This window comes from Engystomops pustulosus, chromosome 9, assembly GCF_040894005.1.
Source record: "Engystomops pustulosus chromosome 9, aEngPut4.maternal, whole genome shotgun sequence".
Classification (NCBI taxonomy): domain Eukaryota; kingdom Metazoa; phylum Chordata; class Amphibia; order Anura; family Leptodactylidae; genus Engystomops; species Engystomops pustulosus.
The window spans coordinates 89,696,349-89,768,437 of NC_092419.1; the positions used below are offsets into that span (position 1 = coordinate 89,696,349).

Here is a 72,089-nt window from a genome sequence, read left to right on the forward strand (position 1 = left end):
GCTGACCCCTCCCACACACTGTGATTGACAGCTCTCCATGTATCAGTGTGTGCACACAGAGGTCAGTCATTGAGCAGGACTCCTAGGAGAGATAGTAAGAGTCCTGCTGACTCCTCCCACACACAGTGATTGACAGCTCTCCATGTATCAGTTTGTGTACACAGATGTCAGTCACTAAGCAGGACTCCTAGGAGAGACAGTGAGAGTCCTGCTGACCCCGCCCACACACAGTGATTGACAGCTCTCCATGTATCAGTTTGTGTATACAGAGGTCAGTCACTCAGCAGGACTCCTAGGAGAGATAGTGAGAGTCCTGCTGACCCCGCCCACACACAGTGATTGACAGCTCTCCATGTATCAGTGTGTGTACACAGAGGTCAGTCACTAAGCAGGACTCCTAGGAGAGGCATTGAGAGTTCGGCTGACCCCACCCACACACAGTGATTGACAGCTCTCCATGTATCAGTGTGTGTACACACAGGTCAATCGCTAAGCAGGACTCCTAGGAGAGACAGTGAGAGTCCTGCTGTCCCCGCCCACACACAGTGATTGACAGCTCTCAATGTATCAGTGTGTGTACACAGAGGTCAATCACTAAGCAGGACTCCTAGGAGAGACAGTGAGAGTCCTGCTGACCCCGCCCACACACAGTGATTGACAGCTCTCAATGTATCAGTGTGTGTACACAGAGGTCAGTCACTAAGCAGGACTCCTAGGAGAGACAGTGAGAGTCCTGCTGACCCCGCCCACACACAGTGACTGACAGCTCTCAATGTATCAGTGTGTGTACACAGAGGTCATTCATTAGGACAGTAAGAGTTCCACACACAGTGCTTGACAGCTCTCCCATTCTGTGAATGACATCCTTTTGCCCCTCCATAATATTCCTGGACACAAGGATGTCAATCACAAGGGAGAGAGTGTTCTGGGGTAGAGAGAGCCTGACTTCAGTGTGTGACATTACATAAAAATTATCACATCACTTAAAAGTCTCCAAATAATGTACCCACACCGAGCACTATAAAGGGCATTATTTAGAGGGTTATCTGCTTGATAAGCTACTGGAAGTAATATATTAGCGATATAGTGTATGTGTATATTCAGAATATGTCATTATATGAAAGTGATTACGTAAAAGTTCAGTTTAGGGAATCATAAGTCATATGACAACAATTAAATAGTCAACACCTTCTTTTCCAGGCAATGGGATTACATTGGAGGGGGCGGTACCGTCAGAACAAGACAGCCAGCCCAAACCAGCCAAGCGAGCACGGACATCTTTCACAGCAGAACAGCTACAGGTACGAGTTTTCCTCCCGGCGTTCATGTCTACTGTGAAGCTGCGGATTGGAATTTGTCTCTAATATTCTCTCTGCTCCAGGTGATGCAGGCGCAGTTTGCTCAAGATAATAACCCCGATGCCCAAACACTACAGAAACTCGCAGATATGACAGGACTAAGCAGAAGAGTTATCCAGGTTAGTATTATGAGACATGTCCTGCTACCTCTTAAACTGATGACAGCTTGATGGGTTTTACGTAGGATAAACCGTCAATGTATGTATGCAGGGCCGGCTCCAGGTATCAGTAGGACGACAGAGCCTCGGTAGCCCATTTGCAGTGAACTCACATGGCGGCATTAAAAATTCAGAAACTAAAACAGTCTCCTGTTCCCTAAAATATTCCATACTTATCATACCAGCCCCATCATGGTTATTTTATATAAAGCCGCCCTCACTCCCTAAGGATTCATTAGATGCATCCCCCTCATCCCCCATGGATTCCTTATGTACAGCCCTATGTGCCCCCCAGCAGCTCCAGACCGCGCCACTTTCCCAGGTATGTCCAGTGCTGGCGCCGGCCCTGTATGGATGGCAGCAGTCTATCCTGCAGAGCTCCCAGTATCAGCAGAACAATTAGCCAGTACCCTCTGCAGTTATAGGCACAGCTACATTAGTATATATGTCACTGTGCCAGGTGCCGGATTACAGGGACCCTCCTCCTGCCATTTTGTTGATTGGTGTGTGGTCCTCTACTTAGGTAAATTCCTATTTAACATATAGGGTTTGGTTATTGCTCCAGACATCATGTATGGTGTAAAAATTCAGCTTGGCTTCTTCTCATACCTGTAAGTGCAAACCCAAGCCAGCTCCTGCTTCCTGATGTATTCTGCTGGCCCACTCCACCAATGGCCACTCCCCTTTCACGCACCTTAGCGCCCACCTGGCGTGGAGGTGGCGTAAAGGCACAAATAATCACAATGCCTGGTGGTTTAATAAAAGTCCATGGTAGCTTAGGTGCAGTGGCCCAGCTATGTATGGTAGATATTTCGAGAATCCGGTATATTGCATTATGACATTTGGTGATATCTACTTTGAATATAGGGGTCTCCTGAATATATCAGTATTCTCTTCTATACAGACATGTGCTAAACACTGGCTTAGACTATTTTTGGAATTCCTGACAGGGAAGGGAAGCCTATGTATAATAAATCTCAGTGCACAGAGCACAGGAGAAGGAGTTATAATACTTTAAATCTCAGACTTTACAGAAGATCATAGTGTGGTGGGAGGAGTTAATGTGACACTTGTGACTGCAGCCACAATGGTATGGAAAGGCAAAGTTTTCCCTATTATACGGGTTGAAGAAGCCACATCCAAAGCAATCAGTAGATCTCTGGTGGCTTTCATGAGGTCCTGCTGTGTAGTAGCACAATGTATAGAAACAATAAGAGATCCCGATGGCTACTGCTGAATGCGCCATTATACAGTGTATATTGATAAAGCTTGTCGTTGTTATCAGTCATGCTAGTTATGCGTATATCATGTCCTTTTCATTGTTCCTTTTCCGTCTCATGCAGTTGAGCACAGGTACTTATTTGTGTCATCCATAAACCCATACAATATGTATTTGCTGATTTTTTTTGTAAAACAATTTAAAATCCCCAGGTTTGGTTTCAGAACTGCCGAGCACGACATAAAAAACACACGCCTCAGCATACAGTGCCTCCACCCGGCCCTACACCAACCCGTCTCACCTCTTCACTTTCAGATGACATTCACTTCTCCCCCTTCAGCAGTCCAGAAAGAGCCAGAATGGTGACATTACATGGATATATAGAAAGTAAGTGACCCATTACTTCTCATATTATTATTATTATATTGTCCTTGTGATAGAAATATGAATTGGTTGGTAGGACCTAGAGGACCACAATGTCACATCTAGTGAGCCCACCCCAAATGTGACCCATTGTTGGTTGCATATTTTAGAGGACCTGTTACCATGTTTACTCATTCAGACTCTTTACACTTTGAATTCTTAAAAAACCACAGCTGCACGGATTATGACCCATTGTTGGGCAATAAATCATGTTGGCATCCATTATGCTAAGCTCTCTATTGGGCAGTACCAGGCTGTCTGCTCTATTTGAACCAGAATAGCAGATCAGTGCAGGAATCCGACCCTGACCAATAACGTAACAGCAGTCAAAATGAAATGTACCATAAATGTCTTGACAAAATTTGTGAGTTCATAGATTCGCCCCAATGTTTGTAAATTTGACTGCAAAATTGCCCAGTGTTATCCCTTTTATCATATATACTGATAGATGATAGATACAGTGATTAACATCTTACTTTATTGAATGTATGATTATTGTAATTGTCAATTCAAGAGCAAATGAAGGAATTGTATGTACTCTTTCAGGTCAGGTACAGTGTGGGCAGGTGCACTGCAGACTCCCTTATGCAGCTCCTCCCGTGCATCTCAAAAGTGACATGGAAGCCACATTGTCCAACAGAGGAGACAAGGTAAGAGACAATCCAGTGTATTTGTACTTAACTTCTTTTATGACCTGACATGTCCTGATAATATGTGCTATCAGATCAGTGGCTTTAATAAACGACATTGTTCTATGGAATTGTGCCACAAAGCAATATCCTATATGAGATATATATTAGATACATATGTGCAGCCTCCTGGCAAATTGCAATATTATATTGAATTGGTTTAAATGGGAAATTATAGTTCTTTATCAAATGCGATCTATTATAAGGGTTGCTTACTTGCATAAACAGCGCCACATCTGACCATGGTTAGGGCTGGTATTGCAGCTCAGCTGTATAGAGATACATGTTCAGGAGAGGAGCTGTATTTGGAAGAAAGACCCCAGGTTTTTTGTAATTGGCTGTGATAAACATTTTATAAAAAAGCTTCTAGGTTTACTTCCAGTGGATCGAATCTGTCCAATCTGTCCACAGTCTTGTGATGGACATGTTACGAACATCTCCCTCCCTTCTCCTGTACAATATTAGTACAACATTTTATGTCTTATTTTTGCAGGTAATCCTTTTTCAATATTGAACATCATCTTCTACCATTGGTGACAAAATGAAGCCCTTTATGGAAGGGTCCTGAATGTTTGGGACCCAGCACAAAAGACGTTATGTTCCCATGGGCTTTTCTGTCTGAGGGAAGTGGCTAAACCACCACAGAGACTTTCATTTTCCTTGGGATGAGCCTGGACTTTGCCTCCTGGGATCAGCAGAAAAGGATCACGATCATCGTCTTGAAAGAGTATGACTTTGGTATTAAATTATAATACACAAACAGATCCTCAGACTGAAATTTGTCATCCATTGCATTTGTGTTAAAGACCCGTTTACACCAATATGAGGAAACCTCAGCAGTTTGGCCACAAAAGGATTCAGAAGGAGTTGACCAAAGCGAAACCATTTTGGATAGCGGTCGTTTTAATGAGAAGAGATGAATTTGAGGAAGCCAAATCCAACAGGTCACAGAGTTTTGGCTTTTGGTTGTTGCCGCTACAGTGAAAGTCATGAAGATCTACAGAATGTTATGACTTGTGTCCTCTTATGTTCTTATGTCCATGGCACTCGTTTCTTTTCACCAATCTACTGTCTGCATATCTGATATGTTGGGGAGCAGATCCTAAATTATTACTTCTGAATGAGTGAGAGTCTAATTCTTTTGACTCAACGTGTTCACCACTAAACAGTTCTCTACACCATGGGTGCACCAAACCAAGTTACAGCCAATGGAGCAACTAGGTTCCTAGAATGAGTAAGTCCAATCTTGAAGGTCCCAAGTTTACACTTTCCATTTGTTCACCTTGAAGATATCTATGAGGCCCAGTCATTCATCTATTCTTGGGCACCCTTGGCCAACTCTCCACCTAAACAAGACCTGAGCATCTCCATATCAAATGTATCAAAAGTTACATCTAATAATCCATTATGTTTCTGAATAATTCTATTAAAAACATCCCTAGTGTCAAGTAATAGCTCCAGTCATCTCTAAATGTTTAGTGCCTGGGCCAACAACGAACCACCGGTTCTATGAAAAGCCGGTCTGACCTGCCTATCAATATAATAAATCATAAGACATTTGATGTCCAACATTGGTGTCCAACCAGTTGTTTTCTACTTGCTGATAATCTACTCTTTCTAGCATGTTATGGTTATGCTTAGGCTAAGCACATCATAAGGATCAACACATTTTGAAGAGCATTGTACTGGATATTCCACTTATTTACACCAATATGAATTGGCCTTTTTTCCATTGCCTCATTCTCTTTTCCTGTGTATGGGTAATTTACCAGCACAATACAGTGTAGTCTTTCTAGAATACTTCTTACATAATTGTCTCAAATTTTACATAATTGTTTCATTGGAGGAAAAACTAGAACTTCACAACCTAAAATAACAATGTTTCCTTGTCAAAAGAGAATGGCAATCGTTCTAAATATGGTTCATTGTGTCTAACTGTGAACACATAAAAATGCTTTTTAAAGAACAAAAAAAGGACAAAACCCACTTTTTCACATCTGAATGAAATCAATTTTGTTGGATAATTTTATTTTTAAATATCAGGTTTATTGTGTCACAATCTTTGGGAACATTATGATTCATGTACTATTATTGGATGACTTTTCCTGGCATTTCAGAAACAAGTGACAAAGGTGTCTGTAGGACATATACGTATTTGTAATTTCTTGGGAATTCCTACATGTGTAGTCTATGGTCGTTACATCTAACCACCATGAGGGCAATAGTTGTAGAGGTTGTGGCGGTCCTGACCGATGTAGTGGATGTCTGCACATTTGTTCCAGACATCCACTAGACATCCACTACTGTATATACCCGAGTATAAGCCTACCCAAGTATAAGCCAAGGCACATTTTTTGTGCTGAAAAACTAGGCTTATACTCGAGTATATATGGTACTTACCCGGTCCAGTTGCAATCCCATGGTGCGTTGTCCGACGTGTTGCTGCGCCGAGGTCCGTCGGAGTTCACCTGCTTCTTCCTGGTGCATGTGAGTGCTTGTTCTTGTGACACAAATCCTTTTTTAAATTCCACAGTTTGTCCGAATCCGTTGCGTTGTCCGACATCCCGTCCCACGATTTCTGTTGCTTGCAAGATGACGAACGATCATGCATACTAGATGAATTCTACGCTAGGTCCGACCTAGTGTAGAATTCTGCTGTAGCCTGTGGCAGATTCTGGCACAAGATACAACAAATGCACCAGGCCAGGGGTCCATGTCCCAGCCCACTCCCTGTCCATTCACGCCCACTCACTAACCCCTTGGCATAGAGATGGTGTAATGGGGTAAAATTTCTAGTTGTATGACAGGAATTGCTAATTTTCAATGGCTTATTCGACACAAAACTAGCTGAAGTTACTTCTATCCAAAGTCACCTACAATATACAACCCTATTTATGTACTGTAACTGAGAGGGCTGCCCATATTTTGCGTAATCTGAACTATTAACCCATTATGAATGGATCAGGCAACAAGTCTGTAACAACGAGACATAAAACCAAAGAAATCTCTTCCAAACAACCCCCAAAAATGTAGTTTTTTACTGCATGTTACATTGGGGGGGTTATATGCCCCGACGAGAAAATAGGTAGCAAATGAATGCATGCCAGCCAAAAACTCCTTCCGTTGAGTTGTTTTAGGGTTTTTGCCCCTATATATACTGATATATACTAATATACTGCTTTGCCCCGATGAGAAGAAAGAACCCTGTAATGGCGGTTCACAGATGGATCTCTGGTTCGGTTGACATGAGCTAATTACTTGGCTGATTAAAATAATTATAAAAAGTATATATATCCCTGAATATATCATCTACGCAGCCTGAAATCCCACTTGAGGCTGAGACTCTACACCGATCTTATGGGATTTGAGGTAAGCAGAGCTTAAACACTTGGTGTTGAAGTTGAGATAATTTCCTCTGTGTGCTATAGAAGGCACATATTATTCATGCCCGTGTAATACACACGCCTCTGTCACTTGGCTGAACGTGCCGGGAATATTTGCCAATTGCTTAGCAAATATAAAAACTTGCATTTACCCGCCATTCAACCTTCCTAAAGGATATGTATTCCGAAAAAGCCGCTTTGTTAGGTGGATCACTAAATATACACACAGTGGATGCTAAGAGGCCTCTTTTCAAAGATCCTTCATAATGGACTCCCTCTGTTAAGGGACGCCTTATGGCGGTATACACCGTACAAAGATGCCATTGAATAGGCAGGGAAATTTCGCCGGGGTTTTTGACATTTAGCGGCTATACTTCATGACACACAGGTTCTACAAATAAACCGGTGATCAGCTGAAAAATAGCGACGAGTAATTAGCTAAAAACTCTGCATAATTATGTCATACTTGTACAGAAAAGGTGGAATAATTATGTAAATGATGAATTGATTTTAATGAGAATCAGACACTTTACAACCTCGTCTATGAGCACTCTTTCACTGCCAAGATATTCAGGTGTGTAAACACGGCCATTGAATATGAGATGCACCGCGGAGCACGCATCTGCTTACCGGGAATTAGGCAATCACAATGATCGCTTGTTGTTTTATAAAGCCGACCTCTATTATTACCGGGGCTTTTTCAGGGATGTAGAGGTTTGAGAGGAACTCAAGCGCTGGTGTCTGGGGGGGGGGGGGGGGGGGTCCCAAAGGCCCCTCTGCTATATTGGAAGATATGAATATCCCTAGGTGGGCTACACATTTTGGAGCACAGGTCTCAAGGAACACATCTGAGCTCAGCTCATATTTTATGGTCTGATTCTTAAAGCAGATCCACTTTTTGGTGACATCTTACGATTTCATTAACATATCTCAAGGATAGCACCAATGGATTTAGTGTGCGATGGAAAAAGTGCTGTTTTCCAGAGAGTTTTCCAGAATTTAGTTGACCCCCCTCCATTGGTTACACTACATACAGCTATAGCACAGAGATTCTATAACCTATTAGTATCTAATGACTGGAAAACACCTGTAAGGTTTTACTGAGCGGTTACCAATTGTAATAATGGGCCAATATGTGACAAATTGGGGAACCTAAAATAACGAAATTAACTGCTTAAACATGATATCTAATTGTTTAGACTATAGAGGACACTGTAACCCATACTCATCAGTGGGAGAATGGTACCAAGGTGAGGGGAAGGTGAGTCGTCTGGGTGCACTCCATCACTCTCTGGGCCCTGCACTCAGTAGTGTAGTGGAGAGTGGCTATACTATCCATCATAAACACTCCCACAGGAAGTCCTGAGTCCTGCTGCCAGCGGGACACGCAACAGGGGCTTCAGATACTTTACCCAAGTAAATACAATATGGCTGAGCTTATTATGGTCTTTGTAAAGTTTTGTGATAGTGGCCAAACCCTTTAATGACTCCTGTGTCTCAAGCACAGGGATGGGTTGAAGTGGCTCCGGTACCCAGGGGTACTGTTGGACATCAGTGGGCAAAATGCAAACCACAGCAAACATTGTATACTGTCCCTTAGACTGGTATTGCTAAAAAAAACAATTTATAAAGTAATATAACTAACAATTCTTATTCAACTGAATTTTTGTCCCATGTTTAAGAACAGCAAATTAAGTCTACAGCCAGAATCTTGCCTGAGTGGAAATATTTTGTCTGGGGCTATCCTTTCCTTATCTGTGAGGTTATTCAGTCTTGCTTTCTCAAAGACAAATGTCTTCTGGTAAATGATTGGTGAGAAGTCATAGTAAAGTGCAAGAGAACATCTAGGGTACAATAAGTCCTGCCTAGCGGAGGGCCCTGGGGGTCCATACATGTCCCAATCTGCCCGTCACTATCCATATAACAGTGCAGAATATCTTTATATTGTTCCTTCAAAATTGGACTCATTGGGGTTAAATTTCCAGAATTTGCTCAAGAAATATTTCCCTTTCTTACCGCTACATGTTCATCACTGTCCAAGTCATTAATAACCTAGATCTAAAGCAGCTGAAGGTATGGACCAATATCAGGGTGACAGGGGATAAATCTATTACCTCTGGGTCACCACCCAAGCATTTCCCCAATGAGCTCTCCTGTTATTGTGTGTTGAGGTCGGGCATCTGTTGGTTACCATCTTCGGTGACATAAAATACTCCAAATGTACTATTTATTTATAAAGAAAATGTGTAAGCACTTTTTTTAAACAAAAAATGTCTGTTTTGTTATATATACTTTCAATGTTGTGTGTCGTAAAAATGTCCTATTTGTGTTTTAAATAAAGTTACCTTTGGTGGAAGTGCCGGCACTAACCTACTGGGTGTTATTGGAGATTTACGGGGTAACATGTGTAATTTCCATGAGCATTATACAGTAAATCAATTTTTTTCAGCAAGGAAGACTGAAGAAGTTGATCATGTCAGGTACAAGGAGCACACAAAGGCCACTTTCTTATTTCTTAGATGTCAGAGGAACAGTCTATAAGTCCCTGTTCTTGACAATACCAGTAGAGCATCATTTATACTTAGTCCCCGATGATATATAATTTTTTGGATCTAGCTTTTCCGTAGACAGGACAAAGAGACGTTGTTGTTCTGATGACTTCTGATGAGTCTAATGAAAGCTGTAAGAACAGACTTTACGTAGATAATAGATTACACCGGGGAACAAATAAAGGAAATGTTCGTGGTGCCTGGAAATTTTCACTTGATTCTGGGTATTTTTGAGCTGCTGATTCCGAAAATACCTTCCAATTCTCTCTAGTAGCTCTAATTTATGAGATGTAGATCGTTTTAATCAAGAAATAATAGAATGGAAAGACGGTACCCGAATGATGGGCTGAGGGCTGACATTAGCAGACACAACCCATAGATCGTCCCTTCTCTAGACCATATTTAAAAGCTGAGAAAAGCAAAAAAAGGGCAAGTACCTGAGATGTTCAATATTTGGTAAAGAATATGGATTGGTGTTGTCCTCACCGTGTTCAGTTGTGCTGGCAGCCACAACATAGTCAAGCACTTAAAAGTCTATTGATTATTAACCCTAGCCCAGTCTGCCACTTTCCTCGTCCAATTTTCAATGGTTCAGTTTGGGAGGCAAGCTAGACAATATTTAGTGCGACAGATTTTTGGAAGTATCTTAATGCCAAAAATTTTAAAAAAGATCACACAAGGAAGACCCCTTTCATTGCATTGTGGTAGGTGACTTGCAGTACTGCTCATGGTTTTTGGCACCCACTAAATTAAAGTGCATGAAGTGGAAAATCTCCTGTAAACTATTAATCAAGTGAAACAGATCTTTGCATAGAGAACTTGTGTTAACAGTATTTTTAAAAAACCCACTTGGTAGGCCCTGTTCCTTTGTCACAATGGTGAGGACAAATGAACTGTCTGTGGATATTAGAACTGCTATTATTAGCAAACACAAGGCTTCCAAATGGTATAAAACTATCCCCACAGACATCGTTATACTATTTTCAACAGTTCCCAATGTTATTAAGAAGTTTGCCAAGTGGGGAACTGTCAAGAACCTCCAGGGACATGGGGGAGAGAGGAAAAGCAACTAGAGATGTCTTTGAAGGTTGGTGCAAATGGTGGCAAAAACACCACATCAAACATCCAACGTGGAACTGAGAGATGAGACACATCAGAGATGTTGAGATCCATGAGATGCATATAAGACACAATGACACTCTCCAGCTCTGCTATATGCCTCTTTCCCCTGATATAGATCTTACCTGTAGCTGCCCGCAGGAATTGTGAAAGTCTGTGTCTGAGCTCCTCTTGGAATGCAGGGGAGAGGGGTGATGCAGAGACACTGCAATGTGAGACAGAAAAAGCTATTCATAAGAAGATTCTGTCCTGCCCGACCCTAAAGTCAAAAGATTAATGGTTGTATCCTGGGGCAACCAAAATTGTATGCATCGGACTGATAGAGACAGGTTGGAATTATTTCTCTGAAATTCTGTACTTTTGTTAATAACAGTAAATTAGAGAATGTGTTTTGTCTTTGTGGGAATACCCTTTTCAGCATGTTAAGGATTCATAATGCTGCAGGGTTATTTGTCTGGTACTAGAGGGTCTGACTGTATTATCAAGAGATTTTAAAGCAAAATGTCCTATCCGGTGCTAGAGTCGTAGATCATGGGTCCTCATGTAAGATTAAAAGCACACATCCAAAAATATGCAGGAATAAGTGAAAAGAATTTTTTTTTATATAAAATATATACTATTTTAATAGTATATATTAAAATGATTCCTGATTCCCAATGATTCCTGTTAAATAATCTTTGGGGTGAACTGAATTTACTATTGGGAAGAAGAACCCTGGAAACATTCCAAAGTTGGAATGAACTACAAAATAAGAGAGGAAGAAAATATCCTCTCAGAAGTTCCAGAAGCTTCTAAAATCCGTCACCACAATTTACCTCCCGGAACTTACTTCTATGTTATGCAGGGCTATGTCCAGACATGTCACCCATGTCTTTGTTTTTAACCTGCTTCCATGGCAACAGTTAACTTTAGAAATATACAAATGAGGCTGAAGTGCTTTGGGGGACATTAGCAGAGCACATCAGGCCAATAGCACCTCCTGCTACACTTCCACCTTTCTTCAGCGATGTCCCCCCTGTGTCCAGCAAGATGTGGAGCTGGAGTCCTTAGGTGCACTGCCATAAATCTGCAGTCTTATTTGAGTATTTATAAAATGAAGTTTCGGCATGGAAGGAGCAGCCAGACAATGATAATGATAGATTCCCTTTAAGGGGCAAGTGATGGAGCCTTTTTTTAGTGACTGATATGTAATTCTTCTACAGCAAAGTTCTATCGGAACATGTCACATAGCCACTCTACAATGACACCTCTGAGCCTAGTATACAGTGAAGAGCCTTTATGTGAGGAGCAGGGTGTTGGACATCCACCAATCTGATATTGAGGACATGTACCATTCATAGGTCAACAAAAATAGTTTGGTTATATAACAACCCAAAAATATAAAGGTAGGAGAAAGATTGATTGCGTCACATGTTTAAGAAGATATCATTACTGGACCTTGAGCTAGGACAATTTTGTAGGAATTCTGGTTCCTGGAACCTAAACATTGTGGCCTACTGGCCTTTATCAATTAAAATGAAGATTATGGAAATTCCCCTTTAAAACCTTGGCCTGTACACGTGAAGTAGAATGTGGAATCAGGAAGGCAGTTACGCTCTCATGACTATTCTTCTCACTTTCTATCATGTATGTGGAGCTACAAGACATCATGTCCTGTCGTTGGCACATGGATTTGCCTGATATTACGTGATTATATGGTAAGCTGCAGTCTCGCCCTGTCTGATTTGGAATTCAAATGGAAAGACTCAAACTATATCCGAGGCCGGGGCGAAAAGAATGATGCTGCAATTTCCAAACGACCAAATTATTAAAATCAGCCACGGATAATTGAGAAAGCTCAAGGTCATTCTCCAGGAGGTCACGGAAGGCTCTTCCTTTCTGAGGATGTGTGCTGCAACAAAATTATAGAGCGGTTTTAAATTACACCAGGTCAAAACCTCTTAGGCTCTCGGTTTTACACTGCAAATCCCCTTGGGCTACACTTGAGTGCTAACCTTGTTTTTACATTTTAGGGAATATAAGCAAGAATGATACCCAATGTACACAAGTCATTAGGCAGAGGCTATTCCTTGTCAGCATTCAAGACACCGGACAAATACAAAAATTTCCATTTTTCATAGAAATGGAATAAATAGGTTTATAGAAACATTGTAAATTGTACGGTCCTTTCCTGTTTCCCAGTGAATTAATTTTTTTTTAAAAAATAACATTTGTATCTTTATGCAAATTATCTTTTGTTATGCTAGGGTCAGGGCCGTCCCTCGCTGTGCATCCATCCATGCTGAATTTGAATGGGTGGTCCCACCTATGGGGCAACAACAAGCTCACTGCGGTACAATAAAAACATAAAAGTTTCTTATAATTTAATTTTTTTCATATTATTTATATCTTTTATATTCTTTTTTCTTAGATCTTTCATCATTTTTGTATATTATTTTTGTTTTATTTTATTGTAAAGAAGGATCAAAAACTGGCCTATAATATTCTCTAGGCTACATTGCTTGTACCGGTAGGCTTCCTTATCTGTATTACCTAAAAGTATGATAAAATAAGAATACAAAAATTACCAAAAAGTTGCATGCCAATGGAACCAATAATACCCAAAATTTACTGCAGTTCCCAGTGTTAAATATAACACATACATCACAAAATCTAAAATAACAATATATATCATACATGTATATACTGCTAGGGGGAATAGGGGGGGAAGGGGAGTCCCCTGACATACAAGCCCTTAAAGGACACCTGTCATCAGGTCTGTGTCACTTGTCCTGTCACCTCTACCTGTTGGAGCAGCTCACAAGGATCCCATCCCAGCCTTTATCTAGTTATTTCATACATTAATCATTGTAAAATCATCTTTTCTTTATTATGTAAATGAGGCTGGTCACATGGTCAGAGGCAGTGATGTCACTGCTGTTACCCCTCCCCTCTCCTCCCCCTGCTCATGTCTGTATGTAATGTATTGTAAAGTATTGCTGGTATCTGTGCTGCATCTGCTGACATGCTGCATCCTCCTAATATACAGGTGAGAGACACAGACATCAGCTACACATGAATCTGACATGTTCTGCTGTAACATGGCTGCTGCCTGGAGCTGCTGTATCTCTCCTAAACACACACACATGCACACACAGGCTGCAGGGGGCGTGGCCACCAGCACCAGGAAGCACATCATTATACAGCCTCACATCATTATACAGGCTGTCAGTCATGCACTGGGGGTGTGGCTGTGCCTCCCACTCATGAATAGAGTGGACAGCTTGAATATGCTAATGCTTCATTGGACAGGTCATTTGCATACAGCTTTAGGACCTCATTGCTTAGGCTTACAGGCATGTAGAGGGACAATGAAGGGATAGAGACAATGCTCTCTAATGGCAGTTTATGAAAATATATTTAGTTTAGGGGGGTTATTTTGCATGACGGGTTCTCTTTAAATAGGGGACCGCCTGTAGTTCTATTTTTACACCAGATTAGTCAAGAGGTGGAAATAGTCCTGTGAGACTTTTTAGCAGTATAAAGTCTCATAAAACCTCAATGTCCATCCCCAGTAAACCGAGCAGCGGGTCAAAAAGAGATCGCTGGGAACTAGATGAGGTGGTCCACCCCCCTGTGCACTAAAAACACAAAAATGGAAAATGTAACTGACATGTAACTCATAAGATACCTGATACATTGCTGAATGTTAAAATGTTTGTGAAATGTCTTATGTTAAATGTTTGTTTGAAAATCAAATAAAAAGAAGTTTTTAAAAAAAAAAAAAACCTCAATGTCAACAGCAAAAGGCCTAATATACCAAAATATTGTGAAGCAGCAAAACAAAGTTAAGGTTTTCCTCCGGGTCAAACACACAAACTGCACAGACCCAGCAGCCCGGATTCCCACCTCACCTGGGATAAATCACATAATCAAGGTTTTGTAATCATCTTATTCAGGTCCAGGCAAATGTAGTGATAAAATTTCTGTTTATTTCATCAGTTTAAAAGAGACACATCATTCATCTCCTCCTAAAACACGTTTTTAAATCACTATACAACTGTTTCAATCTATTTATAGTGTAGTAACATTTCGTTTCTAATGTTCATTCATATTGGAAACCCGTGTTTAAATGCATTATTCTTGATCCAAAAGAAGCCTTCTGGGGTCCCCACCTCTTTTGGAGGTGGAGGAGATGAATGATGTGGTTGGAGGACATGTATATGACTTCAGGGGATCTGGTTAGTGATGTCTCTGGATGCAGGACCATCAATTGTAGTAAAGTCGGATTTGAAGGAAGAAAGAGCTTGATTTCAGAGTTAAACTCTCCGCCTCCATGACTTTATACAACCAGTTTACATCTCACTACAAAGTAGATTTACTGGATGCTGCCACCACACATGAAAGGAACCTGATACTGAAGGTGTTCAGCTGTTTGACAACATACTGGAAATGGTTTACCACGTCAATTTCTGCTGACAGGTTCCCTTTAATAGCTGCTTTGTTTTCAAGTGAATCACAATCTGTTGTTTTATTTGTAATGATTAAAAGTTAGATATTACACTGGGAACTGGAGTAACTTTAGGGAATTATTGGTTGCATTGTTGTACAACTTTTGGTAATTTTTGATGAACTGTAAAATAATTCCGGCAGCTCCTCCTCTCAAACTTTTTGTAAAAAATTAAAGTGAAAATACCTCGCTATATACAATGTTAGGTATACACTGAAGACCAGGGGCAGCAAGGCGTTTCAGGTACTTTGCTTCAAATAAAAAAAAACCTAAATGTAGTTTATTCAAAAATCTTTTCTGAAGACATGAGACACAAACAGATGATAGTGAACACTTTGTATTCAATGTCTGGGATTATATTCTGTATCTATACACTTGCGGATGACATGTTCTGCATATAGTCATATCCGGGGGCTGGTCTCAGTGCTTAGCCTTGTATCCTGTGACCTCGTCCCATCCCTTCCGACAAGTCCGAATAATCCATTCATGTTCATCGTCATCTGGAGAGACAGGTAATACAAAAATTAGATTTGTAAATCCACAATAAATTACATGGATGACACCATTGGCTCTTGTTATGGGGTCCTACACATGGTTATGAGGGTTCTGATCTGGGCCTGTTATGGGGGCTCAATATGGTGGTTCTGTATGTTCATATAAAAATTTTAGAGCAGGTTTTCAGGTAGTTTTCCACTACAGAACCTGCTTCAAAACTCTCCTGTGGAATTGTCATTTGAACGGAAAGCCAAAACTGAGCCCAGAGTTCTTGCCACTGTTTTACAGGCTGAAAAATAAATGTTAAAAGATGGAGCATTTGTCACCACCTTCCACTGACATCTATGAGGTCGGATTGGGTGGAGTGGGGGTTCTGGGAGTAGAAGATTTTTAATCACAAGACCACCTGAAAATACATTTATACTTAGGTCCGTTTTGCACTGTGTTTTCTATATAGGACTTTGAGGCAGATTTGTACCTCGAATTCTGTTGCAGAATACCCACTTTCCCCCCATATTTTCCTTCCATTGTACAATAGAAGAAAAAAGATGCATCCTGTCCCACACCACTACATAGAAAAACTGAGGTGCATAAAAAAAGGGTCACTGTATGAGGCTAATATGGGTGCAAAACTGTGGCAAAAAGCCATGGTACGTAACTGTGACACTGTCACTGATAGGGGTTAAGGGGATACACTTGTTGGAGCAATAATGGGGTAATCGGGCTGTTAAAGTGGAGATTGTACTAGACTATCTGAATGTTATGGCAACTAGAGATGAGCAGACCCTAAGTTTAAGTTTGGGTCCAGCGTTCAGATGCGTCCTGCGTGGACACACCTGTCCAATAACAGCCATGGCTAGTAGCTAGGGGCATCAATTTGCTGAATTGGCTACAGGGCCGCCAATCCAAAAATATGTCTGGGACATTTGAGATGCACCCAAACCCTGGATCCAAACTTATAAAACATCTCTAATGGCAGTATTGTGGCTGGCACTGGTATGGTTTGGACCCTTCACCACCAGTAGAGTTGAGCTACCATTACATCATTGTGCACTGGTGGGGTTCGAACTCATGACCTTGAGCATGGCAAGTGAGAGCATTACCAGTGAGCTGTTGTCTCAACCATGTGAGTGCATGGTAATGCTCTCGCTTCCCATGCTCAAGGTCATTAGTTCGAACCCAAACTGCTGCAACTGGCACTGGTATTGCATACTATACCATGTATGAATACATTCCTACGTCTGGACCTTTTGTGTGATTTTGACTTAAAGACTCATATCAGATAAGCCTTCCTCCATAAGTGAGCTCAAAACCTCATAATCTCCTTATTGCAACGTTTGATGCAATAGTTCTTTATGCGCAAGGACAAATTGTCATGCGTAAAATTAAAAAAATATTAGCATGGATATGGATTAGCACCCAGACAGCAGAGTTTTTTTTATTTTTTACCAAATATCCCTTTCTATTAATTGAAGCAACGTACAAACCCAGAAGCTGCGTATCTGCCCACCTGTACGTTGTGACTTACAATCGAGTCTTTGCAAAAAAAAAACACTGTGATAAGTTTTAATAAAAACCTAAAAGTTTTTCCAGGAGCAAAATATAAATACAAAAAAAGTAACGTAGTAATAAAACACTGGTTATATGCACTAAATAAACACTATAAAATACCATTATTGTACGACAAACTGAAAAATACAGGCCCGAACTGAAGCCGCTCCTGCTTGTGGGTAGATTTTCGGCTCGGAGAGGGGCGATTGCTGGATAATTGCTGCAGTTCTGAGGCTATTTGAATCTGTGCAGCTGCAACCTCTTCAGCAGTAACCCATGAAACAAGACAAACTGGGCTTATTATACTGAACAAGCCTTAAAGCCCCTCCCTGATTGTCAGTAATTGGCGGCAATGGACTTAACAGCCACTTGACTATCCTTTTCACACTACCTGGCTGTGCAGCCAACAATTTGAATCACAAATGTATGTGCCTCTTACTGCAGCTGCCTGGGAGCTCCCCGGATAGCGAGACCTCAAGTATCAGGACTATGCATCAATGTTTAAGATGCAATTATTCCTAGGTATTGATTAGCGCCAGCAAAACGCAGGACTAATAATTGCTCTCTCTTCCAATAGCGGCTCCTTTGAATATGTTAATACGGTGACAGAGACGGTTTTATGACATTTCAAGATCTTAATTTCCAATCTATGGTTGATGTCGGGGGCGCGGGGGACAATGTGGTCCAGCTGCTGTTTTGGCGGAAATGTAACAAATACAGTACATGAAAAAAAAATATGGAAAAGTATTGGAACTAAAAATTATAATAGAATATATAACATATAGAATAGAACATATAAAATATGGTGATACTGGTTGTACGGGTGAAGTGTTGCAAAAAATTTTACCGTATGGGCTCATGTCATTGGTGCACATGAGGGTCTCTAGAACTGGAGACCCACTGACATACTGGGGGAGATTTACACCAGTTTTTTTTGCATATAATCCCAATTTCTTGCGCACTACAAGGAATTGCGACTATTCCGGCGACTACACCACCTACGCACCATATGGGCGTGGAGGCACGGAGCCGCTGGCCAGACATGGGGCATTCCTGCTGTGTGTCTGCACAATTTTTCTAAATCACCGAACATTCACAGAAAACGTTTGCAGATTTTTACTGAAGACTACGCCAGATCGGACCGGGCAGAGTTTTATCTGCCAATAACGTCTGCTGGATACATCATAAGGTCTAAGCCTCCTGATCTATCCACTGTGGCGGCAGGGGGCGAGGCTTTAAATATACGCTGGCGCACAAGCAATGGCGTATCATACATCTTCCTCTATGCATGTGTCTACAGTATTTAAACAATGGAGCCTAGATTTTGGGAGAGATGGATGTGCACTATTCTGACTTACCTGCAAGTGTGAAAACATCCTTATGGTAACTAGCAAGGTATGGCTACAACTATACAACTACTCAGGTCTCCTTATCATGCAAGGTTCATGGTGTTTTCCTTGCTTACTATGTACTACAGTTCAGTTTTGATGAACCAATTACAGTCGGGGTGCCCGAACCCACTTATTTATCGCAAAATGCCAACACAGCAATTTAATCAGCAACTTATTGTCACAGCTTTCAACTGTATAGACATCCTGAGGACACCAATACAGTTAAAAAAAGGTGGAGAAATGTGGATCATCTTTGTAGCTCCCCTACAGGGTCCCCCAAATAGGAAGAACATCGGGCCCAGAACTAACACTTCATTGATAATACAGCCCTGTACGCACCTCCTTGCTCCCCTTATTTTTTAGTACTTTAAAATAGTGTTAGGCACTGCAAGTTCTGGGCTCCCTGGGACTACAGGAAGAGGTCTTGAGCCCTGTCTGAAGAACTGTGTTTGGGTGACAGACTTGGTGCCCATTGAGATGGCTCTAGGTGCCATAGGTTTGACACTACTGTTACAGGTCATCAATATCCAATTAGTGGAGGATAGACCCCCAGATCCCCCCACAGTTTATCTGTTCTGAGCTGCTTATAAGCAGAGAATCATTCTCCAGATAGTGGCCGCATTTGGTCACTGCACATGGAATAATCATCATGAAGGTACTTGAAGACTGAACTATTTTTCGTTGGATCCCCAAGATGAGACAAGCTATACTGTACTTATATGATAATGCTGATAGCCTTGCTGCTTGCACTGACATCATTTGGCTTATTCTACAAAATCCTATAAAAGTTAATCTACATTTAGGGACTGGGGTTTGGGCACAGGTAGTAGGAAAGACGAACATTGTTTGTTTCCAAACTGAATTGTCTTCGATGTGATCTTTGACATCAACCACCCTTTAAACTGTTCTGTAAAAACAAGCGACATGTGAACTCTGCTGTGATAGACATCCTAAAGCGACACTCCCAGACCGCCACATGGCTTCTGCGAAACCTGTCCTGCTAAGACACTGCGGCAGAGGACTTCCTGAATGTTTCCTACCATCTGCTTTAGACGCTTTGGTGGGCTGGCCCTTAGCCTTGGAGTTTTCCTGCTCCTTCCTGCCCACCCTACACACGTCGTTCTGGATGGGTTCCCTGTCATTCCAGAGCCTTTCCTCATTTTCCTTTGCCTACGGCATGTTTTTTTTTCTTTTGCTCTTCCGTTACTTCTTGGCCTTGTGTCTTCAAGTGAGTCCTGAGGGACCTTCATTACTACTCTACTTGTCCCAGTTTTATCAATCTATGAAAAGTTTAGTAGTATTGCCCTCCAGGCTTTACAATGGGTTTTCTTCTATGGACAAGGTGTCAGTAGTCAGTCGAGTTGGATTTTAACATGTTATTTTAGTTTTTTCTTGAAGTGTTAAAGGGGTTGTCCAGTCAAGGTTAGCCCTAATGGGTGGTCTCAGTGATGGGACTAAAAACCTACAAAAAAAATTCACCTCACTCATGTATATGAAACCATTTTTATTACACATCAACAGAAAATATTTACAAAAAGATTTCATTATAAAAAAATCTGTACATAAAAACTGGGGCAATCAATGACAAAGGAAGGTCCGAGATGATAAACAGGCTCCGGTGTGCGCCACATTTAGAAGGGGTTTTTGGGGCATGCGATCGGATTTTGGCGCATTGGCGCCGGCTTTCACGCGACACAAATTGGGGGGCGTGCCGTCGGACGATCCAACATTCAAAATTGTGTCGCAAGACATGCACTCACATACACCCGGAAGAGGAAGGTGAACTCCGGCGGACCTGAGCGGGGAAGCGGCACATGCAGGAAATTGGATGCACCATCTTAGTGAATCGCGGCAGCTCCAAATCACCTCAGGGATTGCGACTGGACGGGTAAGTAAATGTGCCCCATCGGGTCTCGCTTACCCGTGGGCGCAATTGCAGAGGGTGTGGGACAATCCCAAGGGGTCGCTGTATACACCTCAACACGGATTAGTGTGGTAGATTTTTGTTAGGTTTATATTGCTGTTTTTTTTTGGCCTGCTCCATTATTCCGCAACAATTAACCCCCTATAGAACAGGCCCTTTTTTGTTTTTACGTTTCTGTTTTTCAATCCCCACCTTCAAAAGTCTATAACTTTTTTTTTCCATGTAAAGAGCTGTGTGAGGGCTTGTTTTCTGCATAACAAATTGCACTTAATATTTGGTATTTAACATTCCATGCCCTGTATTGGGAAGAGGAAAAAAATTCGAAATGCAGTGAAATTGGTGAAAAAACACATTTGCGTCATGTTTGGGGGTTGGTTTTTATGGCTTTCACTGTGCGTCCCAAATGACATGTCTCCCATATTCTTTGGGTTGGCACAATCACTAGTATACTAAATTTATATCGTTTTTATACTGTTTTATAATGTTTTCATACATTTACAAAAACTGTCTAAATTTTTTCAAGATGAGATGACATTTTCAATGCTACCATTTTGAGGACTGTTCGGCCTATTGGTCACTAAATTTTTTATAAATGGCAAAAAAAAGTGTCGTTTTCGACTTTGGGCGCTATTTTCCGTTACGGTGTTAAACACTGTGAATAACCGTTATTATATTTTGACAGATCGGACATTTTGGGACAAGGCGATACCTATGTTAATGATTTTTACTGTTTATTTAGTTTAAAATCATTTCTCGGGAAAGGGGGAGGGTGAGCACCCACCTTGTATGGAGAGGGCGAATCGGATATGTCACACATAGGAAAGTGGAAAGGGCCTATTGTACGTTTGTCTCAGTGATGGGACCCCAACATATCACAAAACCCAAAATGAACAGAGCAGACAGTCGTGCATACACCCTGATGTTCTCTTTATGGCCCTGACTATTTCTGTTAGTTTTATAGAAAGTAAATGGAGCAGCAGTGCAGCCATGTCTGACCGGCTGCTCCATTCTTTTGAAGTGCAATAGGGGAACAATAGACCCCCAGTCTGGTGAACCTTAGGGATCCCATCAATGAGACCCCAACGATCAGCAAATTAGCCACTATCCTGTGGACAGAACCACCCCTTTAATCCCCTGCCAGATGTGTCTGACGCATTACAACCAACTATTGATTGAACCAGGATTTGGTGATTATTTTACAATTGTGAGTATTTTGGGTTATATAACCATTTTTTGGAAGCTTGAAAAGGAGAGAGCTTTTTTGTCCAAAATTTTTATTGCTCTAAATTATTTAAAGACTCTCCAAGTACTGAATGTCTACCTCTGCAGCGTGAAATAACAACCAGCCAAACAGACTAGATTATGGACTATGTGACTGGTAGTGTGAGGGGAGCAGATGGGGTTTTGGTTGGTGGCCCCTTGTCTTGTGTCTGGACAATTTCCTTTAGTCCTTAAAGTATTTTGAGAGCACATTGAATATGTTCTGGGCAACTTAATAGGATGTTCCCTTTCTAATTACTACTCATCCGCTGCCCAAGTAGAGGCTCCATATGTTGTGTCTCGAGTTGCAGTCATTGTATGAATAGGTGTTACAGGCACCTTCTATATCTCAGCACAATCTCCAGAATACTAATCCGCTGTCTAAGTGGAGTAAAGGAAAGGCTGAGATAGAGCGTGGCATGCGTCTAAGAGTCATAGTTCTGACTGAAGAACTCTCCAGTACATAAGGGCAATTACATGCAGTGTACTCACAAGTCAAGTGCTCCATACAAGTGGAGTTTCCCTACAATGCAGAATGATAGTAAAAGCATTAGGAATTTCTTTTAGGCAAGTGCTGCTTTAATAAAAATGTTCCTGGGTCTGACCATCTTATATATTGTTTTTCTATTTATTTCATGTATATACATGACACATACATTCAATGTAATAATCCCATAATCCCATATGTGCGTGAAAAAAAGGCATGTTTTATAAAACCCATTGAATACAATGGAGGAGATTCATTATGCCTTCCACACCAGTTTCCGGGTGGCCCGCATGCCACTTTGTTTGTGTTGAGAAGTGGGCGGGGTATGAGTCGGCAGGGGCGTGAACACCTGGGCCGCCGAATTTACTAAAGTCTCTGCTGGGAAACCGGTGGACACTAAAGCAGAAGACTCTTCCAGTTTACATCTGGTATAGTCAGGTCCGACTTGGTGGAGATTGCGCCCGTATTTACTAAGAGGCCGGAGACCAATAGGTCAGAGTCCAATGCAAGTCCCAGATTTCAATACATTCATGTGAAAACAACCTACCTGCTGACCCTAGTCTGGACTCTGACTTGGATGACCCGTTCATTCCATCTTTCACTGGTAACTTGGGGGATGCAACCAGGAAAACTGTAGCCAAGACCAACCTTCCTGGCCTGGGGGGCAAGAGTGAATACAAGGGTCCCCCAAATCTCTGTAACTGACTATAGTAGATTGCATTGGTTTCCTTCATCACACAACCCGATTCTGTGGCTATATTCTACATAAAGGTCACCTGGTTTACCTGGTAGCATCGCCATGGATCTGTTATTGATGTTCTATACCCCTCCCCCAAAAAATAAACCCTTACTATACATTAGATAATCCCCCATCCTATTCTGCGGCTATTTATTCTGATGTGAAGTATGAATTGTGCGTGGAGGAAATATTACATCTCGCTGACATATGGCTGACGTTTAGTTACACAGGGATTTTGGGCACAGACAGGATATCTTCTAAACAAAAGTTATAACAACAAGTTCAAAGCCGATGCGAGAACATGGGATGGGTGGGTGTTCCCACCATAGTGTTAATCATTACAGGTTCCTGTGTTTTTGGAAAGCTCGCTGCTTATCTCGGCTGATAGAATATTTTCTGCATACCAAACTTTTTCAGGATGCTCGCCAACGAAAACGACTGAGACAAAGTTATGGGACGGGGTGTCAGACAGGGCAGACAGATAGGACGTAAGGCACACTGACACTTTCAGAGCTAAAGAGGATCTATCCTCCAAGACACCATGAAAGGATTCATTTTGGTACCTTAGGGGAGCAAAGTCCAATGATTGACTATGTATATGGATCAGTGTGAGAACTAGAATTGTCCATGAGTGCCCTGAGAGGAGGTACAGGATGGAGAAAACGCTTAATCCATCCTCTCTAAGAATTATTAATCATTAGTATGCTGATGAAGGACTGTGGCTAGCTTATGTAAGGGACAGTGGTAGTGTAAAAGTGATTGTCCCTCCAGGTACCAAAACCTATGCAGAAGGGCCCAATCCAATGTATAGTATGTGAGTTCAGCTGATTGGGGTGGGGTCTGGATATCAGACACTGATTGGTCATCATCATTAAAATAGATCAGCAACAGGAAACCCTTTAAGGTAACTCTTGGCTTTCTGCAATTGTGGTCCATGGGAAACATCATAGCGGCCACTCAACATGAGTAAGGAGCAGGTGAGTAGACAAATTGTTGGTTCCCTCTCATTAATCAGTTTCCTACCATTGTAAAAGTTAATATATTGCACCGGTAAGCTGCTAATTATGAGTAGCCATATATACATATTTATATATACACAATACAACGAGGAGAAGGGGGCCACATTCTAAGAGGGAGGAGGAGGCCGAGGAGGAGGGTACCTCAATAAATGGAAGAGTGAGGCCGCAATATAATGAGAAGATCCAGTCCACATTATAGGGAGGAAGAGGGAGCCTTCTTGTAAGGAGGAAGAGGGGAGCACAATATAAGGAGGAGGAAGGGGCTACAATGTGAGGGGGTTAGGGTTACAAAATGTTATGGAATTATAAGTGTGAGAAAGGAAATAAGAAAAAGGATTGAAGGGGGCATTACTGTTATAAATAACAAACAGCTTAGGCCCCACATAGAAAAAATTATATGGTAGTTAGAATAAGACATAACTCTCCACTTTTTTGCTTTAAAGTCACCTTTTGCCCTGCACCTTACCTCACCCCCTATCATTCCCACACATTATAATACCCAAACTAATCCGCCCATTAGTGGCCTAAATGGTAAAGCCCCCTGAATGAATCATTTTTCCTTCCTCGCACTTAAAATTCCCCAAATTGTTTATCTGGCCACTCCTCTCATTAGAGACATCTAGGCCAGATGCCACGGATGGGTGGAGCAGGCAGATGCCATGAACGGGCGGGTAGCCTAGATGCCACTAATGGGTGGAGACCCTTTAGTGGCATCTGGGCTGCCCTCCATTCGTGGCATCTCCCCGCTCTGCACATTCGTGGCATCTGGCTACTCCACCTACTCATGGAATCTGGCCGCTCGAACATAACTGGCATCTGGCCGCTACAACATTAGTGGCATCTCGGCTGCTCCGCCCATGAATGGCATCTGGGCCGTACCGCCCATTAGTAAGAACTGGATGCCAGTTCTCCGGTTTGCTGGGGTTTCCACTGTCGTGATCTGTAAGGGGACCAGCAGTTGAACTCTCACCATTCAGCTTATTGTCCCCTATGCTTTTTTTCCGTTTCCATTTCTGATTTAGTGTATAACTGCGGGTATTTCTTCCCTTGCGGGAAGGGTCATTTTGTCATTGTCTGTATAGATAACCTTAGATGCACTGTGTGATGATGGTACAATGTACACTTCTGATTGGCCAGCAGGAAATATATGCGGATACTTTACCATAGATGAGCTTATAAAATGTAAACATCATTCATTTACATAAAACAGAAACACATACAATACAATATAAAGTAACACACACAGCGCTGTATAACAATGAAGATAATTGTGTATTGGCCACAATAATGGAGTTTTATGGTCCGGGGAGTCCGGGGAGAAAGTGCTCTCTTGTATAAGAAGGCTTTGCTTCGCTGGGAATGTGTCTTGGCTTTGACAAGTTATATATAACACACTCTTGAATCAGTCCTTAGAGATCGGTAAGTGCTGCCTGCAGAGCAGAGACTGTTCACGGAAACATTTTCCAGCTAAGATGAGAACAGTGTCAGGAGAGGGGCTAAATATGGTTTTCTGCAGAAACCAGGTTCACTTTAATAATTATGGCGAGCCGGCCTGCAATTACCTTCAGTCTCAACTACCCTCTTAAGAAAGTCTGTGTTTGAAGAATACACATAGCCTAGAAAAAGTATTCATCCCCCCCCCCCCAGACTCTGTCATGTCTATTGCGTAACAACACTAAGTCGCTGTGGATTTTATTATTATTTTTAATAAATCTCTACTAGTTGATCACCGCTCATTAGAAAAATTAAACCCAAAATAAGAAAATGTATAAGTATCTACCTACTTTCAGACGGTGGCATCAATTGATAAAAAACCGACCCTCCTAGGGAATTGCTCTGGTGCTAGCAGTAAGTAATGACGGCTCTGCTCATACCGCAGCTAAGGTCCATTCAGTTTAATGGGATACAACAGGAATACCATGCCGAGCCACTGAGGTAAGGGGGGCGTTAACTGGATTGCACTGACCCCTTCAAAAAGATGGTCAATACAGGAGCCAAAAGATGGACCTGCAGCGATCTATTATGACAACATTTTCCCAGGACAGGCCACAATTCTTAAAAAATTTTAAACCCTGTCCAACCAATGCATTACCACCCTTTAAATCCATGCCTAGTTTTTCCCTCAACCAGTGTTTTTAAAATTTCTCAATGTAGATACATTAGGTCTTGCTTTCTGTAGGATGAGTTGTATTTTGATGACACCATTCTGAAGCAGCAGGTCATGTGGCCTCTGAACAGCAGACCTCAGGACTTCCTATGATGTTCCGTGTCCTTCTGGCTTCCGGCAGATGAAGGGTCAATGTGTAGTCATTGCTGTCTGCACACCGTCTCCATCACTACCACTGGTGGATGTTGTTGGCATGTTCCTTAAACCACTAATATGATGGAGGGGGCGAGCATACAGTTATGACTGCACGGCCTCATTCATCTGCAGGACATGGGACAACACAAGAAACTTTGTCCTGCTGCAAAGGAATGACATGGCCCACGCTCCTGGTAAACTTTAACAGGGTAAGTATATTATGGGTGACCCTATTATTTTTAGCAAAATGTATATGTTTCACTGTTCCCTATTCCACATTTTATAGTTTATAATAAGGACGTGGCACAAATGTTTTTTTTTTTTTTAAAATAAAAACATGTTACCTGCATTTCTCAAGAATCGGTGCTGGTAGTCATTCACCACTCTGCTGACCGGGTCATAGAACCCATCCCCGCAATCATAACAGCCTTCTGGGATTTGTCGAGGAGGATCTAAATTTGTAAGTTGTGATCGGCCTGAAGGTCAAATGAATAAGAAGTTTTATTTTAGCTTTACTAAATGCACAAAACAGAATCACAGAAATAGATATTTATGCCTTTATATGTTTGCATTGCGCCAGAATTGCCAACGGGGCTCAGCTGCCTGCCAGAAAAATCATGAAGCTGGAGGCCCCTGATGTATTGGCGTGTAGGAGGGGCCGATAGCCCCCCCCCCTACCCCCTCGGCTCCTCTGCAGTAGGCACTTCCTGTTGTATTCTCAGTTTTGAGGGAGCAGGGTGGAGGGTGACAGTGTAACTGCCTGTAAAGCCAGATCACAAATGAGCCAGGATAGCTTCTCAGGTTCATTAGCACAATTATAAAAGTTGATATTGGAAGAAAGGAGGCCATGGGTAACAAATATAAGAAGATTGCCACAGTTACTGTGCCTGGATCTATGAACTTGATGGTAGATATCCTTTAAAACATATGTGAAACGAAAGGTACTGCACAAGTAGGATGGAAATTGATATGATCCATGCATTAATAATAATAATTCTTTATTTATATAGCACCTACAGATTACGCAGCGCTACACAGAGTTTGCCAAATAATCATAATGAAGGAAGAATAAATCAGCTGTAGAATCTGCAGCAAAATCCGGGATACAAGATGCAAGGAGTCCCTCCTCCCCTGAGCCTGCCTGACACCGCCATACGATGTAAAACTATGATGCTTGAGCTCGTGTTCAGTCCATGACAATGAGCCAACCATATGGGATTGAGCATGTTTGTGTGAATAAACCCAATTTCGATGGAAATAAGCGGAATTTATGACTTGTATTGAGGGGCCCTAAGACTTTTAAATGGTGTACCTGCGGGCTTCAATCCATTACAAATCTCAGTATAAAATCTTCTGTCATAGCCATCACAGTAGCGCCATTTCTCCGTTTTGTACTGGAGTCCATCTGCAAAGGTGTATTTACCCTATAAAATATCAAAGAGACTGATAATACAGATACAGGCAGTCCCCGGGTTACGTACAAGATAGGGTCCGGAGGTTTGTTCTTAAGTTGAATTTGTATGTAAGTCGAAACTGTATATTTTATAATTGAAGTTCTAGCCAAATTTTTTTCTTTTGCCCCAGTGACAATTGGAGTTTCAAAATTTTTGCTGTAATGGGACCAAGGATTATCAATAAAGCTTCATTACAGACACCTTACAGTTGATCATTGCAGTCTGGGATTATAGTAAAGCATCCAGAGAACTTCACCAGAGGTCACAGTGGGCAGAGGGGTCCGTCTGTAACTATGGGTTGTCTGTAAGTCGGGTGTCCTTAAGTAGGGGACCGCCTGTATAACCTACATACATCTCATTCATTCACAGTCTATGACAATGATTCAGGGAATCGGATAGTTACGAATTGTTGTGATAGTACCTGATAACAGGGAGTAATAGAGGGATTAATAAAGTACATATAACTGTGCAGACAAACAGAACAAGAACAATCATGGTGGATCTCAAGCGACTAGAAAGATTCATTTGTTTTTATTGTGTAGCGTTTGTCTCTACATTAGGCCGTACCGTAGCACGGTGGGCACACGTCGGCACCCGGGAGAGGAGGAGGGGGTGAGCGCTGCCTTTCACACCCGCCCCTCTCCGTAGAGAAATATGGGGCACCGTGCGCCCATTGCCATCTATGGGGGACGTATATCCAACATATATACGTTCCCCATACGGCTGTGTGAATGCAGCCTTATTATAGTATATTACATACATCATATTAACTACATTTTCTGTTACCTCGAGTGCAATACCAGAGTCCCACTGGGCTTCATATTTACTCCCATTAGGAAAGTAGAGAGTTCCTTGGCCATGAAACATGCCGTCCTTCATCTCTCCCTCGTAGCGGGTTTCTGTAGGGAGGGTGTACTCTCCTTTACCCTCCAGTCTACAAGAGGACAAATCTGACATAAACGGTGTTTCCATGTGTTTTACAATCACACTTTTTGTCATGACAAACACTACTGTGAGCATTGATCTATAGGCTGAGAGATAAAAATACATAAAAGACTACAGCAGTGATGGCAAACCTTTTAGAGACCGAGTGCCCAAACTACACCAAAGACCCGCTTATTTATCGCAAAGTGCCAACACAGAAATTTAATTTGTGATTTATACTTCCTTCTATGTCACAGTTTTCATTGATACCAGCACCTGAGGACACCAATACAGCAGAAAATAGTCCCAGGTAGTCCTGTCACTTTAAAATAGCTCTGTGCACAGCAAGTCCTGGGCTGTCTGGGACTGCAGGAAGATACCTGGACTCATCTCTGGTGATGGCCTGAGTGCCCACAGAAAAGGCTTTGAGTGCCACCTCTGGCACCAGTGCCATAGGTTAGCCATCACTGGACTACAGGATCTTTAGTTTTTGCAAAAAAATAAAAAATAATATATATATATATATATAAAACAGCTCTTATTTTAACTCCTTATGCCCTTGTTTTTACAAATAAAAAAAGGCTCATTATGCAAATGAGTCTGAGGGGCTCTGGGCTCAATGAACAGCAATGGAGAGAAGAGTGGATCCTGCCCAAGGGGGCACACACCAGCGTGTAATTGTGCTTGGTTTAAAATCCTTGATACTGATGGCAGATTTAAAATATTCTGTCCCCTGTTCCCGATACAGGTCATCAGATCGCTGGGAGAAGATCAGCTGTAAGAGCTGCACAGCGTATGGAACTAGACACAGGCGTCTCCGTACACTGCGTGCTGATATTACATGAGCTGCTTGCATCTGACTCCATCTATTGTGCTGATAAGTTCCCAAGTGTTAGTCTCCTCCATCAATCGGATAGTCGTGACCTCTTCTGAGGACAAGCCTGGGCCCTTATACCATGAGAGGGCAGTCACCAGGATGAAGGGTCGTGAACCAAGCATAATTACCTACACTTTATGATTTGATTTTAAGGGGTGTTCTTATTTCAGCTAATAAATGATATTGTTTGTGTTATAAATATTTATACAATTTTCCTATATACTTTCTGTAACAAATCCTCAAGATTTTCTACATCTTTGCTTACTGTCATTCTATAGAAAGCTTCAGTGTTTATTTCTTGTAGATAAACACTGGTCCCTGGTCATGTGATGTCACACAGGTGCACGGCTCATTATGTCCCTGGTCATGTGATGTCACACAGGTGCACGGCTCATTATGTCCCTGGTCATGTGATGTCACACAGGTGCACGGCTCATTATGTCCCTGGTCATGTGATGTCACACAGGTGCACGGCTCGTTATATCCCTGGTCATGGGATGTCACACAGGCGCACGACTCATTATATCCCTGGTCATGTGATGTCACACAGGTGCACGGCTCATTATATTCCTGGTCATGTGATGTCTCACAGATGCACGGCTCGTTATATATATCCCTGGTCATGTGATGTGACACAGGTGCACGGCTCGTTATATCTCTGATCATGGGATGTCACACAGGTGCACAGCTCGTTATATCCCTGGTCATGTGATGTCACACAGGTGCATGGCTCGTTATATTCCTGGTCATGTGATGTCACACGGGTGCACGGCTCGTTATATCCTTGGTCATGTGATGTCACACAGGAGCACGGCTTATTATATCCCTGGTCATGTGATGTCACACAGGTGCACGCCTCGTTATATCCCTGGTCATGTGATGTCACAATGGTGCATGGCTCGTTATATAACCTTGATCATGTGATGTCACACAGGTGCACGACTCATTACATCACAGATAGCAATCAGAGCTGTGTGATATAACGAGCCGTGCACCTGTGTGACATCACGTGACCAGGGACCGGTGTTTATCCACAGGAAGTACCAGTGCGCTGATACAGTTAAGGGAGGGCTATTTCTATGGTGTAATCATCTATAGCGTATAGCGAGTCTAGATATTACAACTGGAAGAAATCATTGTGAGCAGGAATGGTGCCCAATCAGGTTGCTGCTTTCATCTTCATTCAAGCTAATTACAAATGAGAGGTGGGCTCTGATTGGTTGCCCCTTACCTTCCATTCCGCTGCTCCCCATTGTACCGGCTGCCGGTGTATTCCATCACTTTACGGCGGGCGTTACTATGACAACAGCATAGGATGCTTCACCATGGAGACCGGCTGACCACGTGACGACCGCAGCCCAATGAGAAGCTGGTTTACGCTAGAAGGTCAAATTTTACAATATGCCAGTGGTTGACATTGCTCGCCCGCCGGGATGGCGCTCATGTACAGATGACAGGACTGAATTAGCGGATAGCCGCGGAGTATCCGGGGTCACCTCTCCGTTCTGGGCAGACTGGGACGTGATGACGTCATTTTGCATGCGACCGCGAAGAAAGCCGTGTTGCGCGTGCGCAGTAGGCTGACCTTCCGGGGACAGGAGCGGCCATGCCCGGGACCGTGGAGTTACCCACGGCTGATGAGCTGTCAGTGCAGGAGGTAGATATGACTGGTCGTGGGAGTGTGCGGTACCGGGGCGGTTATTACAGAGCAGTGCTCGGCTATCATCTTGTAACGAGCTCTGAGACCACTGCTTAGATTATAGGGCCAGAAAGAAGCAGTGGTTCGCCAGCTGTGGGGAACTACAACTCCCAGCATGTAGCAGCGCACCTGTTGTAGGGAACTATAACTCCCAGCAAGCAGGGGGCCTACCTGCTGTGGAGCACTACAACACCCAGCAAGCAGGGGGCATACCTGCTGTGGGGAACTACAACACCCAGCAAGCAGGGGGCATACCTGCTGTGGGAAACTACAACACCCAGCAAGCAGGGGTCACACCTGTGGGGAACTACAACACCCAGCAAGCAGGGGGTCACACCTGCTGTGGGGAACTACCGCACCCAGCAAGCAGGGGGTCACACCTGCTCTGGGGAACTACCGCACCCAGCAAGCAGGGGGTCACACCTGCTCTGGGGAACTACAGCACCCAGCAAGCAGGGGGTCACACCTGCTCTGGGGAACTACAGCACCCAGCAAGCAGGGGGTCACACCTGCTCTGGGGAACTACAGCACCCAGCAAGCAGGGGGTCACACCTGCTCTGGGGAACTACAGCACCCAGCAAGCAGGGGGTCACACCTGCTCTTGGGAACTACAGCACCCAGCAAGCAGGGGGTCACACCTGCTGTGGGGAACCACAGCACCCAGCAAGCAGGGGGTCACACCTGCTGTGGGGAACCACAGCACCCAGCAAGCAGGGGGTCACACCTGCTGTGGGGAACCACAGCACCCAGCAAGCAGGGGGTCACACCTGCTGTGGGGAACCACAGCACCCAGCAAGCAGGGGGTCACACCTGCTGTGGGGAACCACAGCACCCAGCAAGCAGGGGGTCACACCTGCTGTGGGGAACCACAGCACCCAGCAAGCAGGGGGTCACACCTGCTGTGGGGAACCACAGCACCCAGCAAGCAGGGGGTCACACCTGCTGTGGGGAACCACAGCACCCAGCAAGCAGGGGGTCACACCTGCTGTGGGGAACCACAGCACCCAGCAAGCAGGGGGTCACACCTGCTGTGGGGAACCACAGCACCCAGCAAGCAGGGGGTCACACCTGCTGTGGGGAACCACAGCACCCAGCAAGCAGGGGGTCACACCTGCTGTGGGGAACCACAGCACCCAGCAAGCAGGGGGTCACACCTGCTGTGGGGAACCACAGCACCCAGCAAGCAGGGGGTCACACCTGCTGTGGGGAACCACAGCACCCAGCAAGCAGGGGGTCACACCTGCTGTGGGGAACCACAGCACCCAGCAAGCAGGGGGTCACACCTGCTGTGGGGAACCACAGCACCCAGCAAGCAGGGGGTCACACCTGCTGTGGGGAACCACAGCACCCAGCAAGCAGGGGGTCACACCTGCTGTGGGGAACCACAGCACCCAGCAAGCAGGGGGTCACACCTGCTGTGGGGAACCACAGCACCCAGCAAGCAGGGGGTCACACCTGCTGTGGGGAACCACAGCACCCAGCAAGCAGGGGGTCACACCTGCTGTGGGGAACCACAGCACCCAGCAAGCAGGGGGTCACACCTGCTGTGGGGAACCACAGCACCCAGCAAGCAGGGGGTCACACCTGCTGTGGGGAACCACAGCACCCAGCAAGCAGGGGGTCACACCTGCTGTGGGGAACCACAGCACCCAGCAAGCAGGGGGTCACACCTGCTGTGGGGAACCACCGCACCCAGCAAGCAGGGGGTCACACCTGCTGTGGGGAACCACCGCACCCAGCAAGCAGGGGGTCACACCTGCTGTGGGGAACCACCGCACCCAGCAAGCAGGGGGTCACACCTGCTGTGGGGAACCACCGCACCCAGCAAGCAGGGGGTCACACCTGCTGTGGGGAACCACCGCACCCAGCAAGCAGGGGGTCACACCTGCTGTGGGGAACCACCGCACCCAGCAAGCAGGGGGTCACACCTGCTGTGGGGAACCACCGCACCCAGCAAGCAGGGGGTCACACCTGCTCTTGGGAACTACAGCACCCAGCAAGCAGGGGGTCACACCTGCTCTTGGGAACTACAGCACCCAGCAAGCAGTGGGGTCACACCTGCTGTGGGGAACTACAGCACCCAGCAAGCAGTGGGGCACACCTGCTGTGGGGAACTACAGCACCCAGCTAGCAGGGGGTCACACCTGCTGTGGGGAACTACCGCACCCAGCTAGCAGGGGGTCACACCTGCTGTGGGGAACTACCGCACCCAGCTAGCAGGGGGTCACACCTGCTGTGGGGAACCACAGCACCCAGCAAGCAGGGGGTCACACCTGCTGTGGGGAACCACAGCACCCAGCAAGCAGGGGGTCACACCTGCTGTGGGGAACCACAGCACCCAGCAAGCAGGGGGCCTACTTGCTGTGGGGAAAGATTTTGAGTAACGAAATGCCAAGTTGATCAGCGGCAATACCATAATATAAATGTTACTTCCTCTCTCTCTCTCGTGACTGTACCTAGAGGTCTTGACCAGGATCAATAATGAATATTTTCGGCCCAGGTAGTGGACAGATCCCCCCTGCTGATAGAAGTAGCACTGCATATCCACTCCAGTGCTCCTTGATATGACTGTACAGCCGGTATGGAAAGTATTCAAACCCATTAAAATCATTGTTTCATTGCAGCTAATTGATAAGATCTAAAAGGTTTTTTTGCTGCTGATTAATGTTCACTCTGCACCACATATTGACAGAAAAAAACAGAAGTGTTAATAATTTTGATAATTTATTAAACAATAAAACTGACATATCACATGGTGATAAGTATTCAACCCCTTTGTTCAGTATTGAGTAGAAGCAGTACAAGTTTCTCACTTTATTTTAGCTGTGTGCTTAGGGTCATTGTCTTGTTGGAAGGTGAACCTTCGGCCCAGTCTGAGGTCCAGAGCTCTGGAAGAGGTTTTCATCCAGGATATCTCTGTAGTTGACCATATTCATCTTTCCTTCAATTACAACCAGTGGTCCTGTCCCTGCCCCCATATCATGATGCTGCCACCACCATGTGTCACTGTGGGGATTGTATTCGGCAAGTGATGAGCGGTGCCTAGTTTTCTCCACACATACCACTTAAAACCTAACACCAAAAAGTTCAATCTTCATGTGTTTTTTTCCAAACTGTATGTGGCTTTCATATGTCTTGCATATGGAGGCCGCAGTAATAGTTGCCATCTCCCAACTGCATCACTGGAACACGGCCACAGTGTTCTCTGGGTTCTTCTGTACCTCTCTCACCAAGGCTCTTCTCACATAATTGATTAGTTTAGCTGGATGGCCAGGCGAGAAAGAGTTCTGGCCATCCAAAACTTCATCCATTGAAGGATTATGGAGGCCATTGTTCTCTTAGGACCCTTGAGTGCTGCAGAAATTCTTTTGTAACCTTGGCCAGGTTTGTGCCTTGCCACAATTCTGTCTCTGAGCTCCTTGGGCAGTTCCTCTCATGTGCTCTGACATGCGCTGTGAGGTCTTATACAGACAGGTGTGTGCCTTTTCTAAACATGTCCAATCAGTTAAATTAAACAGAACCAATGAAAGAGTAGAACTATCTCAAGGAGGATCAGAAGGTAATGAACAGTATGTGAGTTGAATATGTCGCAGCAAAGGGTCTGAATACTTATGACCAAGTGATATTTGTTTTTTTCTGTCAGGATGGAGTGCAAAGAGTACGTTAATGAGCAAAGAAATGAAATGTATTGATCTTGCCAATTGGCTGCAATGAAACAAAGAGTTAAAAAATTAAAGGGGTCTAAATACTTTCCATACCCACTATATGTTGTGGAGTGCCTGAAGGTATTATAAGTAATTAACATAAGTGATCACTGCCCTCTATCTCATGACTCCTCTCATGGAGACATCTTGCATTGTTATTCCCCCAGAAGAATATATATATTTTTTGCTTTCTATTGTCCAACCATTTAGGTGAATGTAAGCTCCGCGGTGCTGAAGGCTGCAGCCCACCACTATGGCTCCCAATGTGACAAGGCCAATAAAGAATTCATGTTGTGTCGCTGGGAAGAAAAAGACCCAAGAAAATGTCTAAATGAAGGCAGAAAAGTGAACGAATGCGCCATCGAATTCTTCAGGTAATGACAACAGAAGTTTTGAAAGGGATTCTGTCACCTCATGTAAAGGCGGCAAAAAATGGGGAACACAGAACCTTATAAAGGTCCTATAAAGATTAGGGTGACTGCATAATCATCAATAACTGAGACTAGAGATGTAATTTCTTATATACTTTGAGTTCATTGTTACTCGCTAAAGTTAAATCTACAAAAACTGAATTTTAATCTGTAAGATAATGAGAGCAATGAGAAAGAGGAAGCTGTATATATCTCCAGGGGTCAGCATGTTGAGAGCAGGGAAAGGTTGAAGCTCTCAAAGCAGGCAATGAAACGCTTACCTATACATGCAGAGACATGTCTTATGGAACAGTTTTATTGAAAAGTGGCCGACCCCTTTAGCTGGTTTTGCAATAAGTTTAAAAATAGTAAGGTTTTATAATAAAGTTTTGTTTTTAAATGTAAAATTTACGTAAAAATAATAAACAAAGAATCTCATATCTCTCCTGAAAAAAATCACATTGCAATTGCATATATTGCAAAAAAATTGACAAATTGTGTCTGTTCCTTAAGCCTCCAAATAACCTGAACCGGTTAATAAACTATATTGGAAATCTAATTTGTGTTTCTAATACTTTCCAGTCTGTAATACAATGCACCAAAGTTCCAGTAAATATGGTTACACCTCGTACACACAAAGCGTTCTGAAACGAGATGCAAGCATTCCTATTTGGCCAGGGGTGATAGGATGCGCCAAGTCAATGGCGTCCGTGATCTCGCAGCAGTTTGTGCGGCAAGTTCATAACCGTTGTGTGCAGAGGTCGCACTAACATTTTTCCATAAGGGTAATAATACTCCTCTCACCATTTTTGAGGAGTAATCTCAGCCGAGGAGGAGTATGAAATATTCAGTAATACAAATATATAACTCCTAGTCGTATATAGTGTTAATAGACTTTTGTTCCATAGGACTATGTTTTTACCCTGTACTGTCTTATTTTATTTGTATATGTCCCCTATGATTTGTAAAGTGCTACATAAATAAAGATTATTATTATTATTATTATTATAGATGTCTATTTTATAGAAGAAAAATTGTTACAGCCCCTGTTTTTGTAGCTTCTTGGGACAATTATAGTACTATTTGGGGCCGACGCCAGCCCCAGACCCCCAACCACCCACAGAGTTAGCCAGGGCTGACGCTGCGCCCCAGACCCCACCCACAGAAAGGGCCAGAGCTGACGCCCGCCCAAGACCCCTACCATCACCCACAGAGCGGGCCAGAGCTGACGCCAACCCAAGACCCCTCCACCCACAGAGCGGGCCAGGGCTGACGCTGGCCCCAGACCCCACCACCACCCAAAGAGCGGCCCTGCGCTGACACTAAGCCCCAGACCCCACCCACAGAGAGGGCCAGAGCAGACGCCGGCCCCAGACCCCCCCCCTCCCCCCCCCACCCACAAAGTGGGCCAGGGCTGACGCTGGCCCCAGACCCCCACCACCACCCACAGAGCGGGCCAGGGCTAACGCTGAGCCCCAGACCCCACCCACACAGCAGGCCAGAGCTGACGTTGGCCGCAGACACTCCACCCCCAGGACCCCATAGACCTGGCTGATGCCTGCCCCAAACCCCTACAGAGTGGTCTGGGGCAGACACCGCTAAACGTATTTAATTTTTGTGGGGGGATTGGGGCATAACGCTTTTTTAAACTGTTTAATTTTTACTTTTAATGTCATTTTTGGGTTTTTTAATTAAATTTTTTTTACAAGGTCGCATGTGTTCCCTGCTAAACTTATATATAGATCACAGATAACAGTGACCTAATGGTAAGTCCATTGGATCACGGTTATCAGTGATCTGTATACAGAGTCATGCAGAGAGGATGCATATAATAGCACCTTACCTGCAGACTCGCTGTATACAGGGGCTGCTCTGGCTACAAGATTGGTCTGTCACATAGACGGCCCAATCTTGTTCATAGCTCTGAGTGCACGATCGCACACGGCCATGGGGGGGCGAAGCTACTCACTGTTTCAGCCCGCGGCCGATGTAGAACATCATGTGACCTGTGCTCCGGTCACATGACTTTCCATCGGAAAGCAAGATAGCTCGGCAGGAGAGGAGGGACGGCACTATATTGTGGGTGTTGCCGAGTGTTGCGGGCGTGAGCTGCGATCCTGGGCAGCAAGCGCCGGCAGCCAAGCACCCAGCGGGCAGATAACCACCAAGCGTATTTATACGCTTGGCGGTTTTTTGGAGGGGTAAATCAGCCTTTACAAGCGTCATAGACGCTTGTAGAGGCGTTATCGCGATCTCTGGTTGTGTGCATGAGGTCTAAGCTGAAATGGAAACAGGAGCTACTGCATGATGTATATTATATAGTTTCTTGTTGAGCACCAAGTGTCGGTCTAATCTATATGTAATCTAAAGGGATGTTTCTGCAGCTGAAATAGAGGTTTCTTTCTGTATACACAACACGTCTTTGTCCAATGCTATTTCTTAGTAGACACTAATCAATTGTGTATTTTCCATGTAACCAGAGTGAATTATCATTTTGGGCATGGCGGAGCGGGGCTGTCAGGAACGTGGATACCCCTTTCCCCCATATTTACTATAGGGTCTAAATAGTTATCAGAGGTTAGTTAGGCAAAGTCAAACTCGACCTGGGTGCAGCTTTTGTGGATGCCATTTGGAACCGGATTTGTAACAAGATATATATATATAATATATACACACACACGACCATGTTAAAAAAAACCTGTATCGCAACAACCAGCTGCGTTCTCTGTGTTCCCTCCTCTGTTTTTTTGGGGGGACAGAGATATATTTTGGTCTCATTGTTTAATAACTTATTCTTGTTTCTGTTTTTTAGGAAAATTAAGACTCATTGTGCTGAGCCTTTTACTGAATATTGGACTTGTCTTGACTATACCGGCTTATTGGAACTGCGTCGCTGTCGTAAGCAGCAGCAGGCATTTGATAACTGTGTCCTGGACAAGCTTGGTTGGGTGAGACCGGACCTGGGGGAATTGTCTAAGGTAAGACCCTGGGAGACGCGGTGCTAAGGATGTGTGCTGCTCATTGCTGTTTGTGCACCAGAATTTAAGTAGAATCTGTCAGGCAGATTTGCGACACTAATGTAGAGACTTTGCAATTCCTTTACATGTTTGGTTGTTTTTCTGCCTGATAGAGCTGCTGCCCTCTATGCGTTATAGAAAACTTGTCTCTGCTTATGAGCTTCCCATCCTCTGCTGGTTTATGACCCCTTGCAATACTACAATCACTACTGACAGATGATGGCATCAAGTTGGTAGTCCTTACAGGGGTTTTCTGTTTTTTGGATAATTATGCCGCTATTTTAGGAGAATGGTACGGGCCCAGCCACAAAGATATTTGCTTCATAAACTCTTTGATCGGGGTACAGCAACTCCCTGTGTTCACTGACTGATAAGAGACCCTGTCCATCTACTAGTTAAAGGACCATACAAAGTTGTAGAGAGTGTTAGGTATTGGTCCTGAAGATCTGTGTATGTTGTTAGTAGTAGCTGGGCTGTGAAACCTAAAGTTATAATCCAGGTCTGCACTGGCTCTTTTAGCCTGAAGAGCTTTCTGCTCTCTGCACTGTGCTGCTCCACAGCTGTATCAGGGTTTTGGTTGTATATTTGCAGAAGTTACTCAGAGCAGAGGGGGGATGCTGGGACAGTTCATTGCAGTTCAAAGCTCTTCAGGCTTAACAAACGACCCAGAGCACTTTCAGGAGTTGCAGACTTGGAATAAAAGTTCACGTTTTACAGCCTTGCTGCTACTTACTACACACATCCACAAATATATAATTACACAGGACTCCAGGACCTTTACCTATCTCTGTCTGAAGTTTTATTATTACTGATGACTCATTCCCTTTAGAGGAAATCTACCATCAGAATGAAGGATTGTAAAAGCATGCATGCAGGTGTGTGCCCCCTCTTCTTTCAGCTTCTTCTGCCTGGGTTTAAAAAAAACCCCATTAATTATGCAAATGAGCCCGAGGAGCTTTATCAATACATTTGCATAATGTTTTTAAAAACCAGGACAGAAGAAGCTAAAATAAAGAGGGGATCCCACTAAAGCGGGGGACACACCAGCATATCCGTGTGCTTGGTTTACAATCCTCCATCATGGTGTTAGATTTCCTATATAAACTATCCCGATGATAGGTCATCTATTTCTTAGTGTAGTAGAAGCTCTTTAAAGGGGTTGTCAGATTTTAAAAATGTATGTAAATGTCCAAAAATAAAATAATAAAGCTAACTTACCTTATTTCCCATTGGGGTTTTTAGACAGAATTAACTTTTCCAGATTTTACACTTCTTCTGTTTTCTTCCGCATTAGGTGACAAAGGTGAAAACTGACAGACCCCTCCCAGAAAATGTCTATCACTCAAGGCCAAGGCCAGAACCAAACCCTCCCGTGGAAGGTGAATTAAAACCGTCCAAATATGGCAGCAAGCTCTTCTTCTGGAACTGGTAGATTCTCTAAGTCCTGTGTCCTTCCTTATATCCAGTTCTGGTCTTATGTCCATGCATCCGGTGTATTATCTATTTGGGAACAGAATAAAATAATGAAAACAATTAGTTTACAGTGTTTTCTGTTCTTTGTCATATAGTAGTAGTAAGGGTAGATGGAATAATGAAATACAACAGTAAAAAAAACTGCAACCCATCGTCACTACGAATCTGATCTGAAGGGTATAGAGGAAGGAGAAATTACAAGGTACGCAACCATGTGCTTAAAGCGTAACTGTAAAGCTATAGTGATTTAACCAAATTATTATATGTGATTCCCACTTTAAAAACAAACAGAACGAGGCCCACTTTGTGCCTCTCACCCTATTCCTTGAGACTGAAGTACTGCCGCAGTGTAACAGCTTGTGAAGCCAGAGAACCGGGGCTTCTATAGCACGCCCATAGCCCTTTATGCTCATTAGCATAATTATAAAACTTGATTTTAGAAGGAAGGAGACTATAGATAACAAATATAAGAAGATCACCAGGCCCGGTGCCTGGATCTTTATTCTGGCATTTGGCAAATATAAATAATGTTGGTAATCCTAATATTTTTAAGGTTACAAAAAGTCACAAACGGCTTTAAACTGTGATGTCACAGTACAGAGATAATACACAAAATGATGCTTCAGTACAGTGATGATGCACACAGTGATGTCATAGTAGTGAGAAAGCATAGACAATGATGTCACAGTAAGAAGATACCAACCGCATGTACATCACAGTCCAATGATAATCTACTCAATAATGTTAGAGTACTAACATCACACCACAGGAAATTTTCTTATGACTGATTTGATATGGGCCCCATGGCAGCTGTAATGCCTGCTACCCTGGTAGTTACCCCCTTGTCCTCTCTGCAGTCATCATCACCATAGAAAGAGAGGGGGAGATTTCTCAGATTATTCCTGGATCAGTGTTCATTAAAGAAAATTTGGTACCCTTAACGTGAATTCTTTGCTTTAATGGGGTTTTCCCCTATCTACCGATCATCAAGTCAGGCCTCATCCTGTGGATAGGGCCTAACTTGTTTGGTGGAAAAACCCCATTTTGAAGGACATTCAGGTTCTTCCTCGAACTTGTCTAATGTTTTGACCATCAAACATCCTCTTGTAGCAAGTTCCATGGTCTTACTGTTCTAACAGTAAAGAATCTGGGGGAGATTTGATCAGAAATGCCTGAGGTAAAACGGTTGAAGTTGCCCATGGAAACCAATCAGAGATCAGCTTTCATTTTCCCTCAACTGTCTATAAAATTAAAGCTGTGCCCTGATTGGCTCTCCAAGAGAAAGGAGAAAAGTTTTACCTCAGACACTTCTAATAAATCTGCCCCAGATTCTTTACTGTAAGAGGATATTTTGACACGGGACAAATTCAAAAAGAAACTATTATATTAAGGGGACCAAATTTTCTTTGATGGGACATTGATCCAGGAATCCTCTCTAATTCTCATATTGGTTGTCCTGAAGAATCTCTTTCCTTACTCTGGGCCAATTGCTATCAGCCATATTGGATTTTTTTTTAGCCTTATTCGGGTCCAGCACTGGAATTTTTTTTTATAGGATGGATTTGATGGACTACAGTTTTACAATCCCTTCATCTAGTTGCAATATGGTCCCCTCATAAATGGCAGAGACATAGTTAATAGTCGCTCTAATTAACCATTCTTTTCTTTTAACCATTTAGTCACCGCTGAATGAGTCGCGGTAATCAAGATTGATTGTGAATGAAATTGTAGATTGTAAAAACATAATAAAAAACAGGACGTCTCAGGCGGAGAATTAATGAGAATAACACTAACACATATCCTAAGGACAGAGAATCATTGTCAAACAGTCTGGGAGCCGCAATTAGAGAAGGATTGGTCTGACTTGGTGTTCCCTGTTCCTTTAGACCAACCTCATGCATCAATAAACCCGCTGACAGCGGGAACAGTCAAACATCTGGGTTATAGAGAGTAAGTGCTTTCAGATGCTCTTTGTAAAGGCTCCCGGGCCGGACTTGTAGGGGAAACTTGTTGTCATCATCTTTAAACATGATGTCATTTTAATTTGCATGATAAATTTAGTAGGTATTTAATCTCTAAGTAGATATTTTCAAAAAAAAATGTAAAAATGGTGGAGAGGACCCCAGAGAGCAGGTCGGGTGTATTAGGTTACCTTACAACATTACTCTGACCCAGAGCCGCAGCACACTATACTATAATGGTTAATGACCAAACTGCTGCAGTTTCTATCCCTATTTCCCATTATTCCAGGAACATGGGAATCATTTCTAAGCAATCCCCCTAGGCTTTGCCATACAATTGTTGTAATGTTGTGTTTTTTTTTTTTTTTTTTTTTTTTTTTTAATTTACCCCATTAAACTACTAGTCCCCTCAGGTAGGGTATGGAATACCCATCTGTATCTCCAGTTCTTTAACTCGCAGATTATCATCCAGACAGAAAACTTGATACTCAGGATGGTGGTGGTCCAGTTACATAACACAAGTTCATGGTGATTTACAGAGGGTCGCCATGAGATCACATTTTCTGTTGGAAATTCCCTTTAAACACACACCATATATTTACAGTTCCACCGGTTAAAGCCAAGTGCTATACATTTACTACATTTGATATTTATGAGGCTGACATAAATATTAAGACCCTTTGCAATGAATCACAAGCTGCTTCCGGAGTCTATATGTGTATTAAATTGATTTAAATTGACTTGGAAAGGCACAATCCTTACTATATAAGGTCCCACAGTAGATGACATAGCAACAACAAAGGTATAAAGTTAAAAAAAAAAAAAAAAAAAGAGAAGAGGTGGTTCTACCATTACTATAGACAGGGGGCATCCTCTACACCTAGAGGAGAGGTGGTTCTACCATCTCCATAGACAGGGGGCATCCTCTACACCTAGAGGAGAGGAGGTTCTACCATCACCATAGACAGGGGACATCCTCTACACCTAGAGGAGAGAAGGATCTACCATCACCATAGACAGGAAGCATCCTCTACACCTAAGAAAGAAGAGGTACAACCATCACCATAGACAGGGGGCATCCTCTACACCTAGAGGAGAGGGGGTTCTACCATCACCATAGACAGGGGATATCCGATACACCTAGAGGAGAGGTGGTTCTACCATCACCATGGACTGGGGGCATCCTCTACACCTAGAGGATAGGAGGCTCTACCATCACCATAGACAGGGGGCATCCTCTACACCTAGAGGAGAGGAAGTTCTACCATCACTATAGACAGGGGGCATCCTCTACACCTAGAGGAGAGGAGGTTCTGCCATCACCATAGACAGGGGACATCCTCTACACCTAGAGGAGAGGAGGTTCTACCATCACCATAGACAGGGGGCATCCTCTACACCCAGAGGAGAGGGGGTTCTACCATCACCATAGACAGGGGGCATCCTCTACACCTAGAGAGGAGAGGAGGTTCTACTATCACCACAGACAGGGGACATCCTCTACACCTAGAGGAGAGGTGGTTCTACCATCACCATAGACAGGGGGCATCCTCTACACCTAGAGGAGAGGTGGTTCTACCATCACCATAGACAGGGGGCATCCTCTACACCTAGAGGAGAGGGGGTTCTACCATCACCATAGACAGGGGGCATCCTCTACACCTAGAGGAGAGGTGGTTCTACCATCACCATGGACTGGGGGGCATCCTCTACACCTAGAGGATAGGAGGCTCTACCATCACCATAGACAGGGGGCATCCTCTACACCTACAGGAGAGGTGGTTCTACCATCACCATAGACAGGGGGCATCCTCTACACCTAGAGGAGAGGAAGTTCTACAATCACTATAGACAGGGGGCATCCTCTACACCTAGAGGAGAGGAGGTTCTACCATCACCATAGACAGGGGCATCCTCTACACCTAGAGGAGAGGAGGTTCTACCATCACCATAGACAGGGGGCATCCTCTACACCTAGAGGAGAGGAGGTTCTACCATCACCATAGACAGGGGGCATCCTCTACACCTAGAGGAGAGGCGGTTCTACCATCACCATAGACAGGGGGCATCCTCTACATCTAGAGGAGAGACGGTTCTACCATCACCATAGACAGGGGGCATCCTCTACACCTAGAGGAGAGGTGGTTCTACCATCACCATAGACAGGGGCATCCTCTACACCCAGAGGAGAGGAGGTTCTACCATCACCATAGACAGGGGCATCCTCTACACCTAGAGTAGAAGCATTTCTACCATCACCATAGACAGGGGGCATCCTCTACACCTAGAGGAGAGGTGGCTCTACCATCACCATAGACAGGGGACATCCTCTACACCTAGAGGAGAGGAGGTTCTACCATCACCATAGACAGGGAGCATCCTCTACACCTAGAGGAGAGGCGATTCTACATCTCCATAGACAGGGGGCATCCTCTACACCTAGAGGAGAGGAGGTTCTACCATCACCATAGACAGGGAGCATTCTCTACACCTAGAGGAGAGACGGTTCTACATCTCCATAGACAGGGAGCATCCTCTACACCTAGAGGAGGTTCTACCATCACCATAGACAGGGGGCATCCTCTACATCTAGAGGAGAGGCAGTTCTACCATCACCATAGACAGGGGGCATCCTCTACACCTAGAGGAGAGAAGATTCTACCATCACCATAGACAGGGGGCATCCTCTACACCTAGAGGAGAGGAGGTTCTACCATCACCATAGACAGGGGACATCCTCTACACCTAGAGTAGAAGCATTTCTACCATCACCATAGACAGGGGGCATCTTCTACACCTAGAGTAGAAGCATTTCTACCATCACCATAGACAGGGGGCATCTTCTACACCTAGAGGAGAGGAGGTTGGTTCTACCATCACCATAGACAGGGGGCATCCTCTACACCTAGAGGAGAGGAGGTTCTACCATCACCATAGACAATATTTTACTATTCTTCAGAACCACCAGGACTCTTGCTAGTACTGGCATGGTCTACGGAAAGGGTATTGTGACTAAATGCATGTGATGGCCACCAATGTTGGTTCGGCACTGGAGGGGGGGGGGGGGGGACTAGTCGTGTGAACAGCCCTGTGCCCAAGAGACACTTAATCCGCTACTGATGGCCACTGAGAGAGCTCCCTTGCAAACCTAGAACCATCATCTCTACAGTACGGCCCTCACCAAAAGGCACCAAAGATTTTACTCTTTACGCTGTGTGGGCTGGGAGATTTGCTAGATTCAAGAGAGATACAGAAAACATAAAGAACTCACTCTAGACCTTATATTGTGGAGCAAAAATCGACCTTCCCAAAGCTCTAAACCCTCCACACACAGCCAAGACAATGTAATAGTAGTTCTCGGGATACGTTTGTGAATATCCCTGAGTGGCCTAAACAGAGCTTGTACTTGACCCCTATCAAATATCTCAGGGGAGACCTGAAAGTACTGTAGCAACACTCCATCCAATTTGACAGAGCTGGAGAGTATCTACAAGATTAGAAGAAATTCCAAAAATACAGGTGTGCCAAGTGTGTGTTGTCATAGCAGAGAAAATGTAAGGATGTAATGTACCTTTATGTAATGTAAATGTGGGATTTATGTGTTTTTTTAATTTTTTTTATTTTTAAATAACTTACATTTTGACAAACCTGCTTTGGCAGAGTCATTTGCAGATTGATACCTTCATGCATAGAAAATGGTAACGTAAAAATACTTTGTAATAAAGGTCATACCCTCTGGATGTACCAGATTTGCAGTGTGCATGGAGCTTCTGACATGAGATATCTTGTCACTATTTCACCTTCCTGCTACAAAACCAGCCTTGAACTATCACAGGAAAAGAGTGCTATGCCTTATATATGTCCCAAGACACACGATACATGGAAGCAGACACAGTTGGTATGTGGAGCTGATATCTCAGTGACCTGCTGAAATTCCATTTTAAACTACAGGCATCCAGCACACAAAGTTTACTTCCCCTTTAAATGAAAGACCTTCTGAAAATACATTGGGAATATACGCCAGAGACTTTGACTACACGTCATTCCTTTTGTATGCTTAACATTAGTGTTTAATAATTATAATAATAATTCCTTTATTTATACAGCGCACACAGATTACGCAGCACTGCACAAAGCTTGCCAAATCAGTCCCTGTCCCAAATGGGGCTCACAATCTAATCCACCTACCAGTATGTTTTGGAGTGTGGGAGGAAACCGGAGGAAACCCACGCAAACACGTGTTTTGCAGACTGGAAACACAAAGTTTGGGTTCACACCAAACACAATTTTTGGGTCCTTTGGACCCAACCCCGAACTTCAGTAGAATAGAAAGTTCTGGGTTCGGTTCAACCCCCCACTGTTAATGCCCAAATTTGGTGCAGGGTGGTGACATTTTGCAGAGGATTGGCGCTCCCTATTGACGTCTTTGGGCAGTGAAATCCCTCCCTAAAATGTAAGTGATGTTTCACTCTCTTTCGCAGGTATTTAAATGCTCTTTGTGACTTGCCGCAGTATTTAAACACCCGCAACCGATGCCAGAACCAATCGCAGGTGTTACGAGTGGAGGTTCGGTACACGGACCTGACCAGATTTTTAAAATTCGAATATCAACTGTTCCACTCAGCACTTCTTATTAGTATGATCTGCCTCTTAGATCTATGTTCTGTTCCATTGATATTTTAGTTTATCCCTTGTGCAATGTTTTGTATCCGTAACTATGTATAAGGAGTAGGAGTAAAAGGGCATCTGCCGGTATGAGTCTTGAACTGCGAATGTGACACAATAATATCCATATGTAAGTCACTAGAGACAGGCTACAGGTCAATAGCTCTCAGAGTATGCCCGGGTGTGGTGTCGGGGCTCGTGGCAGCCGCACATGAGGCTAAACAGAGGAAATTGGGGTCATCACCTGTTGAACGCTCCATACAGGAAACACGTTTGGATGCAGGAAAGAAATACAATAGATTGTTAGAAGTTTAAAGCAAAACGAGAGAAGGCTCATTGTTCATAGAGATACATGTAATAAAGATCTGGCAGCTCTGGTGATCAGATTAGCAGAAGAGAAACACATTAGACATTCCTGGGAAGTCTGTATTTATTAGATGTGTAGAACCCACCGAGGACAGATAACATGATCAACTCCAAGATGCCTCACATTCTCATTACACGTCTCACTATCTGTCCAACATTTCAGTGCTCACGTTTTACTGCTCCGTATGCACCTGATAAATGCTCTAGTTCAGAGCAAAATAAAGATACTTTACTACATGGATAGAGCGACCCTGCAGTTTCCTACCATAGTGGTCAATCCCATGACTTAAACACCTAAGGTGATGTGCTGACGTGTAGCACTATCATATGCCATGAAGGTCCAATTGATTGTTTCTTGCATTTTTTCCATTCCCTTCCCCTCATCTGGATGCCCCAATTATTTGAAATACCCAACGTTCCTAGTTGCTCTTCACGAAAGTGTGAGACATGACTCCTGTGGTTGCTTGTAAATTGTCATATTCACTGTTTCCCTGGCAACTATTACCCTACTCTGGGCTGGACAAAGAAAAATTTGGGAAAGCTGAGTGTTCACAGTGACGCTGCCTTTGTGCAAAGAGCTGATCCTGACATGAATACAGACAGTCCCCGGGTTACGTACAAGATAGGGTCCGGAGGTTTGTTCTTAAGTTGAATTTGTATGTAAGTCGAAACTGTATATTTTATAATTGTAGATCCAGACAAAAAAATTTTTTGCCCCAGTGGCTATTGGAGTTTAAACATTTTTTGCTGTAATGGGACCAAGAATTATCAATAAAGCTTCATTACAGACACCTTACAGCTGATCATTACAGCCTGGGACTGTAGTAACATCCAGAGAGCTTCACCAGAGATCAGACGGGTCTGTCTGTAACTATGGGTTGTCTGTAAGTAGGGAACCGCCTGTAAGTGTCTTGGTGTAGTCCCAACATCAGAATAATGTCTTCTTCAGGCCAGGTCATTCCTCCTGTACCCTCTCTCATCTTCCCTTCTTTTAAGATCCACAGGTTTCCTGAGATCCTCAGGTTTTTATGCCCATTTTCCCTTTGCGTGGCTTCACTGCTTGGCTTCTTTACTTTCTATCCTATGAGATTCCAACTCTCATCATGGGCAACTTAAACATCTCTATTAAAAACTTCATCTCCCCTTCTACCACCGAGCTTCTATAACTACCTCTCACCACTCACTGATTTTCTTACCCCTAATGAGAGAAACACCCTCGACTCTCTTTAATATCTAATTTTATTGATTCTTCTTTCCCTCTATCAGACCATAACCGACCCTTTTTTTACTTCTTTTTTCATGTCCATAAGTGTTCATCTTCTTGTGCCATTGATACTCATCAACTCGCAGAAACATTGTGTTCTTCAATGTCCCCCATCTCCCCCTTAACCTATCATAACCTGGTTACCATATTGTCAAAAGTGCCCTGGATGAGATGATACCACTCTATGCGTGCCAAGCGTCTGTGGAGAACACACATTAGAAGACTTTTTGTAGTATAAATTTATGATCAGAACTTTATGCTCAGAACTCTCCACCTTGCCAACAGCTCTACTTTTCTCTCTGTTATACCTAAATGACCTTTCAACACTCACTTCTTACTAACAAAGTGCAGCCACCTGACACCGACCTTGTGGATAAAGATTTGGCCACCTATCTTAAAGACAAAATTGACTGTATCCGGCACGAAATTTTCCAAACTTCCTGGATCCCCTCACAATGGTTCCTCTCTTCCTTCAAACCAGTTATGGAGAAAGAATTGCACTTGTACTTACCCATCACCTTCTAAATTCAATTCAAACTAAACACCCTCATCCACAAAGCTATGCACAGTTCTGCACCACCTCACCTCTCTTCTCTCGTCTCAGTCTATCGCCAAACTCATGCTCTTCAATCTTCCATTGATCTAAGATCATTTTCTTCTTTAATTCTAACCTACTTACTTCTCTAAGATCAGAGCTGCACACAATTCTCTCGAATGCAGTACCTCAAACTATCAGACTAATTACCAAGTACCAAAGTTTCAAACTTTCCCTAAAAAACCATCTTGCAGGCTCTTTTTTTCTAACCTCCATTAAACAAGTTACTCTGCAGACCGATCCACCCTACTGGTTCATTTAGCATTATTTATTAATTTATTGAATTATTTTATCCCTTTAAAGGGATGGCTGTACAAGCACTGTCACTTTCTGTGTCACATTCCATCCTTATCGATTGTAAGCTCTTGCAAGCAGGACCCTCATTCCTATTGTTTAATCTGACCATGTTCTTGCTGTGGTGATGTGTTATTTTGTTTATATATGCATCCCATGAATGTGGAATATGATGGCGCAATAGAAATAAATAATTATTATTGTTATCAGGTAATGAGCCCGTACAACTGTGAGTAAATAACTACCAGAAATAAGCCTTGATGTCTTAATGTCAATTTAAAGAAACCATGTCATCAAGATTTAACATTTTCACCTGACAGGTTCTCATAGCATGTTTAGTACTAATCCTCAATCTGCTTTTATGATTAACATTAGTGGTCCCACTCAACAATAAAAAAAAATAAAAGTATACCTGCATTGAGTCAGGGAGTTAATGTCAAGGCTCGAGGTCAGTGAACCCCCTGGACCACCGCGGAAGATGACGCTAGCCGACACCTGGGCCCGGAATCTAAGTGGCATCTGGTCTTTACCAGAGCCCGCTGCAAAGCAGTATGGTCTTGCTATGGCGTGGTGCCACCAGGTCATTCCACAGGCGCAACTAGCCCGCGGTGGCAGCCAAGGTCGAAGTACAAACTCAGCCAGCAGTCTCGGAGTCAGGCACAGGCAAGCAGTCAGGGCAGGAGGCAGAAATGCAAGGTCAGAGGTCAAGACCAGGGTCACAACTGGAGATTGATGCAGGAACGGGAACGGAAACGGAACGGGAAAAAGTTACGCAATGGAAGCTTTCTCTAAGGCAGTGAGCTCAAAGATCGGTTACTCAGTCCAGTATGCAGGCAGAGTCAGCCACTAATTTTGATTGTAAACAATATGAAAGCAGATTTTCAGATGATTAAACAGATGATGAGAAACTGACATTAAGTGAAAATGTGAAATCCTGATGACAGGTTCCTTTTAAAGAGTAGTATCTCCTCATTATTAGCACAAAAGATGTTGCAAGGTGCCAAAAAAAACAGAGGTATCTAATGCTACAGTTACTATTTTCATATACAGCTCCCACTGCTGAGTTTTAGCCAGTAAACTGCAATGAAATTTCGGCAGATGACCATGTCCACATTAACCCTTATGCATTGAAGAAATGCAAAGCTGAACAATAAAGCTAATATAGCTTACTCCACAAACTTTGGAGTAAATAAATCACCTTCCCCAATGAAAGGATGCCTGAGCAGTAAGGTACTTGGTCTCTGTTGTCTGGTGTCTGCCACATCGTATCCATACTAAACCATGTTTGATCCCCATCCATTCGACTCTGATCCTGTTCTGCCACTGCCTGACTTCTTGATTGACTCTGTAATACACACAATGGGGCACATTTACTTAGCCGGTCCCTCGGAGTTCCCAAAAGTGCATTGTCCGTCCGGAATGCCCTGTGCCGCGATTCACTTAGATCGTACACCCGATTTCCTGCATCTGTCGCTTCCCCGCTCAGGTCTGACAGAGTTCACCATCTTCCTCCTGGTGCATGTAAGTGCTTGGCTTACAACACAATTTTGAAGTAAAATCCCGCAGTTTGTCCCGAATCCGTCGGATCGTCAGATGGCCCGCCCCCCGATTTCTGTCGCATGAAAGCCGGCGTGATCGCGCAACTGAAGGAAATAGAGACCTGGTGATTCCCTGCCGCAAAGTCCAAATCTGGATTACAGAGTGAAATTTAGGGACCTCCTATACTCCATACTCTTAGGAGAAGCCCTAAGCTGCAGAATTGCAAATATATCCTTATAAACTCAATGTTTGGGGGAGGACTAAACTTGGAAGAATCTAAGTGATATACATAGAAAGGTCAATTCGGAGAATAACTTACTTCCATGTTTGTAGTTACAATGTGATGTAGATCTTCTACCTGTTTCAGGTAGACAATAACCCCTTCAAAACCTCAACCTATTGAACTGGGGGTGAACTGGAAGATCAAGTCGGAGAGGTCTCCCAACATCAAGCATTGACCATATCAAATGCTTTTTTTTTAATTCACATAACAAGTTAAAGGGGTATTCCCATCAGGGCATTTACATTTAATTAAATTCATTTGCCATATGTAAACATTTCTTCAATTGGATGTTAATAAAAAAAATGTTCCTGTGTGAAGATAATTTCTCATAAATGTTGCCATGTTGTCCCTTAGAAACCAGATATCTTCCTCGGATACGACCACGTCACACTCTGGCAGCGGTTGCCAGACATGCACTATAGAGTCCTGCCGGACCACCAGGATTCAGCGATCATTACCATAGGACGGCTGTGCGACATGTAGTAACTCCCAGACATTTTATATACAATAAACTTTAGTTTCTTTGTGCACTCAATCCATCAGAGGTGGCCGTATCCAAGGAAGCTATCTCGTTTCTAAGGGACAACAAAGCTACATTTATGAGAAATTATCTTTACACTGGAACATTTTTTTTCTAATTGAAGAAATGTTTACATATGGCAAATTAATGAATCTGAATGTGACTGCCCAGGCGAGAATACCCCTTTAAGTCCTCCATAGAAGTGACATCATGGGTGGTCTTGGTGGGCTATGTACAGAAACGTGTGTCACTAGAGGACCAGCTTTCCATAAAACCATAGTTTTACAATAATGTTTCATAAAGTGATATGCTGTACGAGGCCGTCCATAGGTTATGTTGCAATCTGCAGGGTAAGGCTAATTGTACACTTATTGTTCCTTACCTCCGTTTAAAAAAGTAAAGAATGGAGGTTTAACAGAGCTTTAACGTATTAATAAAAAATCCCATTGACATTAATGTAAATTTTAGGTCATCCGTTATGGTAATTTTGGCAGGTATCCGTTCTTTATCCATGCATTTTTTTTTAAACCTCGGAAAGGTACTGCAATGGGTTAAAGAGATTTTTAATTGATACGTTAAAGCTCCATTCTTTACTTTTTTAATGTAGGTAAGTAACTGTAGTGTGAAATGAGCCCAAAAAGGGTTTTCCTATTGTGTCTAAATATAGAAAGGAATAAGAGTCCTTAACAAAATTTCAGCTAAGTTAAGGGTGCACACATCTGTATAGTGTTCATGACTTGCATGAAACATCATCTCACAAATGAATAACAATTATATCTTTGGCTATTATAGTTATATGATTGGTGCAAATTCATGTGTAAATTTGGACGCATTGCCTTAAGATTTTAGTGAGGTCACATCTAGTGTCATCTTTTTTTGGGTAATTCAGATGAGCTGTGAGACATCTGTGTGCTGTGCTAATGAAGTGGATCACATAGCGCTGCTAACCGTAACACCGGGGTCCAAGGTTCCATTCTGACCAGAGACAACATCTGCATGAAGGCTGCACACTTCCCTTCTGCTTTTGCAGGTTTTCTCAGGATACTCTGCTTTCTTCCCACCCTACAAAAACATACTCTTACACAAGCCTCCTATTAAATTGACCTTCATGTATGTGTGTGAGATAGTGGAAATATATTGTCAACTCTATTGGGGACAGGGACTGGAGTAAATCATTTCAATGTGTACATCAGCACTGTTCAGTGTATGCTGTAACCACTATATAAGGCGCTGGAAATACTGTATTGGGATATCATGCAACTTATGTTGGTCATCTGAGGTCTAAATACTCCTGCAGGTAACATTTAAAGGAGTTTTCCCAGGAACAAAAGTTATCCACTGGATAGGGCCTAACTTGTTGATCAGTGGGGGTGTCAGTGATGAGATCCCCACAAGTCACAAAACCGTCGGACCCCTCGTCGCTCTGTCAGACTAATGGAGCAGACGGCCGAGCATGGCAGATCTGCTCCATTAATCTCTATGGAGCTGACGGAGATCGCCGAGTCCCCAGGTGACTTTATTCTGTAAGTGACTGTGGTATTGTTAGGGACGCCGGGTGGAGATGTGCTGCACAGAGCTGAAGATATCTGGCCGTGAATTCAGCATTGATTCATCATGAATTGGAGAACCCGGAATAAAGTCCTCTTCCTGATGGAAAAGCTGGTCATTTATAAGGTACTAGATGCCACTCTCAGACCCTGTAGTCAGTCACACAGTGTCAGTGAGCCTGTATGTGGGGATTTTAATTGTACATTTTTCAGCATTTACTAAACAGGGAACGGGCAATGGAACATGTCAGGTACCAGGGATAGTGGACCCACTCGACCACCGCAGTCTAAGTGACACACCGTTTTCACCAGAGACTGACACAAAGCGGGTTGGACTTGCTGCAGCGTGGTAAAATCAGGTCGCTTCACAGGCACAACTTTGTCCATGGTGGCGGCCAAGGTGTAGTACAGAATCGCAAGGCAAGATCGTGGTCGGAGACAGTCAAGGGGTCGAGACCGGCAGCACAGGATCAGAGTTGGGGACATAGCAGTAGGTCAAAACAAGCAGCACGGGATCTGAGCCAATAACGGAATCGGGGTCACAACAGGAAATCGCAGAGTAATCACAAGCCACAGGGTTGATACCCATCAGTACCTCAAAGGGAACCAGGAAACGTGGAGCAAGTTTGTAACTTGGGATCTTCAGCTGGACTTACTTGGAGGATGGACAGACTTTGTTACCTGGAGAGAAGATGGGAGGAAGCCTGCGTTTCTTGTCAGCGTGGGTCTTGGTTTGAGCTGAAACCTGTAGCAAAGAAAGTCGAGTCTGCTCCCAGATGGACTTCAGATCCTGGAACAACTCTTCCATGGCTGGAATGCCTGAAGACATAGGTAGAGGAAAAGGAGGGCGTGGGTGCTGTCCATAGCCGATGAAGAATGGAGCAGAGCCGGAGGATTCTGAGTCCAGAGAGTTATAAGAAAATTCCCATGTATCTGTACAAATATTCTCTTACGCTAGAACTTTTCATTGTGTGGTCCATACTAAATGATGAAGAAGCAGAAGTGTTCAACCAATCAACCAATCAAGGGGTATTTCAGGAATATGAATGTCTGATACAAAAACCCATAGTGCAATAAATAAATGAAAACAAAACTCCTGTCATTAATCACAAAATGGAGCTTAAATACTTTCATTTTATGATTCACAAAATTTTATGATCTTTCAAAAGTAGACGGAGTTATCTCTAAGATGGCTGTCATCTACAACTACAAGTCCCATGATCCCGCAGTTATCAGTGACAGCTCCTCTCTCTTATGCTCTGCTCTCAGACTGTCATGCTCTGTTACCATAGTAATTTATGTGTGTAACTGCCATCACTGCACTGAGATGATGTCTCACACTGGCCATACTGGATGCCCCAACCGACTACAGCCAAACATAGTGGTGATCGCATGACCAGGCCGGTGCAGGACATGTGATGTTGACATGTGACCAGCGCCCATCTTCTTTACAGGACTGATTAAAGGGCCGGTAGCATTTTAATTCTTCATTATTGTGTATATCCACAACATTTTTCTTCTTGTTATTTTAAATAACAAGTAATTACATATTAACTTATATTCTAATGACCCATTTGAATATGAATTATACTTATTCTTGGAAAACCCTTTTAAAGAAATTGGGTTACCCAAACAGCAGCTTATGGGGAATGCCATATTGAGAATAGTTGACATCACAGTTTCTGCACAGTATTTGCACAGAACATTTCTAGGAAACTCTCCCTAGAACTCTATAGACCACATATATCAATCTTTTGGCTTGCCTTTTTCTATATTTTTTGTGACTTTTCATAGCGCATGTGCTCATATGCAACTTGTTTTTGCACCTAAGACAGTCTCCTGTCAAAGTTCGCTTTGTTTAGTTTTCTGCAGTGTTTCCTGAGTTATCATCTGGATCCAAAAGTTGTGACATTTTGTCGCTAAGATACATCTGACCAGCAGAATAGCCAAATAAAAAAAACGAAAAGTAGGTGTATGGGAAAATAAAGGGATTCATAGGGTAGGACAAGTAGTATCTGATGGGGTGGTGAAGAGCTTTGAGCAGCTACGGGAGGAGTATCAGTTGCCACATAAAATGTTTTATAGATATCTCCAGTTAAGGCATGCCCTGGATACTCAAATGAAAAGTACCCCACTGACCATTAGAAACCATTTAGTCATTAACACTTTGATCTCCCCAGGAAATGGTAGGGGAATAATATCGCTTATATATAGACAACTATTAGATGAATACCATAAAATTCCCGTTAACAGTCCGATCTAAATGGGAAGCTGATATTGGGCCCATAACAGATGAACAATGGACCTCCATTCTAGCTTGGGCACCAGACCTATCTCCAAGTGAGAAGCATAGGCTCTCTCAATTATTCCTATGCCACAGAACATATAAGACGCCAGTGTGGTTGTGTAGAATTGGCATAAGGGGAAATGATTGTTGCCCCAGATGTGGTAGTGATGGGGCACATCTACTCCATATGATGTGGGAGTGTCCTGAACTGGGCACCTTCTGGAAGGCGGTACTGGGTCTTGTGAAAAAGGTATATGATGTGCAAATCCCTGCCACTTTCTGGGTTGGGTAGATGAAGTAACAGATGAAAGGGGACCTCGACTAGACATTGCTCGTATGTTATACCAAGCGAGAAAACTGATTGCGTATCACTGGATACAGGCTGCTCCTCCTACTAAACAGGAATTTATTAATTAAATGAACAGGATAATTAGGCTAGAAAAGGGGGTATATATTAAGAGAAAGGCTGAAAAACGATTTGAGAAAATATGGGGGCCTTGGCTAGACTCGCCGGGATTCCCATCTGTGCACCTGCGCAGGAACCCATTTAACATTCCATAAGACACGATATGGGAAACATAGTGTAATTATTGCAAACGGAAACTGGCCGTCATAAGCCTTATTGATGTGAATGTCATTGGAGCTCATGGATTTGGTCTGCTTTTGTATACAATGATAACCCCATCACATAATGTATGATGTATAATGTAAATGGTATGTAAATAAGATCCTTTTATGCTGTACGGTCTCTGGAGGGTGGGGGGGGGGGGTATTTGTTTTATGATGTTTGTTGTAAAATGAAAAAAAAGTTTAATAAAAAAGGGTGGATTAAAAAAAAAAAAAAATGAAGCCAGATTTATGATACTTGTGCCCCTATGATTCAGGACAAGAATTTTGCTAGTTCCATGAGGATAATATAAAGTATATTACTTAGAGCTCAGGCAAGATGGCTGCCCCATAAACACAGACACAGAAAAAATTGGTGACATTTTCTCTTAAAGAAGACCTGTTTGGTTAATTTGTGGCCCCAAACCAACTACAGGTCCTTAGGGACCTGTGGTTAAGGGCACCAAATCCACCTTCCCGAAGTCTTTAAGTGTAAAAATATGAACAAAAAAATGTTTTAGACCTTCCTGAATGTGAGTCTGATGCATTACATAGGATTCCAGATCCCACACCGGCGCGTCCTCTCGTGATGCAGGATGTAAAGCTGGGACACTTGCCGGAACGTGTAGGGGCCAAGCAAACGGGGAGATGAGGTGAGTATGAAGGGTTTTTTTTTGTCCAATGCTTAGAAACTTAGAAACTTGTTTTGTTTCTAAACTTTGACAAACCCTTTAAGTTAAAATACATTTTATTGAAATGTATAATGATAGCTACAGGAGATAAGTTGTAGTGCTGCCTTTTAGCAGTGTATGTGTTGCATTATATATGCACTGTAGTAATTTTGGGTACTTCAAGTACTGAGTTTCTTCACGAAATACGTCTTGGGTCTAGCTGTCTTTTTGACCAGAGATTTTACACACTCACCCAGAAATATATTGGGCCACATATATAAAAGTCTGCACCAGTTTTTTAGTCTTTGCACAGCCTTTTCAGTGAAAACTGCTTGCACATGTATTTATAAAGTGTCCAAAACCCAAAATTCTGCACAGAAAGGGATGTTCCGACAGTCCGCACATTTATCATGCAGTGTGCATGTGTAAAGGTGCACCAAAAAAAAGTTGGTGCGCTGTTGGAGCAGTGCAGGGAGCGCCAGATTCATGAAGAAGGGGCGCCACAATTAATTAATTTGCACACCTCTGAAATATTACATTATCAGATTTTCTTAAACAAGATACACTAATTTTTCTTAGAGGTAATCTTTAGGTACTATAGAACCAGAGATCGGGGCATCTGAAATGACACAGCCTTTAAACTTGACTCTTCTTAGGCAAAATATGTAAAATTCCACATAAAAGAGGAAATTCAAGAAAGGGCATTTTATTCCCGCCTGAGGCTGCCAAAAGTTTAATAGGGTAAAATCTGGTGACAATTTCCCAGTAAGCTAGATAGTTCATAGACCTCTACCATTGTCTGTACCATATCTACAGTTGGCACATTTGTTCTTATATAATTTTCTTAAAGAGTTAAAGAGTTAGAATAAAAGTTAAGTCCTCTCTAAGAAATAACTTGCTAATTTGTGGGGTTCCAACACAATGAGATATCCAGTAAAATCATAAGACAGGCACTCCTCGGCTTTACATACAAGATACATTTTGGCAACATCACTAAGATATTACTGACCAGCAGAAAAGCCAAAAAGAAAACAGATGGACAAAGCTAGACTTATGATACATGTGCCCCTATGATTCAGTACAAGAATATTGCTACCTAGTTCCATGAGGATGCTATAAAGTATATCACTAAATACCGGTACTAGAGCTCAGGCAAGATGGCTGCCCCCGTAATCACAAACACAGAAAATAATGGCGATACTTTCCCTTAAAGAAGACCTGTTCGGTACTTATGGACCTGTGGTTTAGGGCCCAAAATCAAACTTTTTGAAGTCTTTAAGTGTAAAAACATGAAAATATGCAAAAAGATAAATTCTTTCGATTTGTACTTAAGTTGAATTTGTATGTAAATTGGAATTGGCAATATTTATAATTGTAACGTCAGACAAAATTTTTTTCAGATTTTCAATATTTTGTGCTGTCATGGGAACAAGGATTATCAATAAAGCTTCATTACAGACATCTTACAGCTGATCATTGCAGTCTGGGACTAAAGTAAAGCATCCAGAGAACTTCACCAGAGGTCACAGTGGGCAGATAGGTTTGTCTGTAACTAAGGGACCATTTGTAAATTGGGTGTCCACCACCTCTATACCAAACTCAGTTTTCTACAACAGCCCATATCAATCTGTGTAATTCTCCTGTAATAATGAATGTTGCAGAGAAATCACCTACAGAACAGGACTTCATGGCAAGAGTGCAAATTGTAGGAGTTTAGGGAAAAAATGTATACAGATGGTATCCGACTAGAACACACGATTTACAGACAACCCCTAGTTACAGAAGTAGGGCCGGCACCAGCACTGGGCATACCTGGGCAAGTGCTCTGCTTTCTTCCCACCCTACAAAAACATACTCTTACACAAGCCTCCTATTAAATTGACCTTCATGTATGTGTGTGAGATAGTGGAAATATATTGTCAACTCTATTGGGGACAGGGACTGGAGTAAATCATTTCAATGTGTACCTGAGCACTGTTCAGTGTATGCTGTAACCACTATATAAGGCGCTGGAAATACTGTATTGGGATATCATGCAACTTATGTTGGTCATCTGAGGTCTAAATACTCCTGCAGGTAACATTTAAAGGAGTTTTCCCAGGAACAAAAGTTATCCACTGGATAGGGCCTAACTTGTTGATCAGTGGGGGTGTCAGTGATGAGATCCCCACAAGTCACAAAACCGTCGGACCCCTCGTCGCTCTGTCAGACTAATGGAGCAGACGGCCGAGCATGGCAGATCTGCTCCATTAATCTCTATGGAGCTGACGGAGATCACCGAGTCCCCAGGTGACTTTATTCTGTAAGTGACTGTGGTATTGTTAGGGACGCCGGGTGGAGATGTGCTGCACAGAGCTGAAGATATCTGGCCGTGAATTCAGCATTGATTCATCATGAATTGGAGAACCCGGAATAAAGTCCTCTTCCTGATGGAAAAGCTGGTCATTTATAAGGTACTAGATGCCACTCTCAGACCCTGTAGTCAGTCACACAGTGTCAGTGAGCCTGTATGTGGGGATTTTAATTGTACATTTTTCAGCATTTACTAAACAGGGAACGGGCAATGGAACATGTCAGGTACCAGGGATAGTGGACCCACTCGACCACCGCAGTCTAAGTGACACACCGTTTTCACCAGAGACTGACACAAAGCGGGTTGGACTTGCTGCAGCGTGGTAAAATCAGGTCGCTTCACAGGCACAACTTTGTCCATGGTGGCGGCCAAGGTGTAGTACAGAATCGCAAGGCAAGATCGTGGTCGGAGACAGTCAAGGGGTCGAGACCGGCAGCACAGGATCAGAGTTGGGGACATAGCAGTAGGTCAAAACAAGCAGCACGGGATCTGAGCCAATAACGGAATCGGGGTCACAACAGGAAATCGCAGAGTAATCACAAGCCACAGGGTTGATACCCATCAGTACCTCAAAGGGAACCAGGAAACGTGGAGCAAGTTTGTAACTTGGGATCTTCAGCTGGACTTACTTGGAGGATGGACAGACTTTGTTACCTGGAGAGAAGATGGGAGGAAGCCTGCGTTTCTTGTCAGCGTGGGTCTTGGTTTGAGCTGAAACCTGTAGCAAAGAAAGTCGAGTCTGCTCCCAGATGGACTTCAGATCCTGGAACAACTCTTCCATGGCTGGAATGCCTGAAGACATAGGTAGAGGAAAAGGAGGGCGTGGGTGCTGTCCATAGCCGATGAAGAATGGAGCAGAGCCGGAGGATTCTGAGTCCAGAGAGTTATAAGAAAATTCCCATGTATCTGTACAAATATTCTCTTACGCTAGAACTTTTCATTGTGTGGTCCATACTAAATGATGAAGAAGCAGAAGTGTTCAACCAATCAACCAATCAAGGGGTATTTCAGGAATATGAATGTCTGATACAAAAACCCATAGTGCAATAAATAAATGAAAACAAAACTCCTGTCATTAATCACAAAATGGAGCTTAAATACTTTCATTTTATGATTCACAAAATTTTATGATCTTTCAAAAGTAGACGGAGTTATCTCTAAGATGGCTGTCATCTACAACTACAAGTCCCATGATCCCGCAGTTATCAGTGACAGCTCCTCTCTCTTATGCTCTGCTCTCAGACTGTCATGCTCTGTTACCATAGTAATTTATGTGTGTAACTGCCATCACTGCACTGAGATGATGTCTCACACTGGCCATACTGGATGCCCCAACCGACTACAGCCAAACATAGTGGTGATCGCATGACCAGGCCGGTGCAGGACATGTGATGTTGACATGTGACCAGCGCCCATCTTCTTTACAGGACTGATTAAAGGGCCGGTAGCATTTTAATTCTTCATTATTGTGTATATCCACAACATTTTTCTTCTTGTTATTTTAAATAACAAGTAATTACATATTAACTTATATTCTAATGACCCATTTGAATATGAATTATACTTATTCTTGGAAAACCCTTTTAAAGAAATTGGGTTACCCAAACAGCAGCTTATGGGGAATGCCATATTGAGAATAGTTGACATCACAGTTTCTGCACAGTATTTGCACAGAACATTTCTAGGAAACTCTCCCTAGAACTCTATAGACCACATATATCAATCTTTTGGCTTGCCTTTTTCTATATTTTTTGTGACTTTTCATAGCGCATGTGCTCATATGCAACTTGTTTTTGCACCTAAGACAGTCTCCTGTCAAAGTTCGCTTTGTTTAGTTTTCTGCAGTGTTTCCTGAGTTATCATCTGGATCCAAAAGTTGTGACATTTTGTCGCTAAGATACATCTGACCAGCAGAATAGCCAAATAAAAAAAACGAAAAGTAGGTGTATGGGAAAATAAAGGGATTCATAGGGTAGGACAAGTAGTATCTGATGGGGTGGTGAAGAGCTTTGAGCAGCTACGGGAGGAGTATCAGTTGCCACATAAAATGTTTTATAGATATCTCCAGTTAAGGCATGCCCTGGATACTCAAATGAAAAGTACCCCACTGACCATTAGAAACCATTTAGTCATTAACACTTTGATCTCCCCAGGAAATGGTAGGGGAATAATATCGCTTATATATAGACAACTATTAGATGAATACCATAAAATTCCCGTTAACAGTCCGATCTAAATGGGAAGCTGATATTGGGCCCATAACAGATGAACAATGGACCTCCATTCTAGCTTGGGCACCAGACCTATCTCCAAGCGAGAAGCATAGGCTCTCTCAATTATTCCTATGCCACAGAACATATAAGACGCCAGTGTGGTTGTGTAGAATTGGCATAAGGGGAAATGATTGTTGCCCCAGATGTGGTAGTGATGGGGCACATCTACTCCATATGATGTGGGAGTGTCCTGAACTGGGCACCTTCTGGAAGGCGGTACTGGGTCTTGTGAAAAAGGTATATGATGTGCAAATCCCTGCCACTTTCTGGGTTGGGTAGATGAAGTAACAGATGAAAGGGGACCTCGACTAGACATTGCTCGTATGTTATACCAAGCGAGAAAACTGATTGCGTATCACTGGATACAGGCTGCTCCTCCTACTAAACAGGAATTTATTAATTAAATGAACAGGATAATTAGGCTAGAGAAGGGGGTATATATTAAGAGAAAGGCTGAAAAACGATTTGAGAAAATATGGGGGCCTTGGCTAGACTCGCCGGGATTCCCATCTGTGCACCTGCGCAGGAACCCATTTAACATTCCATAAGACACGATATGGGAAACATAGTGTAATTATTGCAAACGGAAACTGGCCGTCATAAGCCTTATTGATGTGAATGTCATTGGAGCTCATGGATTTGGTCTGCTTTTGTATACAATGATAACCCCATCACATAATGTATGATGTATAATGTAAATTGTATGTAAATAAGATCCTTTTATGCTGTACGGTCTCTGGAGGGTGGGGGGTGGGGGGGTATTTGTTTTATGATGTTTGTTGTAAAATGAAAAAAAAGTTTAATAAAAAAGGGTGGATTAAAAAAAAAAAAAAATGAAGCCAGATTTATGATACTTGTGCCCCTATGATTCAGGACAAGAATTTTGCTAGTTCCATGAGGATAATATAAAGTATATTACTTAGAGCTCAGGCAAGATGGCTGCCCCATAAACACAGACACAGAAAAAATTGGTGACATTTTCTCTTAAAGAAGACCTGTTTGGTTAATTTGTGGCCCCAAACCAACTACAGGTCCTTAGGGACCTGTGGTTAAGGGCACCAAATCCACCTTCCCGAAGTCTTTAAGTGTAAAAATATGAACAAAAAAATGTTTTAGACCTTCCTGAATGTGAGTCTGATGCATTACATAGGATTCCAGATCCCACACCGGCGCGTCCTCTCGTGATGCAGGATGTAAAGCTGGGACACTTGCCGGAACGTGCAGGGGCCAAGCAAACGGGGAGATGAGGTGAGTATGAAGGGTTTTTTTTTGTCCAATGCTTAGAAACTTAGAAACTTGTTTTGTTTCTAAACTTTGACAAACCCTTTAAGTTAAAATACATTTTATTGAAATGTATAATGATAGCTACAGGAGATAAGTAGTAGTGCTGCCTTTTAGCAGTGCATGTGTTACATTATATATGCACTGTAGTAATTTTGGGTACTTCAAGTACTGAGTTTCTTCACGAAATACGTCTTGGGTCTAGCTGTCTTTTTGACCAGAGATTTTACACACTCACCCAGAAATATATTGGGCCACATATATAAAAGTCTGCACCAGTTTTTTAGTCTTTGCACAGCCTTTTCAGTGAAAACTGCTTGCACATGTATTTATAAAGTGTCCAAAACCCAAAATTCTGCACAGAAAGGGATGTTCCGACAGTCCGCACATTTATCATGCAGTGTGCATGTGTAAAGGTGCACCAAAAAAAAGTTGGTGCGCTGTTGGAGCAGTGCAGGGAGCGCCAGATTCATGAAGAAGGGGCGCCACAATTAATTAATTTGCACACCTCTGAAATATTACATTATCAGATTTTCTTAAACAAGATACACTAATTTTTCTTAGAGGTAATCTTTAGGTACTATAGAACCAGAGATCGGGGCATCTGAAATGACACAGCCTTTAAACTTGACTCTTCTTAGGCAAAATATGTAAAATTCCACATAAAAGAGGAAATTCAAGAAAGGGCATTTTATTCCCGCCTGAGGCTGCCAAAAGTTTAATAGGGTAAAATCTGGTGACAATTTCCCAGTAAGCTAGATAGTTCATAGACCTCTACCATTGTCTGTACCATATCTACAGTTGGCACATTTGTTCTTATATAATTTTCTTAAAGAGTTAAAGAGTTAGAATAAAAGTTAAGTCCTCTCTAAGAAATAACTTGCTAATTTGTGGGGTTCCAACACAATGAGATATCCAGTAAAATCATAAGACAGGCACTCCTCGGCTTTACATACAAGATACATTTTGGCAACATCACTAAGATATTACTGACCAGCAGAAAAGCCAAAAAGAAAACAGATGGACAAAGCTAGACTTATGATACATGTGCCCCTATGATTCAGTACAAGAATATTGCTACCTAGTTCCATGAGGATGCTATAAAGTATATCACTAAATACCGGTACTAGAGCTCAGGCAAGATGGCTGCCCCCGTAATCACAAACACAGAAAATAATGGCGATACTTTCCCTTAAAGAAGACCTGTTCGGTACTTATGGACCTGTGGTTTAGGGCCCAAAATCAAACTTTTTGAAGTCTTTAAGTGTAAAAACATGAAAATATGCAAAAAGATAAATTCTTTCGATTTGTACTTAAGTTGAATTTGTATGTAAATTGGAATTGGCAATATTTATAATTGTAACGTCAGACAAAATTTTTTTCAGATTTTCAATATTTTGTGCTGTCATGGGAACAAGGATTATCAATAAAGCTTCATTACAGACATCTTACAGCTGATCATTGCAGTCTGGGACTAAAGTAAAGCATCCAGAGAACTTCACCAGAGGTCACAGTGGGCAGATAGGTTTGTCTGTAACTAAGGGACCATTTGTAAATTGGGTGTCCACCACCTCTATACCAAACTCAGTTTTCTACAACAGCCCATATCAATCTGTGTAATTCTCCTGTAATAATGAATGTTGCAGAGAAATCACCTACAGAACAGGACTTCATGGCAAGAGTGCAAATTGTAGGAGTTTAGGGAAAAAATGTATACAGATGGTATCCGACTAGAACACACGATTTACAGACAACCGCTAGTTACAGAAGTAGGGCCGGCACCAGCACTGGGCATACCTGGGCAAGTGCCAAGGCCCAGAGCTGCTGGGGGGCCCTCATAAGGCTGTACATAAGAAATCCATGGGGGTAAGGGGGCTTTATGTAAAATAACCATGAGGGGGCTAATTTGTATTTATAAGTAGGAATTATTTTAGAGAACAGGAGACTGTTTTAGTTTCAGAATTTTTAATGCCGCCACGTAAATCCACTTCAAAGGGGCCACTGAGGGTCTGTCGCCCTACTGATACCTGGAGCTGGCCCTGAACAGACGGGCCTCACTGACCACTTTGACGGCTGTTGCAGCTCTCTGAATGCTTTACTTTAGTCCCAGGCTACAATGATCGGCTGTAAGGTGTCTGTAATGAAGTTTTGTTGATAATCCTTGTTCTCATGACACAAAACTTTGAAAATCCAATTGTCACAGGGACAGAAATTTTTTTTTGTCTGGAGCTACAATTATAAAATATACAAGTTCCGACTTACTGGGGCAGATTTATCAAGCTGTCTAAAAAGGAAGATTCTTAGTTGCCCATTGCAACCAATCACAGCTCCACTTTAAAATACACACGAGCACTGATAAAATGAAAGCTGAGCTGTAATTGGTTGCCATTCTGACTTTTAGACAGCTTGTTAAATCTGCCCCATTGTACGTAACCCGGTGACTGCCTGTATATAAATTGAAAAAATGTTTTAAAATGAGACACTCCCTTTAATAACCAAAGGATATTTTCAAAGAAATCGCTTAAGCCTGACATATATTGGTTCTCGATAAACTTACACTTGGTAAATTGGAAGGTAACACAGAACCTGAGGGACATAAATCAGACTTTTTCCATCGTCTGCATTCCTTGCCGTCTACAGTATGAAATGATGAGCTAAGCTGTCACCATGGTACACATATTGTGTAACAATATTAAACTGCTTTGTATATATTTGACTTTTAAAGCAGCTTTGATTGATGTAAATCCTCAATCCATTCAGAGCAGGTAATGAAGTCATCTGACATCGTGGTACCTCTGTTATCAATCACACACGCAGTGATCTGCTTTTTGTCTCCCATAGGAGCATCTTTTCAAGGGGAGACATCAGGATCTCATCTAGTTGAGCAGAGATCAGCAATTTTTCCAATAACCCTGAATTACATGAGATCATATGAGGTTTTTTTTTTCTTCTCAAAGAAAATTCACATTTCAAACGGCACATTTGAAAAATTGTCTTTTCGTTAAATTGGATCTTCAGAGGTAATAAGTGCGCGGCCCAGTCTCATTAGATGCATTAATAAGATACAGCTCCGTATACTGATTCCTCATAGTAGATATAACTAAGCAATCTATGGAGTCAGAGCTGTAATAGTCGTAATAATACGTAGTACCTGTTATAGCACTAATGCATTTACAGTAAATGGGTTATACCAAGTCTTACTGTTATTATCTGTCCACATAAAAGGGGATAACAATCTGATCGGTGGGGTTCCTGGAGACCCCGGATCCTGTTCTCACTAATGAGTGGAGCAGCAGGATGAGCATGAGTCCAGCCGCTCTGTTCAATACTATGGCAGTGGTAGAATTGCCAAGCACAGCGTCCGTTACCTACGGACTCCCATAGACACTGAATGAGAGTGTCGGAGATAGCCGAGCACTGTACGCTGCAATTTCTGACGCTCCCACAATTTTGAATGGAGAGGCAAGGAGCATGACACTTCATTTTATTAGTAACAATGTAAACATGATTCTCGCGAATGGTGTGGGCTGTACACGTCATCATTGAGGGTCTCAGTCCCTGTGGATAGCAATAATACTTTGTACAACCACCTTAACTAACCTGCTGCTATTCTAAGGCCGCATTAACGCTGCCGTATGAGGGACGTATGTACGGCCGCAAGCTTTCAATGACTGCACAAAGCGATACAGTAAAAAAGTGTTTCCCGCATGCGGTGAGCCACACTATCTACCACGCTGCATACTCAAAACGGAGCCACACCGTGGCCTTCATCTCCTTATTTTCTTTTTCATCCTTTTTGCCCTCCAGCAGTCCGTTTTCCGAGGATGCTCATGAATTGACCGAAACGTCAAAAATGAAGTGGATTGCATATATTTGGATGGAATTAAATATTTTTCGAATTTGTTCAACGTGTGCCGAGTTACTTCTTCTATATTAAAATTTTATAATGAATGCCCCAGTTACAATGGAAAACGGCAAAATAATTAAAAATAATATCACAAATATCTGGTGGAAAGTACCGAACATTGCGGGTTCCAGAGCAATCCTTTTGAAAATTCCAGCAGCAGTTAACCCTTACATGACCCAGCCCTTTTTCATTTTTTGCGTTTCTGTTTTTTACTCCCCTCATTCCAAAAGCAATAACTTTTTTATTTTTCTGTTAAAAAAGTATGTATGTATGTAAGATATATATGGTTTTTATATCTGTGGGACAAACTGTACTTTTTAGTGGCACCATTTAATATACCATGCAATGTACTGGAAAGCTGGAAAAAAATTCCAAGTGGAGGGAAATTGACAACAAAACACATTTGTGGCGTTTTCTTGTGGGCTCTGTTTTTAAGGCTTTCACACTGCACTTCAAATGACACCTCTCCTTTATTCTTTGGATCACAGGGATACCAAAATTATATAGGTTCTACTAGGTTTTAGAAGATTTTTAAAAATGTAAATCTTTTGTACAAGAAAAATATTTGCCATTTTGCCAAATTCTAAGATCAATAACTTTTTCAAACTTTTATGTATAGACCTATGCAAGGTGCCATTTTTTGAGGGATACACTGAAGTTTTAATTTATATCAATTTGGAACCTATATGACTGTGTGATCATTTTTTCTTGAAATATTCATGGATGAAAAAACTATTATAATATTCAGGATCCTGGAAAAACTGGATTGCCATTAGCCTGCACGTTACAAGGAGCTTCCTTTACTGTTCAACCTTCCTTAACTAATCCAGGTGACCTGGATGACTCATACACAGCAGCTGGGGGATGGTGCAGCAATTGATTACTTCTGCCTGCCAAGCACATCACAGTGACTACATCATTCTCTCAATCAATGCATACTTAATGTGACAGAAGAAGCGCAAAGCACAGAAGAGACAGAGCTTAATTATCATAATTTTATTATTGTTTTTTCAGCAAAACCACTCAGCACAGGGATTAAATAAGATATGTTTCTGCATCAGTGTAGCTACAGCATTCTCAAGGTATGTTTGGTTTATTATGCATGAAATCAAATGGTAGATTTCCTTTAAACTTTTACTTTTAAAAACGTTTTAAATATTTCTTTCTTTATTTTTTTTTACTATTATTTCAGATCCTCTAGGGCAGTGGTGGCGAACCTATGGCACGGGTGCCAGAAGTGGCACTCTGAGCCCTCTCAGTGGGCACTCAGGCTGTTGCCCCACACAGCTTTCACCAGACAGGACTTGAGGGATCCTCCTGCAGACCCAGGTAGCCCAAAACGTGAAGCATCTTGAGACTGCAAGAAGAGAAGGCTAGGACATGCTCAGATTATCATTGGAGCCATGAAGCTCCTGCTCTTGGCCCCACAATTTTTCATGTTCAGGGAAGCTCCAATAGCAATCTGAACTTTTCCACCTCAGGACCTTTGAAAGCTGTGCTATAGCACGGAGCAAGAAGATTTTAATAATTTAATGCTAGAATTGCCGTGTTGGCACTTTGCAATAAATCAGTGGGTCTGGTTTGCATTTTGGGCACTCGGTCTCTAAAAGGTTCGCCATCACTGCTCTAGGGTACTTTAAAGCCTACAGTGTCTGATCGCTCATACTATATACTGAAATATTATATTGCAGTATATAGTCATTTTAATGCTGATCTTTAATAGCCTGCTACTGTGGCACTTAACGGGTTAACTGAGCTTTACAGAATACTAATTCTCTTTGTCAGATATGATGTTAAGCATAAAACTTCACAGCATTTTATACACACTGGGCACACAAATTAACCCCTTAACGCTCTGCGCCGTAGCTCTACGGCGCAGAGGTATAAGGGAAGTATGAAGAGGGCTCACGGGCTGAGTCCTCTTCATACAGAGGTGGGGGTTTTTGCATTTTGCACAAAACCCCCACCGCTAATAACCGCGGTCGGTGCTTGCACCGATCGCGGCTATTAACCCTCTAAACGCCGCCCGCAAAGTCGCGGGCGGCGTTTAAAAGACGGCGGCGCGTGGGCGCCGCCATCTTTTTTTCGATCGCCACGCCCCCGAACGTCATCGGGGGGCGGCGATCGGTTACCATGGTAGCCTCGGGTCTTCTCTTGACACGAGGCTACATGGTTTATGCAGGTTCGTTACAATGAGCCAGTGGCTCATTGTAATGTAAGACCTGCAAAAACGCCATATATTGCAATACTGTAGTATTGCAGTATATGGTAGGAGCGATCTGATCATCTAGGGTTATTGTACCCTAGATGGTCTAAAAAATAGTGAAAAAAAAAAGAAAAAAAAAAGTTTAAAAAATAAAAAAAATTAATAAAATATTAAAAGTTCAAATCACCCCCCTTTCCCTAGAACGGATATAAAACATAACAAACAGTAAAAATCACAGACATATTAGGTATCGCCGCGTCCCAAAATGCCCGATCTATCAAAATATAAAAACGGTTACGGCCGGCGGTGACCTCCGAGGCGGGAAATGGCGCCCAAATGTCCGAAATGCGACTTTTACACCTTTTTACATAACATAAAAAATGAAATAAAAAATGATCAAAATGTCGCACAGACCTCAAAATGGTAGCAATGAAAACGTCGCTTCATTTCGCAAAAAATGACCCCTCACACATTTCCGTGCGCCAAAGTATGAAAAAGTTATTAGCGTCAGAAGATGGCAAAAATTTTTTTTTCTTTTTTGTACACATTCGTTTAATTTTTGAAAATGTATTAAAACACAATAAAACCTATATAAATTTGGTATCACCGCGATCGCACCGAACCAAAGAATAAAGTAGGCGTGTTATTTGGAGCGAAGAGTGAAAGTCCTAAAAACTGAGCCCACAAGAACGTGACGCACGTGCGGTTTTTTTTCAATTTTTCCACATTTGGAATTTTTTTTCAGCTTCGCAGTACATGGCATGTTAAAATAAATAACATTACGGGAAAGTAAAATTTGTTACGCACAAAATAAGCCCTCACACAGGTCTGTACACGTAAAAATGAAAAAGTTATGGATTTTTGAAGTTGGAGAGCGAGAAATGAGCCGGAAAACCCTCCGTCCTTAAGGGGTTAAAGACAGTCGCTTAACCATGTTACAACCGTATCTGCTCAGACAAGACCTGAAAAAACACCTCCTGGAGCTACCGCCTGAATTTCTCCATTTGGGCTACCGACCAAAAGTGACTGACAACCAAATAAGCGAAGAAGCAGCCATCAACAGATACAGATTGCTCACATATAGGGAGTTCCAACAGGAGGCCATGGTACCCCTAGTAGTCACTTACAGCCCACAACTGGAGAGCCTACGTCATATTGCTATGGAACTCCAACCGATTCTGCATAAAGATAAAAGACTAAAATAAATATTTCCAGTCCCTCGTCTCCTGTCCTTCTGGCAACCACCAAACCTGAAACAACTTGTTGTCCGGAGTGTGCCAGGACCCCCATGAGAAAATGGCACCTCATCCTGTCTGCAAAACATGTTGGCACACTCACACAAGTCGCCATGTACCTGTACCACAATCACATCAGGTACATAAGATCAAGCGGACATTTTCCTACAGATCTTCCCATGTGGTCTACCTTATTGTGTGTGAACAGTGTCCAACCACAAGCCTTTATGTTAGGGAAACATGCCAGACTCCATCAGCTCTTGAACTCGTACCAATCCAACATTAAAAACTAAAGGAAAGACCTCCCAGTGGCTGCACATTTCTCCAGAGAGGAGCACAGATTTGCGGATTACTATTTTAATGGGACATTTCAAGACACGGAGGGAAAGGAAAGAATGGGAGTATAAATTAATGAGGAGATTCATCACCTTACAAAGTGATCTAAATTTACATGGCAGCTTCATGACTTCCTACCTCTGACCTGGAGGCCACAAGCAGATAAGAGCCAGGGCTCTCTTGTCCCGCCTCACAGGTTTTTAGTCTGTTTACCGCCATCCTGTGGAAAATAAGATGTATGTAAAATAAGATGTATGCATTGATCTCTTGTTTTAAAGGTTTTTTTTATATCATTTGATGATCACTGCCTAGTCACTAGCCCTAGTATTCTCGAAAGCTCACCATCAAATATACTCAGCCTTAAAAAGGTATCGCCTGATTTCTTCATTTTTCTTCTGCTCTCCATGGCTAACACAGTACAAATCTACACTTCTAGCATCCCTACTGGTGGACACTTATGGCTTGTGTTACAATATTGCTATGGACAGCACTTGGCAGCGGCAGGCTTTGGTTGGCCATAGTGATTTTGGGATCTATAAATGATATATCATTATATTGATGGGCATACAAGTATCACCAGTGTTCTCCGGTCTAGACTTGTATGTATCACTGTACTTCCCACTATGTAACTAAGTACACACATTGCATCTGAAATGTTCTCAGGCTTTCCTGATTTATTGGGGCTATTTCAAAGTAAATAATGTGTTGGGAGGGATTCGCTCTATGTTAAAGATGGCAATAAATCTGCAGATCAGCTAAATTATTATAGGGTCAAAACTCAAAGACTGATTGATCTAAAAGTGTCAGTCTATGGAGAATTACGTGTAAATTATTCCTGATCCCCCAATTCAGCAGTTAATATGGAGGAAAGTAAAAACAAAAGTTTGCTTTGCGTTACATGAGAAAATAAGCAAAGACCAATAAGAGATGATCAGAGATATGTGAGCAAATCCGTCGTACAGATGGCTTAACTGAGCTTAAGTTAAAAATAAGATCCCAGAATATCCCCCAAGTAAAATCATCAGTGGGAGTTATATGCCATATAGATATCTGTTTGATCTATATACAAAAGTATTGTGTTCGTGCTCCTTGTTTGTGTGGCGCTTCATGGATTATGGGGAACATATACAAATAATATAAGACATTGCAAAGTCATAACAGTCATAAGCTCCTTCTTCACATCCTAAGCATAGGAGCGAGCTGAAACCCCCCAGACCCACGCATCTCAGCGAGAAGCCTTCACCCCATGGATTCTAAGAACCCAATCATTCCCCAGCATCATGCAACGTCTGGCGCCTACCTTTGGGTTTCCATCATCCATGGTGACTCCTTACCCTCCACTACATGTTGTCAAAAAAGGTGTTAAAGGACCATAGCGGTGGAATGTTTTATTGCAGACATTTTGAAGACAAAACTGACATATCAGCTTTGTTGCTAATAAGAATCTTGTAATAAGGTAACAAAATTGTGTGCAAGATGGGTTTTGATTAAGGTATATAAATAATTTTAATTGCATTTCATACCTCTTGTGTCACCCCCTCATCCTCATAGACTGTAAGCTCTTGTGTCACCCCCTCATCCTCATAAACTGTAAGCTCTTGTGTCACCCCCTCATCCTCATAGACTGTAAGCTCTTGTGTCACCCCCTCATCCTCATAGACTGTAAGCTCTTGTGTCACCTCCTCATCCTCATAGACTGTAAGCTCTTGTGTCACCCCCTCATCCTCGTAGACTGTAAGCTCTTGCGTCACCCCCTCATCCTCATAAACTGTAAGCTCTTGTGTCAC

General features: G+C 42.7%; 3 protein-coding genes across 11 annotated transcripts in view; 2 read left to right on the forward strand and 1 right to left on the reverse strand.

The window, feature by feature from the left end:
* Positions 1-7,989, forward strand: part of LHX6 (LIM homeobox 6) — a 113,103-nt gene extending 105,114 nt beyond the window's left edge. For 6 of the 7 annotated variants that reach the window (XM_072123318.1, XM_072123313.1, XM_072123314.1 and 3 more), the window contains 5 exons: positions 1,201-1,301; positions 1,382-1,477; positions 2,948-3,122; positions 3,705-3,808; positions 4,341-7,989. In XM_072123318.1, the coding sequence (XP_071979419.1) occupies positions 1,201-1,301; positions 1,382-1,477; positions 2,948-3,122; positions 3,705-3,808; positions 4,341-4,361 (497 nt within the window). In that variant the 3' untranslated portion in view covers positions 4,362-7,989. Of the gene's footprint in view, positions 1-1,200; positions 1,302-1,381; positions 1,478-2,947; positions 3,123-3,704; positions 3,813-4,340 lie in introns of those variants that run through there. The other variant, XM_072123315.1, reaches the window with a different exon arrangement.
* Positions 7,990-15,645: 7,656 nt separating this feature from the next.
* Positions 15,646-31,183, reverse strand: MORN5 (MORN repeat containing 5). Of its 3 annotated transcripts, none has more exons than XM_072123276.1 (5): positions 31,042-31,183; positions 28,796-28,943; positions 27,868-27,979; positions 26,900-27,031; positions 15,646-15,887 (listed from the first exon to the last, which is right to left on the reverse strand). In XM_072123276.1, exons 1-5 carry the CDS (start codon positions 31,086-31,088, stop codon positions 15,808-15,810), a joined length of 519 nt encoding a protein of 172 aa, XP_071979377.1. In that variant the 5' UTR covers positions 31,089-31,183; the 3' UTR covers positions 15,646-15,807. The 3 variants fall into 3 exon arrangements, with proteins under 3 accessions (XP_071979377.1, XP_071979378.1, XP_071979379.1); XM_072123277.1 differs by having other exon boundaries at positions 28,796-28,959; positions 31,042-31,182; XM_072123278.1 differs by lacking the exon at positions 31,042-31,183 and adding an exon at positions 30,076-30,150.
* Positions 31,184-31,275: 92 nt separating this feature from the next.
* On the forward strand, positions 31,276-40,176 carry NDUFA8 (NADH:ubiquinone oxidoreductase subunit A8). The gene is made up of 4 exons (XM_072123274.1): positions 31,276-31,467; positions 35,424-35,587; positions 38,436-38,601; positions 39,935-40,176. The coding sequence occupies exons 1-4, from the start codon at positions 31,417-31,419 to the stop codon at positions 40,070-40,072; spliced, it is 519 nt and encodes a 172-aa protein (XP_071979375.1). The 5' UTR covers positions 31,276-31,416; the 3' UTR covers positions 40,073-40,176.
* The last annotated feature ends 31,913 nt before the right edge of the window (positions 40,177-72,089 follow it).

Excerpts from the sequence above, each read along its gene's own strand:
- MORN5 (XM_072123276.1), bottom strand. The coding sequence starts at position 31,088 with ATGGAATACACCGGCAGCCGGTACAATGGGGAGCAGCGGAATGGAAG. Across the intron at positions 28,944-31,041 it reads GGGGAGCAGCGGAATGGAAG|ACTGGAGGGTAAAGGAGAGT; the intron begins GTAAGGGGCAAC and ends GTCCTCTTGTAG. Across the intron at positions 27,032-27,867 it reads TAATGGATTGAAGCCCGCAG|GCCGATCACAACTTACAAAT; the intron begins GTACACCATTTA and ends TTTGACCTTCAG.
- NDUFA8 (XM_072123274.1), top strand. The coding sequence starts at position 31,417 with ATGCCCGGGACCGTGGAGTTACCCACGGCTGATGAGCTGTCAGTGCAG. Across the intron at positions 35,588-38,435 it reads TGCGCCATCGAATTCTTCAG|GAAAATTAAGACTCATTGTG; the intron begins GTAATGACAACA and ends TCTGTTTTTTAG. Across the intron at positions 38,602-39,934 it reads ACCTGGGGGAATTGTCTAAG|GTGACAAAGGTGAAAACTGA; the intron begins GTAAGACCCTGG and ends CTTCCGCATTAG.